Source organism: Phragmites australis, chromosome 3 (genome assembly GCF_958298935.1).
Source record: "Phragmites australis chromosome 3, lpPhrAust1.1, whole genome shotgun sequence".
Lineage (NCBI taxonomy): Eukaryota > Viridiplantae > Streptophyta > Magnoliopsida > Poales > Poaceae > Phragmites > Phragmites australis.
Window position 1 is genome coordinate 38,864,223 of NC_084923.1, and position 72,089 is coordinate 38,936,311.

The following is a 72,089-nucleotide window of genomic DNA, read 5'->3' on the forward strand; positions in this document are numbered from 1 at the left end:
TAACCCTTGGCCACAAGCCTAGCCTTGTACTTTTCAACAGTACCATCGGGCCTTAATTTCTTTTTAAAGATCCACTTACACCCAACTGGTTTACACCCGCTTGGAATATCAGTAATCTCCCAAGTCCCATTAGACATGATAGAGTCCATCTCGCTATGGACCGCCTCTTTCCAATACTCTGCATCAGGAGATGCAAAAGCCTCTGAAAGAGTTTTTGGCACATCATCGATAAGATATACAATAAAATCATCACCAAAGGATTTTGCAATCCTTGGTCTTTTGCTCATCCTAGGGGCCTCATCAACTATATTGTCATCCTTGTCAGATATCTCATTATTTGATTCAGGTGGTATAACGGTTTCAGGAGTATCTACATGAGTTTCATTATACTCATTATAGTTAGAACTGCATGCTGTTCTCATGGGATAAATATTCTCAAAGAATGAAGCATCTCTAGACTCCATGATTGTATTAACACAAATTTCTGGAGTATCAGATCTCACTACTAAAAATCTATAGGCCATGCTATTTTGAGCATAACCCAAAAACACGCAATCAACTGTTTTGGGTCCCAGCTTTCTCTTTTTCGGCGTAGGTATATTGACTTTTGCCAAACACCCCCAAGAACGCAGAAAATTGACATTGGGTTTTCTTCCTTTCCATCCCTCATACGGAGTGACATCTCTATTCTTTGTCACAACTCTGTTTAGGACGAAAGTGGCTGTTAAAATAGCTTCCCCCCACCATTCGTAAGGCATACCGGCACTCTCTAACATGGCGTTCACCAAGTCTGTAAGTGTCCAGTTTTTCCTCTCAGCTATCCCATTCGACTGGGGTGAATATGGTGGTGTAACTTCATGAATAATTCCATGATCAGCACAAAATTGAGAGAATTCATTTGAGATATACTCTCCTCCGCGATCATCACGTAATCGCTTAATTTTCCTCTCAAGTTGGTTCTCAACCTCGGCCTTATAAATTTTAAAGTAGTTTAGAGATTCGTCTTTTGTTTTTAGTAAATAAACATAGCAATAGCGTGTTGCATCATCTATTAAGGTCATGAAATATCTCTTGCCTCCTTTAGTCAACAATCCATTCATCTCACACAAATCAGAATGGATAAGATCTAGAGGTGCCAAATTCCTCTTTTCCTCTAATCATTTAAAAGGTTTTCGAGGTTGTTTAGCTTGAACACACGATTGGCACTTTGATCCTTTGACAAAATCAAATTTCGGAATTAACTCTAATCTGGACATTCGAGCAATGGTGTCAAAACCAATATGACAAAAACGAGAGTGCCAAGAGCTGGTCTCGCAAATATTATTCATGGATGCAACATTCAAATTATAATTAGACTCAATAGTACTTAGGCGGAACAAGCCTCCGCTCTCATAGCCTTTACCAACAAAGTTCCCGAATTTAGACATGACAACTTTATTGGACTCGAACACTAACTTATAACCATTCCGACAAAGCAAAGAACCACTAATAAGGTTCCTGTTTATTGTTGGAGCATGCTGCACGTTCTTCAAATGGACAATCTTCCCTGAAGTGAGCTTTAGTTCGACCGTACCAACACCAAGAACAGAAGCAGCAGATCCGTTTCCCATCAGGACGGAGGAAGACCGTGCTCCCTGGTAAGAGGAAAATAAGGAAATATCAGAACACACATGTATATTGGCACCAGTATCAACCCACCAATCTGTTGATTGTAATACTGAAAATACAACTGGTAGATTACCATACCCAGAAGATCCGGCCTCATTGCCGTTGTTGCCAATAGTAACATTCACAGCCTTCTTGTTTGGCTGTCCATCTTCTCTAGTTTTGCGGTAGCGGCAATTCTTTGCAAAGTGCCCATCTTTGCCACACACAAAACATGCTTTGTCCTTCAATTTCTTCTCAATGTTCTTCTTTTTGAAGTTAGTGGTTTTCTTTGGCTTTCCACCATCCTGCATCTTGCCCTTGTTCTTGTTGTATAATTTTTTCTCTATGATGTTTGCATTAGCACCATTTTCCGCTGCCGCGAATGTAATCGGCATGTCCTTTGCTCTTGCCTTTTCCTCCACATCAAGGGCTATAATAAGATCCTCGGTGGAGATCTCTTCCCTCTTGTGTTTCAGGCTAGTGGCAAAATCCCTCCATGATGCAGGAAGTTTGGCAATAATACCCGCTGCCACAAACCTATCAGGCAGGACACAACCCAAACTTGCGATCTCCCCAACTAGAAGCTGTAACTCATGCGCCTGTGCAACTATCGACTTCGCAGCATCCATGCTGTAGTCATAGAATTGCTCACAGGTATAAAGCAAGCGACCAGATTCGGAGACCGCAAATTTGCGCTCAAGTGCTTCCCACAACTCTTTGGGGTTTGTGTAATTCATATACACATCGTACAACTGATCTGATAACAAGGTCAAGATGCAACCGAGTGCAGTGTCTCTTGCACTCCCAAAGTTGGTATTCTGATCAACCGTGAGTGGCATCTGTGGATGGATTACCCACCACAGTCCCAACGACATGAGCCAAAACTTGACTCTAGTCTGCCATCTACGGAAGTTCATGCCACCAGTAAACCTCTCAGGTTTCATTGCATCCGAAGCACCAGCCATTGCTGAATAAGAATTAGCGCGATAAGGTTTCTGGAATGTTGGTAATATGCGCAAAAATCTAATTCCAGATTTTATACAAAGGCATATTTCACGATCTATAACATTTGAACATACTTCTAACCCTAGCAGCAAGCAAAAGTACAAAAAATCCATCAGTTTCATCAAGAACTCACAGTCGGGTTGATGAAGGGATGAAGTTGACGATGTGTCGATTTGCTGCCATGCAGATCGAAGGTGAAGCAGCGGACAGAGCGGTCGCGCAAGTGCGCTGCCCAGAAACCTTATTGCCGTCCCTCGTGCGGGCTTCACGACGGCAGAGACTCGGAGATACCGCTCACCCTCCAACCTTGTGCACGGCAAGGAGAAGGGCCGGCGAGATCCGGCAGCACAGCACACAGGACAGTGATCTGGATGGGTGGAGAAGAAAATGTGGAGCAGAGAGATCTGTCCCCAAAAGCCTGGACGTCTCCAGGATTTAAAGGGAAATGGCTGCCCTCTTGGAGCCGTTTTCTCTCATAAAATTTCCACAATTGCAGCCTCCATAACTGACCAATAACCCTCAGAGTTAAGGCATTGATCGCGATTAAAATAGCTGATTATGGCATTGCAAGTCACGCGGATATTCATGCGAAAAATACGCGAATACACGCGCGCGCGTGCGTGTGAATATAGCAAAGTATACTCTCTCTTTCTCATCTTCTCTATTTCAAAGAGGCCAGAGAACTCAAGTATTTAAGTTGGTCTACATCCCCTTGCCTGGCAATACGGGACTAAACCTTTTTGCTTTGCATTCTCATGAATGGGCTTTAAATGGGCCACATTCCAACACTACCCACTGGAAACTTATTAGTTTTTTTTCCGAAATAACGGCAAGAGCTCTACCTATTTCATATTAGAAGAAGAGAGTTGATTCAGTTTATAAGGGAATCCGGATAAAAAAAAAACAAACCAATTTATGAGGAAATCCGCACCAACGACCACTTAGACACTACAACTGACGGAATTCGCCATAGGTTATCGTTGCCAAGAACAACTGCAGCTTCGACTTCCTAAGGCGATCCACAACTACTGCCTCTATTCACCAAGGCAAACAATTCAACAAAAGGAAATATCCAAAGAACAAAGAACAGAAGGTTCGGAGTCGTCAAAGCCGCAGCCGAAAGATCCACGCCCCAGGAAGGGACATCCATTGCGATGCCTCCAAAGAGGGAACGACGTCCGTAGACACCGCCATTGCTTGTTTGAACACCCGAAGCACAGTTTGCACCCGGAGAGTCCCCAACCTGGAGATGGGGGGTAATAAGAATACACGCACATACATACACGTGCATTTCTCCTTCTGCCTTCAAGAAGGGGAGTGGCGTCTCAGGCGTCACCGTTGTTGGCGTTGGCAAGAAGAAGAGCAGGGCTTTCACCTGTGTCCCCCGCACCCCAACCGACAAGCCGTAGGCAAACACTAAAGTAGCCACCCCCTCCAAACGCACCACCCCGGGCCACCACCATGCCGTCAAGCTCCCCGCAGGCCAAATCTGGGGAGAGAGTAGATAGATCCAGCAAGGGGAGGAGCATAGACAAAGATGGGGGGGGGCTAGGAGGTGACAACATGTGTGAAGAGGGCCAGTAACCACAACAGATCTGTCGTTAGGCCAGCCACCACGCCGTCGGTTGCACACCGAGCCACCGACTGTGCCGCCGAGCCACCCATCGAGCCACCAACTATGCCACCAGGCTACCCACCGTGTCGTTGGGCTACCCACCATGCCGTTGGGACACCCAGTGTGTTGACGGGGGTGCGGATTCGACTGTGGGTCACCCACCGTGCCATCGTGCCAACCACCTCAATGGCCGACAGCACGGAGCAAGCAACAAATGCAACAGAGGGGTGGCCGAAGGAGAACATGACAACAATAGCCCGACGGCGAGAGTACGTCATTAGCCGGCTTCACACGGCGGCAACAACAACAACACATCACGATAGGAAACATGGCGGCGACAGACTTCAACAATAGGGCCATCCGTAACAGGCTGAACAATAGCAAAAACCCACACCGGGCACAATCACAGGTCTGCAACGAAGCCACACAAGCCAGAAGTGTAGACCGTCGCCGAGCATTCAATAGGCAAAATCGTGATGCTGCACCAGCACCAACGAGAACCGGCACAAAGAAGAGGCCACCTTCTGCGCACCACAACACCAGCACCCAATTCTGCGCAGCGAGGCGTTCGTCATGGATCCAACCTCGGAGGCCATCAAGACCGCTGGGTGGGGCCAAATTCAGGCCAAGAGCGGCCGGATTCGGCCAGCAGAGGCACGGCAATTCCCGGTGACCTCAGGATTCTGGGTTGCAAAAGGAAAGGAGGGAGAGGGGAGGAGGAAGAGGAAGGAGGGACCCGTGACGGTTGCCGCTTGGCTCTGCTGCTGGCTGCCACCGCCACCGGTCGCACCGAGCAGGCCGACGAGGTGGGGTGCGGCGGTTGAAGGAGTCACCCCCGAAACTTGTTTGTGACAAACTTACAATAATTCTTTTGAGGGATTCATTACATTAAGTTGCTGTTTGGACCGGCTATGAAACCAGGTGAAGGTGTGATGCTCGCTTAAAGATCAATGATCTTGGTTAGTGTATGTTAGTATGTTTTGATAATTAATGCCAACATAATTAATGAGACTAACTTGGTTTGTGAGTGTGCAAGAGTTAGTATCATGAATGCTATGCGATGTACTTGGGGTATTAAACACCTAAAAAAGTTACAATTCAAAATTAAAGAAGAGCTTCATGAAGATATAAAAACATATTGTTTAGACTAGTGATCATGGTATCGAGAGTATCACTTGTGTAGATAGGTTTAGTAGCTTGATCTAGTATTTTAGTTTAGTTATCTAGTAGTGATACACATTATGCCTGATTAGTCCTAATAGACCAGAGGAAGACCCAAGACATGCCAGATCTCTGCGTGAACCCATGTGCTACAAGCCTCACTATTTCACCACCTTGTGGAATAAAAATCTATTTTGCTTCCGTAGGAAAGACATTGTGTTTTTGAGCAAAAGTAATTCTCCTTAATTATCACCTTTGGTTTGACCAATTTGAATGCTGAAACACTTTGCCTAAGACTTTTGGTCTGGATCCAATTGAATGTGTACGGCAATTTTGAGAAGTATATGTCGATAATTTATAGTCTTTATATTGATTGATTCTATAGAATCAATATAGTTTATGAAAATATTATCTTATTTAACTCCATATATTTCCTAAAATAATGGAGTTAGGGTATTTCAATGATCCAACGCCTGAATTTATGTACACATTTGTTCTAGGCATTTGGATGCTAAACGTCCATAGGTGTTTGAATACTGAATAGCCATAAGGTGTCTATCAACTTGATGTCGATTTGCATTTACTGTCTTGGACGATGTTTTCCTCTGTTTATGAGAATACTTGCAAGAAGTTGTACCCCTTGTGACCATACTTCTTCCCCTCCTATTTTAGTTTGGGAGTTGAGTGGTTTTGTTAGACACCTCCACTCTTTTTAGTATATTAATAGTGGGAATCGGATTTGATGATACCTTTATGACGAGTAAACGCATCTGGTGGATTATTTGTAATATGTTGCAAATACAAGATATTCTGAATAAGAGTTCAGATCTCTGTTACGTGAATATGAGGGCTGAATATGAATGCGTGTGACATTTTCTTCTAATTCTTGGTATTCTTTGTGGTATTAATCTCTCCCTAATACTGGCAATTGTCCTAAAAATATTATGAACATACAGACAATAAATATGTCCTCTATGAGGGACTCAAGGTATTATATGACTGACGGATAATTATACCTTATATGGATCCCCAATGCCCTTTGATGTATGTTGTAGGTTGGTGATATCGGTACGTGCAAAACATAACCGATTCACATATGGAAAATACTTGGCTGATGCTAAATTTCTATATACTTACTACAACGGAGGGAGCCGTATGATTGTAGTTAGATGAATTTAATTTAATGATACGGTGTGTAAAGTCGTATGTCGCTAACAAGATGTTGACAAATTGCAATTCTATGGTTGGTTATGCAAATGATTTGATTCTCTTGATAAGAGATTCACCTATATCATTATGAGTATGGACATAAGATACTTAATGTTGTAGTGCTAAAACCAAATTATTCCATGTAAATGGATTTGATCTTGTGTCCAGAATTATTTGCTCTAATTTTGATAATTGGCGCAATAAGTTTGACATAAGTGTGATGCCTTATGTATAAGGGACACATATGAGATAATTTTGAAAATGCATCAATCACCATTATATAGTACCTAGATGGTCCATAAAATTACCGAATAGAGCCACATGTATGTTATTGAATGTGTTCAAAAAATTGGGTTGCACGTTATGAATTTTAAGGTAAGAGAGACTTAAAATTAAATTCCCTGTGGCACATACGGTGCACACAAATATAAGAATTTTGGGAATTGATGTTTTGACCAATATAATTATTAATATTTTTATCACCATCTCTAAGGTAGAATGATCAAGACAATCATGTCAAGTTTTGATTTCATAAAGATAGAAAAAATATTTTATACCCAATATGTAGTACGGGTTTGATGTATGTATAGTACAATCTATATGGTATATTAGGAAACTTGCCATATCCATTATTTTGAATAAGAGGAGAAATTCATCTTTGTTGTCATCATGGGTTTCAATATAGAAACCACTCTGACGGATATCTCTATAACTTAGTACGGTACGGGTTTAATCGGGATACAATAAAGCATATTGATTATGACTTGAGTACCCATATGAAGAGTAATTATGGCACGATCAGAGCCAACAATCATTGCATTACGTCCAACGATTATCAAAACATTTCCTTGTCTCTTAGTAAAAGTTTGAAAATATTTTGTTTCCCTAAGTATATAATTTGTGGTGAAACTTTCTACTAGGCACATTTCCTCCTCAATCAGATTGACTCTCGTAAAAATCTATATATAAAAATGAAAATTTTAATATGAAATTCTTTATCATATATATAAAATACATGTAAATTTTATGTGGTATCATAGTGTTGATACTATATTGTGACATACAATATATATAATAATGACAACATATTTATTACAACAACTAATAGACATAGATAAGCTAATATATAAGGAGTTGGGAGACTAGTTAAAGTCTCCAAACATGTCATTCAAAACATATTCGATGAACATCTTCTCTGTGCTCATGGGGTCTCCTAACTGCTGGAGAGTCTGGATGTTATTTGGTTCTTGTGGAACTTGTTGAGAAAAACTAAACTCCTTGTATTGTCCAATTGAAGATTGAAGTGTGCTTCATATTTTCACCCTTGAGAAGGTCGATTATGTTCCACAGATTATAAATATAGATCAACTAAATGTCTCAGGGTGTGGTATTTCTTAGTTGAGTGCTTGTAGCATCCACACTTACGACAAACATTAGATTTGTCAGGTTTAGGTTTAAAAATGTCTTTCCCCTACTTTGGTGCACGTGACTTCTTCTTCGTGTTGCGTCTGTATTTACCTTTAAAGTTCGTTGGTTGGCGTCTAAAAGAGCCATCGAACTTGTTGTGATTTTGGATATTAGCATGTATTTCAGGTAAATGAGTTGCGTCTATTGGACGCTGATGATGATTTCTTAGAAGGAGTTTATCATGCATTTTGGCCTGAAGTAATACATGTATTAAGTCAGAATAAACTTAGCATTCTCTTGCACGGTATTATTGTTGTAAGATCTTATCGGTGAGAAGTATAATAGATAAAGTTTTCTCTATCTTCTCTGCATCGATACGTTCTTTTTCGCATAAACGTAACTTGGAACATATTTTATGAATAACATGATTGTAATCTCCGATGGATTTGAAATCCTAGATTTGGAAATGTGTCCATTCATGACTTGCATCAGGCAGAATGACTGTATTCTGCTGTTCATATCTTGTTTTGAGAGCTAGCCACAAAGTGCTTGGATTTTCTTCCATCAAATACTCAAATTTGAGATCTGAATGGATATGATACCTTATTAAGTACAAAGCTCCATATTTAACTTGACCTGTTAGCGGTGGATCTCCCTCTTGGGAAGGTTGGAGTGTTACTACAATTCCACATGACACATGGCTGACCTTGACGTCCATAGCCCATGTTGGGTAGATGTGACCATCGAGAGCGAGTTCATCGTACTCTTTCCTGGTCATCTTGACCTACATGGAATTAAACCATAGATTTGATTAATTGACTATAGGTAAATTAAAAATTATCATAGTAATGTTGTAATAATGATACAAAATTTGTAAAGTCAAGTTGAAACTTGAATTACATAGTGTAGACCTCAAATTATATAGCTAACATATTGGAGATAATCATCAAATATGGTGTAGATCTTGCAGTAGTAGGAGTCATAATCTGATATTTGTCAGTAGATGTCTATGTTCCTATTATATTGTGCTAAGTAGAATATTAGGAAGAACACATTGAAGGTAGTCATTAAGTCATGGTGACAAAATGTAGACCCCATAGTAATAATGGATAGTCTACAAATATGTAGTAGATTCCATAAGTCTATTACCTTGTATTTCCCAAATATTAAATTAGGGTAATCACTTAATTTAATTTTGCATATTAATTCTGCTTGAATTAAGCACTTGTGGCCATAAGAGCTCTTTGGGCTTAATTAAGGTGAACTAATATATAATTCCGTAAGAAAATATTTTCAATTGTAATATTAACAAGGTAATTAACACAACTGCATGTTATAGGGAATTCATAATAGCAAACACATTAAAAATTACAGAATTCCAGAAAATAGAGTCTAGAATACAATTTTACATCAGTAAATAACACAATGTGCAATTACTAAAAACACTGATGACGTAAACATGAAAAGTACTAGACACATAGTACAATTTTGTTGGACTATTTTGCAATGTATTAAGGAGTTAGGGGGCTTTTGCAAAATAGCCAAGGCTTCAGTGGCTCAGACAGCAAACAACCTGGGCTTGGGCCATGGTGGCTTTTTGATCGACCCACTCGAGGATTGCAACTATGCCATATAAAGAGAGGTAGGGCGACAGTTAGGGTTAGGGTTTCCCCTACCTTAACCGCCGCACCCAAGCCTCCAACTTTGCCTCGGCTTCAGGGCCAACGGTCACGACCCCCTCTTAGACGATCTCAAGGTTGAAGTCAGGGTCGTGGCAGCGATAGCACGGAGAGCATACCCTGTCGTAGTCTTAGTCGCCTCTGTCACATCCTTCGTTGTCCTCGCTGCCAGGATGCCCGGAATTGGGTGAACTTCTCCGCCAGGACATTGATGGAGTACGCCTAGCCCTGCGTGGACTCTTCCTTTGGTTCATTGGCTTCTAGCCCGATGCTTCTCAGCGGTCCCCGCATCGCCATAAAGGCAATCCGAAGAAAGCCATGAGTCATCCGCTCATCCTCCATTAGCTTGGAATGTTAAGCGATGAGTGCAACCCTCTCCTCTTGAAATGCATTCTTCTCCCAGTGAAGCGCGCGCCTCGCCTCCTTTTCCTTAGCCACCAGTCTCTCTAACTCGGCGCATCTATGGACTGTCGCCTCCTTCTCAGCGATCAGCTGGTGGATGGAAGCAGGGAGGTTGGCGACTAGGGAGAGCAGGTCGAAGGCCGTAGCAGGCCCCCTGATAGGCTCTGAAGACACGGGAGTCACGACAAGCACTTCAGGCGGTGTCGGGACTGCAGTTGGATCGAGGGTTGGAATGTCCAGCTAAGGCACCAGAGGAGGAGTTTCTACCGGAGTCATTGACGGCGTGGAGGACCTGTAGCGACAACAAGTTGTAGAGTCAAGAAAAGAACTCAAAATGTCTACGCCTAACCGAGGGACTTACCGTGGTCGGAGGGGTGAGCATAACTCTCGACCTCACGAAACCATTGAGTTGACCCAACGGGGAGGCCACATCTTCCATCGTGCCATGAGTAGACGATGTCCCCTTGTACGTTTGGACGCTTTCGCGGAAGCCAAATCCTCTACCAGCCTTTTCTCCCCTTGTACGGAGACTTGACGAGTAGACTAGTTGGACCCAGCTGGCTCGAGGAGTGACTGATCACTCCGTTGGTGGCCAACACCGCTCGTTGTACCTCCGCCTGTGATCAACTTTTGACTGCTAGCAGTCTGGTCCATAACTAGCTTAGGGTGAGGCTGGTCACTCCTCTGCTGACCAGTACTATGCATAAGATCTCCATATGTGATTGACGTTTGACCTAAGTTTGTTTGGTTGCCTCTGCGACCAAGTGTGTCGGAGGCGTGACCAAATCGATCAGAAGGAGGCGGGGCTGCACCCTGTTGGGCACCTAGGTGTAGATCACGATGAAATCCACTCCCTGGGGCGACCTGGCCAGAGGCCTCAAGTACCTCATCGATGACTAGGCGCAAAACATCGACCTCAGGAAGACCCTGCAAAACATGTCAATTATGAAAATACAGGTCATAAGAAGGCTCAGGGGTGGATATTTTGGAAATGTCAAACTTACCCTCCTGCGTTGTGTTCTCTCTAGAGGGGTGAGATCACACAGTGGAAGGGCACTGACCAGAGGACTGTCTTTCCTCGGGGAGCCCGGCATTAGGATTCGAACCCGTGAGTCAACAACGTCATCGGTAAGATCTGAATAATAGAAGAGGTGTGAGAGGTCGCATACTTTTTGGGAGAAAGGGAGGTACCGGGGAATCGATGGCAGGGTAACTTATGAAGCTCGACCGAGCCTCATCATTCGGCCTGGAGTACATAAAATGTTGGGTGTGCTCGCCTCCGTAGGGGACACAACCGGCGCTTGATGTAGTCACGGGCGACATCCAACCCCGTCAGCCCAGCTTTTCAAAGCTGGCCAATCGGTTTGCCTAGGGTCAGTAGCTCTGGGGTGGTCATAGGCGAATTACCCCAATTCTCCGTGACATGCGCTAGTGCGCTCGGCACGCGAAGGTTGTCCAAGGAATTATCGGCCGTGAGGTAGAACCAATCCTTCCTCCAGCTCGACCATGACGACTTGAGGCTCACCTCAATGTAGGAGTCCACTGCGCCATCACGGAGGCGAAACCCGTAGCTCCTGGTGGCAGACCATGACAAAGTTCACACAGATGAGCGAAAATGCTCACCATGAGAGGAGTTGGGGTTGAGATGGAGGTGACAGATGTCGTAGAAAGAGATAACAGTGGTGAAGAATTTGAAGAAGGGCGACACGAGACCTGCTAAGAAGAACGAGACAAACATCACGATCTTCCCTTGGAGGGGGGTGGGCATACTCTCCCTAACGCGGTACCCTATGGAAAGTCAGCGGGTGAGCTGATCGGCCTCGTGCAACACCTTCAGCCTTGTCATGTCACACTTGGATCTGGGAAAGACAGAATCGCTGCCGGTGCTCGCCATCGGATTGCGGTGGAAGATGTTGTGAGGGCATGACAGAGACGAAGACGGCGGAGGAGACGAAGAACTCTGAACGCAAAGATGCTTAGGGGCAATGGAAGGCGTCGAAAGGATTCGTGGGGAGCTATAGGTACTTCAATTTAAAAGGTTGCTGCAGTATCTCAACCATTGTGGGGAGCTGTGGCTACTTTGTATTTAGGGTTGATTGATACGACCAAAGTTAACGAACGGAGACCAATATGATACCACTCCTCCGAAAACATTATATGTTGAATTGTGAGTCCGTCTTGTCATGCTACCAACTTATAGAATCACCATATTCAACTCTAACCACTACATTTGGATAGCGGCGCCAAATAGAGTATACGCTACGCTGCTCCTACATACGTACAGGAGGAAAGACCCATCCGTTCATTTTTTTTAAAAAAAAAAGAGGACAGTAAGACTTTATTCTTCAGAAATGTTTATCGATCAGTACATGAGCACATTCAGGAAGATTAAGGAGCCCAACATGTCTCCCTTTGGCCAATGTACAAACAATTAATCTTAGCTAAAGAATATGCCTCACCATTAGAGGTCCTATCTTCATGACAGAAATCAAACGGGCCTGCCCATGCCGAGCAGCTTCTAACCTCAGACCCGGTACATAAAGACTCCTGCGAGACTCTGATACATACCGTGCGTCTCTGGTCCCACAACTAAGAGCAGCGCGCATGTAAAAAAAAGGATATGTATCATGCTGAGAGCGGGGGTCTTTTAAAAAACCGAATCCAATAGAATTTGTTTCCCTAATCTCATGGACGATTATGCTGAACGCGCACTTATGCTTCATCTTCATATAGTCACCACCTCCAGGCAATCAGAGGTGACGATCACCAATTCACCATACGGTCAGCTGTTTGCCGCTGCAGCGTCTGCTTGGTCCTGCCTCGCCTGTAGGTGCACGCGAAGGCCGCCCAGCTTGATCGCGTCGAGTGTGCCATGGCAACAGCAGCGCCCGAGCGGGGAACTTGATACGTACCGAGAAGCGCCTCGGACGTGCGCAGCCACATCATGACGAGGATGCCGCCCAGCCAGACTTCGACAACCCAATGACGTTGTTGCCGTCCTTATATCGGATCAACGATGCAGGTGGGTAAAAATCTGCAACGCAATGCATCCCTACCCCTGCTGCTGCCGCTAGCCCACCGGAGAACACGACACCACCGGGTAACACGACAACCTCTGCCTAGAGGCGGCCGCCCCTGGCGTGCACCAAGCCGGAGCCGGATAAGCACGCATAGACGACAGCGGCGAGACGTGGCGACCCGAGCGTCTCCTGCCACGCAGCCTGCCTCCACGTAGCCGCGCCCCTCGCCACGTACCAAGGCTCACCTCGAGTACAAATACGCGCCAACGCCGCCTTTAGCCAAGCCAAGCACAAGCGAGCCACAAGGACACTACACGTGCAGTAGCAATGGCGACCGCCAGAGTCAGGACGATTCCTTTCCTCCTCCTCCTCCTCGCCACCCTCCTCTGCGCCGCAGCCTCCGTCGCGTCGTCCAGGGAGGACGACGGGGGCCGCCGGCCCGGGCGATGCGTGAGGCAGTGCGAGGACCGCCCTTGGCACGAGCGGGCCCGGTGCCTGCAAGAGTGTAGGGAGGAGCGAGAGCAGCAAGAGCAGGGCAGGCACGAGCGCGACCGCAGCGGCAGCCGTGGCGACTGGCGCGGCAAGGGTTCGGGAGACGAGCGTGAGCAGCAGGAGGAGGACCGCCGGCGGCCGTACGTGTTCGGCCGGCGCAGCTTCCGTCGTATCGTCCGGAGCGAGCAGGGGTCCGTCAGGGCCCTCCGGCCGTTCTACGAGGCATCCAAACTCCTCCGCGGCATCCGTAACTACCGCGTCGCGGTCCTGGAGGCGAACCCGCGCTCGTTCATCGTGCCCAGCCACACCGACGCGCACTGCATCTGCTACGTTGCGCAAGGTACGTGCGTGAGTACGCCGTGCACGTTGTTGGCTACTAGTTTGCCGAGGCATTTGTGCTTAACTGATTTTGACTAGGCGAGGGAGTGGTGACGACGATCGAGAACGGCGAGAGGCGGTCGTATACCATCAGGGAAGGCCACATCTTCGTGACGCCAGCCGGAGCAATCACCTACCTGGCCAACACCGACGGCCGGAGGAAACTGGTCATCGCGAAGATCCTCCGTACCATCTCCGTGCCTGGCAAGTTCCAGGTAAGCTCTAGACAAAGAGCTGAGATAAAACTTCAGCTCGTGTTTTCGAACTCACGCATGTTAGTTACTGGTAGCATAAGCCAACTGACTGACGAGCACACAATTATTAATTGGCAGTTCTTCTTCGGCCCCGGCGGGAGGAACCCGGAATCGTTCCTGTCGAGCTTCAGCAAGAGCGTCCAGAGAGCTGCTTACAAGGTAATCTCCTGTCACTGTCACCATATCTTGTCGATCTGTACTCACGTCGCGCCGCACGTACGTGCATGTAGACCTCAAGCGACCGTCTGGAGAAGCTGTTCGGGAGGCAGGACAAGGGGATCATCGTGCGTGCCTCGGAGGAGCAGGTCCGCGAGCTGCGGCGCCACGCCTCCGAGGGCAGTCAAGGCCCGCACTGGCCCCTGCCGCCGTTCGGCGAGTCGCACGGGCCATACAACCTCCTGGACCAGCGGCCCAGGATCGCCAACCAGCACGGTCAGCTCTACGAGGCCGACGAGCACAGCTTCCACGACCTCGCCGACCACGATCTCCGCATCTCGCTCGTCAACATCACCGCCGTGCGTCCCTCCACCAAGTGCTTCGATTGATCACTTTTTCCAAAAATGTGCTGGTAATTGATTCACTTTTGGTACGTGGCAGGGGTCCATGAGCGCGCCGCTCTACAACACCCGTTCGATCAAGATCGCATATGTGCTGGAAGGCGAGGGCCACTCCGAGATCGTGTGCCCGCACCTGGCGCACGGCGGCGAGAGCGAGCACGGCCGCGGCGGAGGCCGCAGCGAGCGCGGCAAGAGCAGGTGGCGTGAAGAAGAGTCAGAGGAGGAAGAGGAGCAGGGGCAGCACGAGGAAGCCGGGCAGGGCTACCATACCATCCGTGCGCGTCTGTCGCGCGGCACGGCGTTCGTGGTGCCCGTCGGCCACCCGGTCGTGGCGGTGGCGTCCCGGGGCAGCAACCTCCAGATCGTGTGCTTCGAGGTCCGCGCCGAGAAGAACGAGAAGGTGTACCTCGCGGGGGCGAACAACGTGCTGAAGCAGCTGGACGGAGCAGCCAAGGAGCTGGCGTTCGCTGCGAGCGAGAGGGAGGTGGACGAGGTTCTCGACGCGCAGCGCGAGCAGGGGTTCCTCCCCGGCCCAGAGGAGAGCGGCGGCCAAGAGGAGGAACACGAAGGACGCCATGGCCGCCCCGAGGAGGTGTCCGAGACGCTTCTGAGGATGGCGACGGGAGTCTAATGCAGCACTGATCGAGCTAGCGGCGACGTACGTACGTACGTAGTATGAGCCTGAGTGGAGACGTGTTCGACGTGCATGTATATGCATGTACCAATGTATGCGGCAATAAGTGTGGCTCTGTATGTAGTGTATAATATATGTATGCTACAAAGGCAATGTCCATAAATAAACAAGTGTTCTATAGCCTCATCAGCTGCCTTCGTTCGTCCTCTCGAGGTTGTTACCGGGGTTCACCGTTCTAGCTCCCAATTTAGGCACGCACGGCAAGTACCAAATTCGAGAACCAAAATCTATTAGAGAAATTAGAGAAAATCGGGTATGTACCACCCAAGGTTCTCAGCTTTTGGGATATGCCATAGAAGATTTTGGTACAATTATGTAGCACCAAAATTCAGCACTTCGCTTTCGAAATGCTTCTCTTAAATACAATTGTGTGTAATCAAATACTAAGTATCGTTGCTGCCGAACTAAAGAATCATATCTGAGTCCAGAGAATGTTTGTGTGTACAATATCTGTTATTTTTGTTAGTAATCATATTTATCATTTGACTGAAGCATCCATGTTCATGTTTGTAAACCGATATTCATATTCGACTCTTGCCAATCCAAAATTCATACATACATCGGCACCTCAGGGCTAAGGGTGAGATGCTTACGACAAACTGAGGATGAACAGTGTCGGACCCCTCCTTTGGGGTCACCTCGTGTAGCTCATACCAGTCCCTGGATCAGTAGCTGGTACGCACGAACTCCAACAGAAGTAGACATCATAGTCATACATCGGATAAATACGATAATAAAGCACATTACAGAGTTCATTACAATAGAAGCCCGAAGGCATAATCTTACAAACCCTCAAAACACAGCGGAAACACACAAAAGCGATCCAAGCCCTACAGGCAGCTTGAGTGCAGACGAAACCAGCTTCTCTAATCTTTATCTCCTTCTTTGGCGAAGTCGGCCTCTGGATCATCTGGATCCACAATTAGCAAGTATGAGTACATAAGGTACTCAGCAAGTCCTACCTCAAGGGGAGAAATTAGATACTTAAGGGTAGTTCAAGGATAAGGCTGTAGAGTCTTTTAGGTTTTGCGGAAAGCTAGTTTTATTGATGCAGGGTTCATTTTGCAAAGACTAACTTTTAATAAAAACACTTTCAAGAGAAATACATAAGTTGAGCTTATGGGGGTTGACGGCCCTGGGGGAGGTACACCCGTCCCGCCAGTTCCCACAAGACTTTGCCAGCGGACACACAGTCCAGGAGGCTTAGGGCACAAAGCCAAAACCATTCTTTTAGAAAACACGGGCACACAGCCCACTCACACGCCAAGGAGTTACTCACGCCAAAAAGCTAATCATTGTGACCAAACCATAGCATGTCCTTGACCGAGGACACGGCTATCCGGATAGGTTTAACACTCTGCAGAGGTTGTACACTTTACCCACAAGATATGCACAGGCTCCCACCTTAGCAACTGGTGTAGCCGTCATAACGAGACGTAACGACCTCATAACGAAGCCACAATATCCACCCATGGGGCACTAAGATAACAAGGGCTTTAGAAGAATTACGGGAAAGATCACTTAGCAATCCCAAGGCTTGACTTAGCCTCAATAATATCACCAGCCGGACCTTGGGCTACACACTACCCAAGTCTTCTCCTGGTCCCCATTGCCACTACCGGCCTCCGGGTGGGTACCGCACTAAGTCAGAGGGGTTAGGTCAAGTCCTGCCCATACCGGCCATGTGGTTGTACGAGAGGATACTAGGTGAGATGTCACAGCGAACCGGTCCTTATATGACCGAGGTAAGAGTCTCCCAGCAAGAACACCACAAAGGCGAACCTTGCTCCAAGGTGGCTCCCACCTTTGTGGGGCACCTTACTCACCCTCGTCAACACTACTCTAAAGTTTTCCCAAGAACACAAGTTTTACACGCACCAAGCACCAAGCACACACCATTCATTTTGTAAAGCATGATTATCACATGTAAATAATCTAGTTCTTTTTTTTTTAGCAAAGCAATCCTAAGCATACTAGTAAACAAGCAATCTTCCAAACAATCATTATAGTTGATGTTGGGAATCTTCTAGGGTTTCAACGGAATAATGGTAACAATGACAAGGCATGGGATAAACAAGCTGGGTTATAACTATTCTAGCATTTCTTTAAGAATCATAACTATTAATCTAAACATGCATACTCCTATTATTTAAAACAATGGCTCTACGGGTTGTGTTTAAAAACATAGGATCAACATGGTCAATGGTTGTAGGACTTGCCTTCGTTGAAGTCATCGCCTGCTCCTTCAAACTCCGGGTCCTCGGGGTCGTCCTCGAATGCTCCTTCCTCTAAAAGTCGCAACAACGACAAAGGCACAATCAAACAAACAATTAAAATAATGGCCAAACAATTTAAAAAAATTATGAAATTGACATGATTGGATAGATCTCGAATTTAGATGAATATCGGTGGAAGAATCGATGAAAACGGAGTTAGAACGGAGGAGAAACGGGCTTCGGAAGTTTTGCCGGGAGAAAAATTCAGAAAAAGAAAAGAGGGAGAATATTCCAGGAATATTCCACTGAGTCGGCTCGGAGCGACGCGCGGAGCGAGGCAGCGTGGGGCTCGGAGCGGCACGGGGCGCGAGGCTCGGGCGCGGGGCGCGAGGTCTGCCGGTGGCGACGGGACGGCGAGCGGCGCTGCGCGCGGCGATGGGACGGCGAGTCACGGGGAGAGAGAGAAGAGGGAAAGAGAGAGAGAGGAGGGAGAAAAGGGGGGGAAATTTTTTTAGGGATTTGACAAACAGGCTAACCAACTAAGATCGGTGATGCTCTAGATTACTTAAAACTAAGGCTCAATTTAATAAGATAAATTAATCTTAAATTTTATCTAAATATGTTCTAAATTTATCTAGTATTTCTATTCTATCAAAAAATTGCACCATAATAATCAATCCTACCAACTACACGAACAATAATACAGAATAGTAAGTGAAATAAATAAGTATGGAATGTAAAGAATAGAGAGAACGTAAACTTGACACGAAGACTTTTCCTATGGTATCGGTGAGTTGCTACTCACCCATAGTCCGTTGGAGCCCCTCGCAAGGGCTAAGTTCTTGGGTCGGCTAACTCCATGGATAGCCGTTAGAGCTCCCCACACATCAGTGGGTATCCTATTAGGTCTCTCTCAGACGTTCATCATTATCTCCACTATAGTATGCTTTGCCACTCCGACAAATTGCACTATAATCACTCACAAAAGCTTGTGGCTGGTCCACAACTTCCTCTAAGGGTCTCAAAAGATACAAACACTGCCAAACCGTCTATGTGGGAGCAATCATCAAAAGTAGCAAGTGTGGATCACTCACTTGATCCAAATCTAGTTGCCTAGATTTTATGAACATGGGATAATCAAGTGTTACTATTCATCTTTCGGTGAGTGCATTGGATCTAATGAGTTACTCCAATGATCCTAAAACTAGCAGTTACTTGTATTGCCTTCTCATCGGATGTTCCATTGATTTTTTTCACCCTTAGCACCAGAACATCCGGTGTGTATAGTGTCGGACCCCCTCTTTTGGGGTCACCTTGTGTAGCTCATACCAGTTCTTGGATCAGTAGCTGGTACACACGAATTCCAACAGAAGTAGACATCATAGACATATATTGATTAAATATGATAATAGGGTACAACACAGAGTTCATTACAATAAAGGCCCATAGGCATAAATTAACAAACCCTCATAGCACAACGAAAACGACGCAAAGGCAACCCACGCCCTACTGGCAGCTTGAGCGCAGACGAAACCAGCTTCTCTAATCTTCATCTTCTCTTTCGACGAAGTTGGCCTCTGGATCATCTGGGTCCACAATTAACAAGTGTGAGTACATAAGGTACTCAGAAAGTCCTACCTCAAGGGAAAATATTAGATGCTTATGGGTAGATCAAGGATAAATTTGTAGAGTCTTTTAGGTTTTGCGAAAAGCTAGTTTTGTCGATGCAAGATTCATTTTGCAAAGACTATCTTTAATAAAAAATATTTCCGAAGAGAACACGTAAGTTGAGCTTATGGGAGTTAACGACCCTAGGGGAGATACTTCCATCTTGCCAGTTCCCACAAGTCTTTTACCAGCGGACACACAGTCCAGGAAGCTTAGCGCACAAAGTCAAAACCCTTCTTTTCGAAAACGCGGGCACGTTGCCCACTCACATACCAAGGAGGTACTCACGCCGAAAAGCTAATCACTGTGACCAAATCATAGCATGTCCTTGACCGAGGACACGGCTATCCGGATAGGTTTAACACTCTGCAGAGGTTGTACACTTTACCCACAAGATATGCACAGGCTCCCACCTTAGCAACTGGTGGAGCTGTCATAACGAGACACAACGACCTCACAACGTAGTCACAATAACCACCCATGGGGCACTAAGATACCAGGGGCCTTAGAAAATCCACAGGAATAATTACTTAGCAATCCCAAGGCTTTGACTTAGCCTTAATAATATCACCAGCTGAACCTTGGGCTACGTACCACCCAAGTCTTCTCCTGATCTCCATTGCCACTACCAGCCTTCGGGTGGGTACCGAACTAAGTCAGAGGGGTTATGTCAAGTCCTGCCCATTCAGGCCATATGGTTGTACGAGAGGATACTTGGTGAGATGTCACAGTGAACCGATCTTTATACGACCGAGGCAAGAGTCTCTCAGCAAGAACACTACAAAGGCGAACCTTGCTCCAAGGTAGTTCCCACCTTTATGGGGTACCTTACTCACCCTCGTCAACACTACTCTAGAGCTTTCCCAAGAACACAAGTTTCACACGCACACGCACCAAGCACACATCACTTCACATTTTTGAAAATCATGATTAACGTATGTAGATAATCTAGTTCCTTCTTTTGAGTAAAGCAATCCTAAGCATACTAGTAAACAAGCATTCATCCAAACAATCATTATAGTTGATGTTGGAAACCTTCTAGGGTTTCAACGGAATAAAGATAACAATGACAACGCATGGCATAAACAAGCTAGGTCATAACTATTCTAGCATTTCTTTAAAATCATAACTATTAACTTAATCATGCATACTCCTATTGTTTGAAACAACGGCTCTACGGGTTGTATTTAAAATCATAGGATCAATATGATCAACGGTTGTAGGACTTGCCTTCGTTGAAGTCCTCGTCTACTCCTTCTTCAAACTCCAGGTCCTCAGGGTCTTCCTCGAATGCTCCTTCCTCTAATAATCGCAACAACGACAAATGCGCACATGATCAATCAAACAATTAAAATAATGACTAAACAATTTACAAAAATTATGAAATTGACATGATTGGGTAGATCTCGAATTTAGATGAATATCGGTGGAAGAATTGTTGAAAACGGAGTTATGACGGAGGAGAAACGGGCTTCGGAAGTTTTACCGGGAGAGAAATTTAGAAAAAGAAAAAGGGGAGAATGTTCCCAGAATATTCTGTTTGGGTCGGCTCAGGGCTTGGCTCGGCTCTCGGCTCACGGCTCGGCTCGGGCTCAGCTCAGCTCTCGGCTCAGGCTCAGGCTCGGGTTTCACGGCTCAGCGGCTCGTCACATTTTTGGGCTTGGCTCGGGCTAAGCTCTCGGGTCCCACCTGTCAGCTACGGAGAGAGAGGGATATAAAAGAGAGAGAGAGAGGGGAGAAGGGCCGGCTCAGCCCGGGTCTTCCCGACGGGGAGGACGAGGGGGAGGGGTGAGAGGGAGAGGGAGAGGGTGGAGCGACGGGCGGCGGCGGACCTTGCCGGCCAGATCCGGCTGGCGGGCGGCCATGGCGGCGACCGACGATAGGGAGGCGGCGGCCGGCAGCGGGGAGGGCGGCGGCCCAGCGACGGAAGGGCTGCGGCCGGCTACGGGAGGACGACGGCCGGCGGCCGGAGGTCCAGTTACGCCCACAGGGGAGGGAAAGGAGAGAGGGAGAGAGAGAAGAGGGTCGGGGGAGGGCTCATTGGCGGTGGTGGCGCTTGGAGGAGGTGGCGGAGTCACAGGGGGAGAGAGTGGATGTGAGGAAGGGGATGGGGAGAGGAGTCTGCACTGTTCACCCTTTTATATACAGGTGAAGATGGGGCTGCGCGGCGCGGGGCACCAAGCGGCTGCACGAGGCACAAGGCGATGGCACGGGGCGCGAGGACTGTCGGTGCGGCGATGCGACGGCAGGTGCGGCGCGGCGCTGGCAGGCGGCAAGGTCATGGGGAGAGGACGGGAGAAACGGAAGAGAGAGGAAGAAGAGAGAGAAAGAGGGAGAAAGGGGAAAAAAATAGGAATTTGACATATAGCATCCTAACTCATGGTCAGACAATGCCTCTGCACAAATACTCCGGTAAAAACCTCCTTTAATCACTAGAACATTCGGTGCACTTCTTTTTTGAACATCGGAATATCTAATGTACGCATCAGAACATCCGATGTGTATAATTTTTAAAAACTTGTAATTCATATTTTAACCATAACTTTTTGCTTCGAAATTTGATTTTTGTGATCCTGGTCTCTATGGAAAGCTTATGAAGTGTTCTGCGCCTTTTGTATTGACTACTTGAGCTGAAAACATTTTTTTAACACCAGAACATCATGTGAAGTCTATGTGCATATCGGATTATCCGATGAGTGTAAATCTAGAAAATTGTCATCCGTATTTAAGCCATAACTTTCCACTCCATGCTTTGATTTTGATGATCTTAGAATCTATGGAAAGCTTGTAAAGAGATCCGGATGTGTGTATTAAAAACTTGATCTCAACCATTTTAGTAAAATCAAATTCACGGGACGGGTCCAATTTAATCATCTCTTTGCCCCACCTTCACTTCTTTTTGTTACGACTTCAGTTCTTGGTGTATTAGGTTTTTCTCTCTATTAGAACTTGATAATCCTAATGTGTATCACCATTAGGCTATTAGCCTAAATATACTAAGGTCAAACTACTAAACCCAAATCGCTCTTTTAGTATGGACTAGGTAACTTTAATGTTCATCACCACAAGACTATTAGCCTAAAAACACTATATCAAGTTACTAAACTCAAACCCATCTTTGTAGTAAGATAAAAGGGAATAAACATATCTACATAAGTGATGCCTTCAACTCCACGATAGCTTGTCTAATTAATAGGTCCTTATATCTTTGTCAAACTCTATTTTGACCTTGATATTGAATCATTTGAGATGTTTGATACCCTCAAGTACATCATATAGAATCCATAAGACTAAACATTTTTTCACACTAACAAACCATATTAGTTTCATTAACTATATTGACAGTAATTATCAAACATACAATCCTTATGCTATGGTTCACCAAAACATACGATCACTGATCTTTCAAGCACAACACAAAAGGATTCAACGATGCAATTTACATCACAATATTCACAACATACATGATCTGTTACAAACACTGTTGAGAACAAGCTCTGTTCTGAAGATTAGTCTAATTTTACATGCAAGCAACGATCAAAGGACTCTAAGTCTCAACTCAAGCACACAGCAGCCTCCGTCTTTTGGGCAACACCGATGCCGTTTCCTCTTTCTTTGGCAGCGCCGGCCCGTCGATCTTGGAGAACCAAGGGTGCTTGAGCGCGGAGGTTGCCGTGAGCCGCTTGTCAGGGTTCAACGTGAGGAGGCCGTTCAGGACCTCGAATCCTTCCTTGGACAGCATCGCCGCAGGGAATATCTCGCGCAGCAGGTTGTGCTGAGGCACGATCAGTTCCGGCAGCACCTCCGTGGCGAACGGCGTGGACGAGAACCACGGCCACGTCCTGTCGTCAGGCACACCGAGCACGTCGACGATCGCGCAGAGTTGTCCTTCGTCGTTCAAGCCCTGGAACAGAACCCTCCCGTTGATGAGCTCTGCCATGACGCATCCCAGCGACCAGGTATCGACGAGCCCGTCGTAGTCGGGCTTCTCAAGCAGCATCTCGGGCGCCATGTACCACAGCGAGCCGGCTGGCTCGTACGGCGGCCGCTCGGACATGGACATGGCAAGCCCGAAATCGCAAATCTTGACGACCCTGTGATCATCGCCGACAAGGATATTATCGGGCTTGATGTCGCGGTGCATGATGTGTCGCTCGTGCATCTTCTTGGCCCCCGTCAGCAGCTGCCACATCGCGGCGCGCACCGTGGCTTCCGGGAGCAGCGGGTCACTGCGGCGCCGCTGGCGAAGTAGATCCTTTAGGGTCGGACCGACGCACTCCATTACGAGGCAGAGGTCCGTAGTGGTCGGGTCGCGGACGAGGCCGTGGAAGCCGACGACGAAAGGGTTGCCGCCGCACGCTTCGAGGAAGCGCGCCTCCTGCAGCAGAAGCTGCTCCACGCGGCCGCCGTCGGGCTTGGTGAGGTACTTGATGGCTACCGTCTGCCCGGTAGCACGGTGGCGCGCCTTGACGACGGCGCCGAAGGCGCCCTCGCCGAGGCGGCACGTCACCTCGTACTCCTCGGTGCTGCCCACGGCGATGCGCCTCCTCTTGCGGGTCGCTCCCGCGGCGGAGAGGTCGCCGACGGCGGCCCCTAGGCAGGCGGCCATCGCTAGGTGGAAGACGGGTGTCGGAGTGCTTCCCGGAGACTCGCACGATGCGGGAAGGGAAGACGGAAGAGAAGCGGCGGCAAGCGGTCGAGGGGGGAATAAGCAATGGGCGAGTGACAGATCGATGGTATATTTATGGAAGGGGATCCCAGTCGCTGAGTCGCATGCGGAAACCCCAAGCCGAGCGCGTTTCGGAAATCCGACTGGACGTCGGCGTACTCCTCGCAAGCATCTGTACAACGGATGCAGCCACCGACTTTGACAGGCCTAGAACAACGGCCAGCATGTTTATTTTTATATTTTCTAATATAAATAATTAAATAAATATAGCTGGACTAAAAGATTTACAGAATTAGATGTCTATTACTCTCTTATAGGACCATAAGTGGTAAGTTGGTACTGTGACAGGTCCAACCTTTACCGTTCTCTGATGAGCCAGTTAGACTCGGATAAAAAGTAACTTTTTTTCAATTTTTCTTATTTTCTCTTTATTTATTTGGTGCTCCAAAATTCACAAATTTTTTTTCTATAGTGCCTATAATTTATAATGAATTTATTTTAAAAAGATTCACCTCAATACCTTATGTAAGTTTCAAACTAAAAAACACCAAAGAACACGCCCGAGACTTCCACTGTCAAAGTTGGGTTGCGTTCCAATAGGGTAAGCTTTTCATCGGACAAGAAGGCACTGGTTGTAGTGACCTCTTCCTACGCTGGGTGGGAGAGGCCTATTGGGGGCTACTTTTAGAACTTCTAGAAATTTTTAAGGCTTAAAACAATTCCTAAAAATTTGGTAAAATTCACTAATATTCCTCTCATGTGTATTAATAATATCTAAATTTATTTTCAACCCTAGGTTACTTGGTGAAAAAGTGAGTTCCTTTTAATACTCTATTTATATGCATTTTTATCATTTCATGTGATATTCTGGTTTTAATTTAATTTAAATTCAAAGAAATTTAAACATGCACAATTTCATCTGAATTTTTATGGAATAATACACAAAGTACATGAGTACATGATTCCACTCATGTAACACTACAGTTATTTATCGTAAGCTCTATCAGGAAGCGCTTTGGTCGTACAAAGTTATCAAGAAAATCTTCTTGGCCGAAGTATATTTTAGTGTCCGACCACCTCACGACCTGATGAATGTGCACAAAATTACATAAGAGTTTGGATGATTTTGTGCAGATACTTGTCCGGTTGCTGACATTTCTTTTTTCATTTGATGTCACACCCCAAATTTTGCACATTGATACTTATGTATTCCATAAGAGTTTAGTGAATTTGTGCATATTTGAATTTGTTTGAATTAAAAAGAGAATATCACGTGAAATGGTAAAAAAGCACATAAATTGAGCATTGCAAAGGAAATCACTTTTTCACCAAGTAAACTAGGGTTGGAAATAATTTTAAATATTATTAAGACATATGACATGAATATTAGTAAATTTTTCTAGATTTTTAGGATTTTTTATGCTTAAAAATTTCTATAAGTTATAAAAGTAGCTCTTTTGGGGGTTTTTTATTTTGAAACCTACACTGGTATTGAAGTGAATCTTTTTAAATATATTAATTATAAATTATAGTCCATATAAAAAAGTTTTGTGAATTTTAAAGCACGACAACCCTAGTGTCCAAATAGAGAAAGAGGAAATGAGAAAAAATAGAAAAAAAATGATGGGTACCGTCAGTAAGAAGGTGGCACGGGATGGTAGCCACTTACCGCCCTACCAAAAGATAAATCTTTTTATCTAAGATATATTTATTTTAATATTTATGTTAGAAAATATAAAAAAAAACTCGAACCATGGCCAGGGCGAATCTTTTTGTTCGGCAATCAGTTACGGCCCGCGAATAACGAACCGACAATGGGTTGGGCCGCATGATCCTGGTCGGAATCATGGGAAGAGTACGACCTAGATTTGACGCTGCCCACGTACAGGACGCAACAGATCGCGCGAGCACTGCCGGCGGGTGGCGATGATTCGCAAGCGGCGGTGCTCCAGATCGGCAGTACGATCGTGCAAGATTTTACACCTTGCGTTTTAGGAGCATATTACTTGTAGTAGATTGTTACTCTCGACTTGATGCTACGCAATGTTCCAAATCCAACAAGTGGAGAATATAACTTCCGGTTACTTGTAGTTAGGAGTAATATCCCAAGTCCATAACAGTAAATATGAGGTTAGCATACGCTAAACTCTGAATTTCTGGCAATGTTTCTCTTTGCCTTGTTACGATGCTTATCTCGAGACGTTCTACACCTCTTCTGGGGTCTATTCCTTGCCTCATGATGCTGACTTCGAGGTGTCCTAGAAGACTAGCTGATCCCAAAAATGCAGGCGTTTTGGGCACTGTATCAGTGCATGAGCGCCGCTCTCTCTCACCACCACCAGCAGAGCAGCAGTGACGAGTACTGTATGCAAAATCAGCCTAGGGCTCGTACACCATCGAAAAAGCGAATGAAACAAAGGAACGCAGAGTGGTCCCCTCCCTGCTACTGAGATGTGAGATACTACTCACTTTGGCCTTCGAAGCTTGGACCGGGCGTCTCAGTTTTTTGCTTCTATTCTTTCGAGAAAGAAAGCAGGGGTGGGGTGGTGTGGTGCTACTGCTACAACAAGTAGACCAGTAGGAGTACATGCTTGTCTGCTTGGCATGGCATGGCATGCACCCCCAGCCCTGCCCTGACGAGTGCTATACCATAGCATCTACCACTACCAGTACTCCATCCGAGTGAGCCTTCCCCTTTGTTTGGGGCCCCGCTGCTTTCATGTCCCCTGGCCTGCCCACACTGCTGCTGCTTTTCCATGACTCGTATATTTCATCTCGTGAGGGAAAGGAGATGGAGCAAAGCAAAACCTATTGCAGCTTGGATCCCCCAGCAGCACACAATGAGGCGCAGAGTCAGGCAGGCAGCAGGCCAGCAGCTTCTGCAATTCACTCTTTTTCGGCACATTGCTTTGCGCACAAGCCTGAATGCCATGCTGTGCTGGTGATCATTTCTTTGACAGCATGAACAAGTTGCAACTTGCAAATACAATGGCGAAAAAAGTTACAAGAACAGTTTGCTGTACAAATCATCATTACTTTCGACTAAAAATATCTGAGCCAAGGGGCTCTTGTTACATCAGGGGAGCAAGCAAAACGAAACAAAAAGAGAAACCGGACCTTCCATGCCCAAATGGCCCAGGAAAAGAAACTGTATCATGAAGGGGGTATCCAAAAGCACAACACAAATTATCTCTAGATGTTAGTGACTAGCTTCTGTTCGACACAAAAACTCTCCTTTTTCTTTCTTGTGAACCGGTACTTGCGGATGGTTAGCCTCAAAACTGTGCATAACTTCGCAAATATTCCTGTTCACGATTACGGCGAGGTATTAATCATACAGTTTGGCTAAACCTCGTAGGAATCATATTGACATGTAAGTAGGATCATACCTAATCTTACAATTAGAAAGCATCTCCTTGAGTACCTGCACGTTAACAATGGTAGGAGTTGGGGTGTCAATCGCGGTAAAATTTATAAGGATGATTAAAAAAGCATATCATCTGCGTATGTAGAAGGAGACACCAGACACGATGAGCACAGAAACATGATGAGGAAGAGGAATGGACAGTTCAGGAATCACCTGTTAGCTAGAAATATTCCATCTGATGGAATCTTGGGAGGAATGAAGTTCAGACTTCAGAAGGCGCATTCTATCGCTCAGGTAATGAAGAATGTCTGCAGCGAAGCACATGGGAGTTATGATGAGTAGAATGCTTTCACATGGAATTCAGAGTATCAGTCAGAGCAACAAGTTTAAACAATGTGATACTGCCAGGACTATAGAATACAAACCCCATCGAGATACACAATCAGTAAAAATTTATATCCATGTAACTGCGTGGATAAGTCGGGTATGGGAGTTCATCCACCCCCATGAGAGAGCTTGAACGAGTAATGCCACTGAACTGCGTTTGGCTCGGAATTTGAACCTCTGCTGTGAAAATACTGTACACAGGTCTGTGATCCGAGAATCTAGACTCGCCACGCACATAACATAGTTGATTTAGACCTCTTCCATACCATAGAATCCGATCACACCTTCACAAAAGAATAAAATGCTGCTATAAGCACCACATATCAGGAGGTGAATACATGCAGAAGAGATGCTTCGATGTGATCACAGTAAACAAATCCTTTTTCAGGTGAGTGGTCAAAGTAAACATTATGTTAGTAAGTTCAGTTGTGGATTTACCATGCTGGTGTTCTTCGCTTCTCATTTGGATGCATATCATCACCTGCATATCTATCAGAGTTGTATGAGTATTTGTACGTGGGAGGAAAGTAAATCCTCCCTTCTTTCCAGCCTGCAAATACCCGACCGTATCTTTGCTCTATACGAAGCTGTAACAGAAATGTTAAACATAAGAAGCCAACAAAGAAAGAAATCTTCATAACTACACTAGTTGCTTCAAGAGGCATAACACTGCTAAAGTTCTTATGAAAATAGCTAACCTGGTCCTTTTCCAATAATTGTTTCCACTTGTGCATCTCAACTAAAGCATTCACTGAGCGATAGGAAAGAGCTATCCGGTAATTCAGATCCCCAAGCCATATAATACGACTGAAACAAATAAAATTGATGGAATAAGATTGATGTCTTCAAACTTCTTCCCTGAATTTTATTCTGTGAATTATTTAACTGATCTCAAAGTAGTAGAATATGAGAAACACGACTCACTCATGGTCAAGAATTGTCTCTGGTGACTTCTTGTCACCTGATCCATGAACATGTGGAAATCTTGTCTTCCTCAAAATTTCTAATACATCTGCATTTCTTCTAAGTTGATCACCATCTTTTTGACCTGATGTTAAGTGAGTGCACACAAAGCAGAAGCTTGTCTGATGCAGAGACATGCTGATTGATATTGATCCCTGAGTTAAAAAAAAAAGATCTGAAAAATAAGGAATGGCGCTCACAAGAAAAGTTTTCAATAAAATAGTTGCACATACTAAAAGGTAGGGTCTGAAGTAATAGTTAAAAGAATTGAGGAATTAAAAGATGATATACATGCAAAATAGAATGGTCTAGATATTACCTAACGAACACCTAATAGAAAAGAAAAAAATAGCAAACATACCTTGTTTCCAAGATAGCCCATCAAGCCTCTACCAACACATGAAACCTTCAAGTTCTTCACATGCTCCCTTATATCACTTCGTACCCAAACCATGAGGAAAATTCCAACCATTTGCTTGCTGGCAACTAAGCAATACCTGATGTGTTATGACAAATCTTAATATCAGTTCAGAGAATTGTAATCGTTCCAGCAATGAATGAGGACCGCATGGAATTTCCGTGAAATATTAGTACATAAGTAGAAACTATGGCATATAATTAGTTTCTCGACAAAAAATCAACTTCGAGGAAGATTATGTTTAGTGTCTTAAGAGTTGAGAAGCTTACCTAGAATCGGTGCATAGTGGTGAGAAGAATATGCCACTAGGTGATTCCTCGTCAATATTCTCATCATCAGATGACCCACCACATCTCATACTGGTGTCAACATCACTTGGCCTGCTCCCAAAACTAATCCGGTCACAAACACTGAAACGACGGTCCACTAACGAGTGAGGATCCATCATGTCAATCCTTGAACTACGACTTAAGGACTGGAACGAACGTCGGTGGAAGAATGACGAGTTCCGTTGTCTTCTTAATGATCGCTCAAAGTCAACATTGAGCTCCACAATAGGATCTGGAGCCGGTGAAGGGGTGTGGTAATTGTAGACACCAGCAGAGCCTTGTTGATCCAGGTTATTTAGAGTTTTTCTAACAAGAGAAACCCATTTCTTCGCTGGACCATTGTCTTCAGCCAATAGGACGTTACCAGCATTCAAAGGAACAATTTCCTGAAACCTGATATGACAACTTTTGTTAGGTTCCTTTTTTATGTGTGCTTTTGGTTTTTTCCAGATGCTTCTTAGTTCTGAGAGAAAATAATTTGATTAACTAAATGCATTAGTTCTGAATATACCCAATCACATATATATCAGCAGCAGGAGAAGTATGAAGCCAGTCCTCCAGATTCAAATGACTAGATGGTGACCTTCCGCCCACATTCCACGTACCAACAAAGACCCTATGCTCACAAGTATATAGATTGTCATATCGTAGGAATTCTCTTTAACCAATGATTAATGGATTCATCAAGTCTTGGAAAAGCACAATCCATTTACCTGTAGTCCTGTGTGTTTGTAATATAAGCACCGTCAAATCCATTTCCTACTCGACCATCTCGATCCACATTCTTCCTAGGCAACCTCTCTATGTAAACATAGAGTTAACTCAGTCATACTTGTCACGAAACATACAGATAATTCAGTCATGACATTTGCAGTTTTGAATGAAACAAAATGAAGGGGTGAAAAATCAAAATCTGAAAATACCAGTTACTGTCAGGAGGAAATCAAAATGTACCTGTCCTGCTTTTCTTGGATTTGTATGCATCTCTATCTGAGAAGCTGGTCCTGCACTGCACTCCCACTGAAATAATCAGAAGGATTTTTAGCACAAAACAGTAAAAGAAAATGCTTGTTTATTGAGGTCTCTAGCATATTTTTGTTGCTTCTGCAACCACAGGAAAAAAAAAGTTCGCTGCACAAGAGAACAGGAGGCAAGAGGCCAACTTGCATCTGGAAACAACATTTTTATCCTACCAAAACAACAGAAATCTATGGTGGTTAAAAGAAATATAAGAATTTCTGGAGAGAAATTATGCGGCGAACTCAAGCTCACAAATTATGGCAAGCGGTGGTCTTGTATCGAAAGCTAAAAGAGGTGGTGGAGTGTTGCTAGATTAATGTACCTTCTTCAACTGCATAATCAGAACGGACGTCCTTCGCCTTTGTTTTGATGTTGAACCACTTCCTAACAAGGGTCTTGGACCAGGACAGCTTCCACAGAAACCACAACGAAAACAAGATCAGGGCCTGATACAGAAACATCATTATGAGCAGGATAGTTGTCAATCTTAACACCCTTACCTTGTTCTTGATTGAAAAATTCTCATCTCTCATTGTCTCAGTGCTTCCTCATGCAGTCCAAGGAATGAATCTTCCCTCCTCAAAACCTCCAAACTTTGCCCCTTTCTATCCCTCTCAGAACAGTATTTCCAAAAACGAATAAGGAAAGAACAGGATTCTGCTACCTAATTCTCCACTTTTTTGTGAATCGAATTAATGATGTTCTACACCCCGAGTCCTGTTTTTTCCAAACTATGGGCAAAAGAACCAGACAACTCCAAGAGTTCCTCCGCTATTTGGGTAATAATCCAAAGCAGCAGCTCCAAATGCAGTCTCCGGACAAGAATCCAACAAGAAGCAAAGGGATCGAGGAAAAAAATTAGGAGAGCTCACTTTGGGGAGAAAGATCAAGAACGGAAGCGGACGAAGCAGAAGCCGCAGGATTCAGGAACAAAACCAAGAGCACAGACGCAGGAAACAACCATTTGCTACCACCCCAACACAAGAAATCGCTACAGATGAAGCAAGAAACCGAGGCTACAAACAAAGACTGCGGAAACCACGATCAAATGCGGCCTTTCAGAGTCCAAAAAGGCTCCAGCTCCGCGCACCAAACCCACAGCTGAGCTCGCCAGATCAATGCCCGAAGCAGTTAACGCTGCTTCCGGCCATAAAGAAACGCTTCAGAACAGCAGCTGAAGAAGTAAATGAGCCCAGCACGCTCCAACCCAAGAACACAGAGACGACCAGAGACGAGCCGCCTCGAGGAATGCAAGGACCGGGGCAGCTCAGCGAGGATGGCGCGGCCGAGGATTTGAAGGACTGAAGAGGGAGAGAGAGGCTGCAGTACAGACAGCGCAAGGACGAACGGACACGCTGCTCTGCGCGCTCGCTCTGTTCGAGAATGACGAGCTGCTGGGCAGGAGAGTATAGTAGGGGAGTGGGAGAGCAGCGGCAGTCCTTCTGGATTGGCAGGGGTAGTGAGAGGCAAAGGAAGATGAGCAATATGAAGTGAATAAAGCTAAAGCTTGGGGCCTGCTCTCCGGCTACTGCCGTCCTTTTCTTTCCCCTACTACGTAGCCTTTGCTCTTTAGCTCCAAACCCAAGGCAGAGCCTGCGATTTTTGGCTGGGGTTAATGGAGTTTCCTGAGGTTTCTTCCGGGCCTATTTGACCGAAATGTATGTAAAAGTTGCTAAATTTGGTTGTCCGTTTCTTTAAGATTCAAAGGAAATAAAATGAGTAGGTGTTCTAGGTTGAAGAAGAGCTCGTACCAACCAATAGAGGTGGGACGTCTAAATTGCATGTTGCTCCGGATGGAACCTCACTGGGATATTCAGTACTATGACGTAGTAGTACTTCTACATGCAGAGACCTCAAATTTCATCTTCAATTATTTGAATAAAAAGGTTGAGCACTGGCACCTGGATTTCCCCGCTAGTCTGTATTCTGAGCAACATTTCCAGGCTCCCGGCCATGCTGCGATGCCGCTGCCTAATCAGTACGATGATTCCCACAACCGTCCAAAGATATACTGAAATTTCAGGCTCCCTTGGTTGTCCGCGTCCACTATTTTAGCTTGATCAGAAGTATATGTAAATATTCCGATTCGATAGGTATATATAAGTTTATTTATTAGTGTTATGAAATTATTTTTATGTAAATTACTAATCATAGCTTCAATTTTTTACATACACTCATATGACTTCAGATTAAGTCAATCAAATAGAGACTTAACTCAATTTATCTAGACAGATAAAACTAATAAAATATTCTTATTTTTAATAAATATGATCATAATTAGTCTAATTTTCATCAACATACTTATACGATGCAACACTATAAAATCTTATCTAGAGAATAAAAATACCTTCATAAACGAAACATCAGCACACCAATACGTAGGTCCTAGGACTAGGAGTTCAATCAGATCGGATATATATGGATATCATTGATTTTATATCATATCATATATTTTTTTCAAGGAATCAGATTGGACACAAATAGTGTCGAACAGTGTTGGACACAAATATCAATCATCCCATATTTGTTTTAGACCCCTTCGGGCAGTCGGATGGTCAGATAGATAGAAATTTTTTACTCCATTTATATTCCTACACATCACATTAAACGTATAAAGGTGTAATCAAAATGAGCTTAGTAAGAGAGTGATCAGTGAGATATGAAAATAAAAATATCCAGTATTATCTATCTACGAATGTATGACAATCTATCTATATATTATTATATTTTAAAATAAAATTATAATAATTTTTTTTAACTGTTAATAGTCAGATACTTTAGATATCGAATCAGATATAAACGAATAATATCCTACAGTATCAAACACGAATATCATCATCCTATATTTACTTTAAACCACTTAAACAGTCCGAAAATATTCATCCCGATTACACCCTAGCTTAGGACACTTTAGTTCATAAAAAATAAAAATCCCAGGAGGTCGCAGGCATGCACACTGATGCACAGCCATGACCTCGGGTCCGCCTCGACGTCCGCAGGAGCGGGACCACATGTCAGGGATGCTGTACTACACTGCGTACGGACGCCCTTCTCGAGAGCAGAGAGCATTGCAGCCGAGTGCTACGGTACACTCGTGCTGGCCTTTCCACTGCTCACCTTGTGCAGGTGCAGCGTTGGCAACAACTCCCGCCGCCCCCGTCGTCCCAGCGGTATTCCGACTAGCCGGCCTTGCTGCTTGCCTTCGAGTACCTTGCTCGCTTCGGCCTCTCGCCTGCTGCCGCGGCTGCCCTGGAAGAACCAAGAAAGCACATCTAAAGCAGGCGAGGCAAGCCAGAGGAGATCTCGGGTGGTGTCGTTTGTGTGCGCGCGCGTGTATCGTGTAGGGCAGGTGTTTATAGGAGACCCGTACCACTGTCGCTGCTGTACACTCCATGCAGCGTAACATGCTAAACCAGCTTAGCTCTGTTCCCTATGGGTGTGTTTGGTTGTCCGCATGAGGTTTTGTAGAGCTGCATCGTATATCCTGGATGAGTGGAAGCAGGCTGAGGGGATCCGTATTCTGGAAAAGAAGTGTGTTTGGTTGGTTGGATGAGCGGATGCAGGTAGAATTTGAGTTTGTGTTTGGTAGGCTGAATCTGAGGCTGCGTGAGGAAGTTCGCTGTCACTGACGAGTGGGCCCAGCGTCAAACCGTTGCATCTGGCGAGCCAGGACGCGAGCTACGGCTGATTTGGTCGCATGGGTGCATGCAGCATCCGGCCGTATACTCGCACGAGCGGATGCAACCGGAGCACGGGCATCACGGCAACCAAACACCGCGCTCTGTCAATTTATACGCACGATGCTGCATCCGCCGGTGCATGCATGCGCTCGGCAGGCCATCCAAACACGCTCTATACTTCGTCTTCCCGTAACTGAGGTTGCCGATAGCTCACTCTGGGAGTGGCAGTTGGCACACAGGAATTCTTTTTCTCATGAGAGTTCCTTTTTTTTCTGCGGAATTTTTTATCTGCTAATTGATATGATTCCCAATCACATAAATCATTTTCTTTGATACGTCATCATAATTTTGAGAAAGCCTTTATTAGATGGTCCATAAATGCCTTTTTCAAACATATACAAATGGCACCGTGCTGACCGGTGATCACCCTCACTGTGCAGTCCCATCTGGTGCTACTCGACAGCATGTCTTGATAATGTTCATGTCCCCATCGAATTTGCACGAGTGGAGTACCAAATGCCACTAAGCATGTGCAGTTTTCTGTCCAATCAATCCTTTTTTATTACGCGTGGAATATTGTTGCGCCATTCATATAGCATGCTCCTGCTATGCACTCAAATTCCTGAAAATATCAGTAGTTTTCTGCCTTTATTACTTGTATGTGTACAAACGCCACCATGTTTCTTTCACCTTTGTAGCTTCAAACTCACGAACAACGATTACAAGCTTGTACCCTGTCATTTTTTAGCTATATTGGAGGCCCTCTCGCTGCATGAATAACTTTGCTATTGTTTGATAGTATCAGAATCCATGCATCAAAATTAAATAGACGATTAGAGTGGGGTGCATAGATGTCTCAATAAATTTATTATGAAATTAATGATCTTTTCCTATTCAATCATCTAATGTATATCTACAAGAGAATCACAATAAAACGCAATACACCTACTCAGAAAGTTCGAAGACCCCGAAAAATATCAAAAATCAAACTTGAAGATTGAACAAAAAATGGGTTTTATGATTGCAATCGAACATTAGGTTCTACATCAAACTAATCCAGGACTCATCCCCACCCAAAGGTTGAATCTTTAGAAAAGATCACTCAAGGTTCAAAAGATGAACATCGGGTGACGAAGATCTCCAAGATGATGGTCTAAAGGTAAGGAAATTCAAGACCCTATCACATATGCATGTGTATATGAATTTTATGTATTTAGCATCAAGAAGAACAATCTCCTAATATGTTAAAATTTCAGCCAAAAAGAAAAACGAAAATCAACACCTAAGAGAAAAGCTTGCACACAAGGTAAGGAAACCAAGAGATTGAAACTAAAAGGAGGGGAAATTAAGCATATGTAACAAAATAAATTTTATTACTCAAATATGTCAGCTATATTTTAGGCGGATTACAAAAATTTTCTTCTCAAAACTCTCACCTATTACATAGCTTAAGAACTCATTCTCCTGTTCTCTAAAATCCTAACACAATCCTCTCATATGGGTGGCATAAGGGCTCAAATGGCTGGTTCATCCTCTTCCATAGCACTACTCCTCTATTTATAGCTATAGGAAACTTGACCCCAAGTTTTCTAGCTTTTCCTAAAATACCCCTCTCTTGTAGTACACTTCTACCTACCACCGGGTGTATTTTGGTTCATTTTTTTCTTTATTCATCGGACGGCCTCAGTGCCTTCATGACTTGACTTTGTCTCGATGCAAGCTTTACAATGATGTCACGTACTCATCTAGTCCTCCCACTGTTTTGAAGCCAAACCGCGAAACCCTAACATGTTTTTCAAAGCTTGATTAGTCGCCACTTTCTTCCACCTGAAGCAAGCGCTCTGATGATGACTCGTGTCCTCTGTCTTGCGACCTTGACCACCGGTAAGTCTATCCTGCTCCCGATCCCTTGACTCGCCTTGTTACTTGCATCGACATCCCCTTCATTTGACTTTGTCAACACGTCATCTTCATCCTCTGTTTCATGTTTTGCTTTATCTTCATTTGTATAGCTAGGATTACCCTTGAATCCGCCCGACCCTCCTTGATCGTCCGACACCAAACACCCGCTCAGCCCTGATAATCCGTTGTCGACCGCCAAGTTCCATCCGTCACCTACACACTTTGAAACAAGTAAACACATTTCTGCACACTCCAAAACATCTCCAGGTTAACACATAATAAAAAACTTCAACTTAGAGCACATCCTGCAAAAAACGTGAACAACGGATGTTCCGGTGTGTTCTACTCCTGAACATCAGACCATCCGGTGAGTGTAACACTATCTGTTTCAGGAAAATTTTGCTCTCTGCAAGAAAAAGTTCGGTGAAAGCTTCCAGTGATCTCATGTCCATCACCGGATAATTCAGCATGTGCCAATCGATCGAACCACCCTTTTATAACTTCTCTGTAACAAAAGGTCTGACGCATTCTTCAGTGTTTACAAACTAAGCACCGGACTATCTGGCGTACATAATAAAACATGACGCTAAAAATCTTCTCTCTGTAGAAAATACTCTGGTGCTCTCAAAGTCCATCACCGGACCATCCGGTGTTTGCTTCAATTTCTACTTCAGCGTTGAAAATGCTCCCGTACTCACTTCACCGTAACACCGGACTATCCGGTGTGGTCAAAAATCCACACACCGGATGTTCCGATGAGGCATAATTTCCTAGACTATAAAATTGTCTGCTTCAATTCAAACTTTGGTTAGCCATAAACAAGATCACACCCAAACAAGCTCATTCCAACTAAAATTATTTCAAATCCAACATTATCAAAGACTCATTACATGCAAAAACCAAGGCATATTTCAACTTATTTTCTCAATCTCCCCCTTAATGAGTGCAATGACAACCCTCAAAACACAAAGATTTGGGTTTGAAGAATTGAAGCACGTCCAAATGACATTCGAGAAAGAGTAAGAACCATATCACTTGACATAATAAGATTGCAAAAGGCCGAAGAGAGGCAAAGACAAACCACAAACCTCAAAAGCGCAAAAAAAAAAAAAAACTCAAGCACTCAAAAATAAATGCACCCCTTGATGAATGCATATTTTTTATTTTTCTTTGATGTTTTTTGCAAATATTCTTACCTCTCTTCCTTTGAAGCATATGTATGCATATTCTCATTTTTTGCATATGCTCTCCCCTTTAGCAATGTAAACATCAAGAATAAAATATTATGAACATGCAATCCTAAATGAGCTTTTACAAGTATATCACAAAGCATTTGTGAGAGCTAGAAATGTCAAAGGGCTCCGGAAGGTAGAGCGTAAAGCTCACAATCCCATAGAGGCTCAAAAAGAGACAGTGACACAAGAGCATGAAGCTTGACAAGCTAAATCCAAAGAAATAGTTGGCGCATTTAATTTCGCATAGCCAAATCATTCCCAAAGTGACCATCACATAAGCATTCACTCGTGCCGAAATAATACAAGCATTAAGAACTAGCTAATTTCAACCTCAAGCTAGGCAAACAAGTGTTCATGACAATAGGCTTTGCAAACGCTCACATATCAAACTAAGATTTAGGTTGATCAAGTGATTAAAAAGAATTTAACAGGTAGGCATATTTGTTTGAATTTCATTTAGTCCTCAAGTTCTCTCTTATCCAATCAAAGTGTCGCGTGACGGGTACGACAGACACCTTGAGGTTTCAAGACAATCGTATTGGATCATATTTTAGCACAAGAAACTTGATTTTTTATGATTATTCAATTCGCACAAAGTTATTAAGATGGTCAGAAGATCAAATTAAGTAGTGCATTTGTAACACAAGAAACACATATTCCCCTAAGATTCTATCATAAGCTAAATATTTAATAAAGACAAAAAATATAGAGTAATGTTTCTCAATCCATTGTCTTGAACCAAGAAGGCCTAAAGCAAAATATTCATCTAACTAGCCTTAGCACAAGCATTGACTAAGCCTAAGCAATTACGAACATGGTGATCAAGAATATAGCATTTTATAGCCTACATGATTCATAAAATTGCCAAATTTCAACTTAAGAAAAGCAAGTTTACTTGAAATATATCATGTCAAAGCATCAAGAAGAGTCTAAGATTAAAATATTACTCCACACAACTACTCAACTTAGTCAAAATTCAAGTCTAGCAATCGAAAATGCTAAAGACAAACAAGTCAATGCTTAACTACTATGATTATCTTACATTAAAAATGTAATACAAATACAACAAGAGTAAGATAGAGTATGTATAAAGAACAACTCTTCCTCACACAATGCTATAAGAATAGCACATATCAAGTTCTACTCTCAAAAAGGTAAATCTTGTAGCATCTAGAGGTTTGATGAATATATCGGTTAGCTTGTGTTGGGTATCTATGTAGCTCAACTCAATATCTCCATTCTCATTGTGGTATCTTAGAAAGTGAAATCTCACATCTATATGTTTGGTTCTAAAGTGTTGAACTAGGTTATTGACTAAGCTTATGACACTGGTGTTGTTACACAAAAGTGACACACTCCTGAAATTCAACCCAAAATCCATTAAAATAGCAACTACCCTCAAAATTTGTAACCAACAGCTACCAGCAGCTACGTATTCAGCTTCAGCAGTAGACTACATAACGGTAGACTATTTGCGAGAAGACCAATACACAAGAGAAGTACATAAGAAGTGATAAGTACTAGAGGTACTTTTCCTATCAATTCTACAACTAACAAAATCCGCATCCAAACAACCTCGAAGAGAAAGCGAAGAGGAAGTAGAAAACCAAAGCCTATACTCGAGAGTGTGCTTGAGATACCTCAAAATGCGTTTCACTGCTTGGTGGTGGGATGTCCTCGGTGAAGCCTGGAAGCGAGCACACAAGCAAATGACTAAGTGGATGTTGGGTCTTGTCGCTGTCAAGTACAAGAGAGACGATCATGCTCATGTACTCCCACTGGTCCATCTCCTCGCCATCTTCATATGGATCAAGCACGGTTGAGGTAGCCATCGATGTCGCAAAGGGCTTCGCATCACTCATGTCGAACTTCTTCAGCAAGTCCTTGGTATACTTCGTCTGGTGGATGAATGTACCTTACTTGCATTGCTTGATTTGCAGCCTAAGTAAGAAGTTAAGCTCACCCATCATCGACATCTTGAACTCTATGCTCATAGTTCCTACAAACTTGGTCACAAATGCATGAGAGGATCTACAAAAAATGATATCATCCACATATATCTGAACAAGTAAGACATTATTACCATGTCTGAGAGTGAACAAAGTTTTATCAGTTGATCCTATCACATACCCATACTCTAGCAAGAAAGACCTAAGCCTATCATACCAAGCTCTAGATACTTGCTTAAGCTCATACAAAGCCTTTCTAAACTTATAAACTCTACGTGGATATTTGAAGTGCTCAAAACCTAGGGGTTGTCTAACATAGACCTCTTTCAAAATAAAACTATTTAGAAAAGCACTCTTAGCATCCATTTGATACAACTTGAAACCCTTGGATGCTGCTAATGCAAGAAGGATCATAATAGCTTCTAGTGTAGCTACAGGTGCAAAGGTCTCTCCAAAATCTATCCCCTCAACATAAGTGAAACTCTGAGCCACTAGTCTAGCCTTATTTCTTATTATAGTTCCATCCTCCCCTTTTTTGTTTTTGAAAACCCATTTGGTTCCTATGGTGTGAACATTATGCGGTGACTTACAAGGACCCAAACTTGGTTTCTCTCAAAGTTTTCAAGCTCTTCATGCATAGCATTGACCCAACTTGAATCAGATAAAATATATCCAACATCATGGGGTTTAAAAGAAGCAACGAATACAGAATCAGTAAAATGAGCATGAGAAGCAGATTTGGACTTCGTTACCCTCTTATTGATGTCACCGATCATCGCCTGTGGAAGGGTGTCACCGCTGAATATGTTGAGGGGCCTCACATTGTGAGTGTACCTCCCTCTCAAACAATGTTGGTGCAGACTCGAAAGCAGCTAAAGTGGAAGTAGAGGCTGCAAGACTCGTTGTTGGAGTAGAAGAAGCAGAAGGCAGCTTTGGAGCAGGTGTGGTCGAGAGAAGTAGTGGATCATCCTCATCATCACCAAGAGTTAAAATGTCACCATCTACAAAGATTCTTTCGCTCATCTCCTGATCACCTGCACACTCAAGGAAAAAACTAGCACAAGGGGTTAACTCATCAAAAGTCACATCACATGATTTCATGATGGTGTTAGTGTCCAGATTGTAAACCCTGTAAGCATGACTATGAAAAAAAATACCCCAAGAGAATACCATCAAAATAAGATTGTCACGCTTTAGGATGAAGCACCAACACCAAAAACTCTCAAATGCAAAACATTCGGCTTACTTTCAAAGTGCAATTCATAAGAAGTCAAATTCAAGATCGAGCATAAGAAAATTCGATTTGAGATGTAGCACGCTGTGCTAATGGCCTCAGCCTAAAACTTTCTAGGAGTCCTATGCTCATCGAGCATCATCCTAGCTATCTCAATCAAAGTCATGCTATTTCTCTCAACCACGTCATTCTGTTGAGAAGTATGTGGGGCAGAAAACTAATGCTCAATTCCATACTCAAGACAAAAAGCATCAAAGAGATAGTTCTTAAACTCAATGCCATTATCATTGTGAATTGTTTCAATGCATCAGAGAATTCCTTGGACAATATCAAAACTAAGCTCTGAAAGTGTGAGAACACTTCAGTCTTGCTCACAAGAAAAAAGACCCAAGAGTAGTGAGAGAAATTATCAACAATGACAAGAACATACCACTTTTCATCTACTGAACAAACCCAAGAAGGATCAATATTGTCTATATGGAGAAGTTCTCCTGGTCATTCAATCATCACTAGACTGACTGGTGGGTGGGAGACAGCAACCATCTTACTATGCTGACAAGCAGCACAAATAAGATTCTTCTCAAACTTGAGCTTAAGCAATCATCGGATCAAGCCTAGGGCACTTAAACAAGTAAGCAAGCAAAAACTTATGTGCCCTAGTCTCCTATGCCAAATCCAAAACTCAGAATAAGGTTGAGCAATCAGACAACAAAAAGAACCAAGATACTTAGAAAAATCAGCTCAAAAAACTTTCCCAACTCGAGAAATCTTGCAAATCAAAACGCTAGAAAAATCGAGAACTCGAGAAGTATCGCATTTGAAATGCACTTCCAGGTTCTCATCCAACAACTGAGATACAAAGAGAATGTTGTATCCTAGATGCTTCACCAAAGCTACATCCTTAAGAGTAAAACTCTCATTCAATCTTACCATACATTTGGCTTTTAGCGTTCCTTTTCGATCATCCCTGAATGTGATGTACTCGTGTTGCTTCATAGGGGAGAGGCTGGAGAACCATGATAAATCTCCGGTTATGTGGCACGAATAATTGGAGTCAATGAGCCACTTATTCTCCTGACCTCCGCCTGCCACCTACATATAAGAAGAATAATAGGTGGATGACTCAGTACTGGGTTTAGTTAAAAACCTCTTGGGAATCCAGTACTGGGTCATCCGCCTTGAAGTGGTAAAGCAGGTGGAGGTAAAACATGTCTAGTACGCTGAGGGCGAGTACCACGATGAGGATAATGTGGTCCGCCAAAGCGTTGGGACTCACAACCTCTTACATGTGGACTAAAACCATATGAGTCATGGCAAAATCCACGCTGGGCAACACCTCTAGGAAGAGACTGAAAAGCGCTAGGGACTCATGAGTGGAAGCGAGGAAAAAACTCATGTACACCAACAGAGAGGTGGTACATGTCCCGGGTGCTCCACTCCCACTCATGCCACTCATCTCTCCTACAGTGAAAGCAAAACCCAACCAAGTGACCCTCTCTCTTGCAGTAGGTGTAGTGGTAGCGTCTCTCGAGAACTCGACTGTCGGCCACTCAGGGCTCTCTCACAAGCTCTCTCATCTTAGGCTATGGAGCTCTTTTGGGTTGTAGTGTGGATTTTTTCTTTGTGGGTCGAGGAATGAGTTTCTTGATGAGTTGTGTTGTGGTATTGATTTTGGACTTCTCATCTTCCAGGGTAGTAAATATGGTGAACATAGTCTTACTCTCCCCACTATAAGCCACCCTATCAAAACCCAATTCAAGAGTTAAACCCATCTTGTCAGCACACATCTTGCTTTTAGTCAAGATTAAATTCATTTTTTCTTTGCCCTCTGAGCATTTCTCCAGTAGAGAAATAAGGTACTTATTCTCAGTCAAAAGCTTTTGAACTTGCCCTCTAACCCAGCTAAGTTTGTCCTGAAAGATGATGCATGTGAAATAACTTGACCACACATCCTTAGAACTCCCAACACTTTCCAATCTAGACTCTAGCTTCTTCAGGTGCTTATCTTTCAGTTCAACATCCTTTGCAAGAAAACGATAATTCTTGCAAGCACCTAAGAGAGTAGACCTAGACTCCTCCTCAAGAAGCTTTTTCTCAGCACTCTCAAGCCAACTAACAACTTGAGCATGCACATTACGAAGCTTGAAAAGTTCAGCCATGACAATTAGGCAACTCTAACACTCCTCAACATTGTAACTAGATCTAAGCAATACAAATTCAGTAGAGATAGACTCATACTTAGGCCTAGGATCCTTCAACTCACGCACAACTTTCTTAAGTATCCTATCCTGGCTAACAAGAGCATCATTCAAGGTATCGACTTGGATAGAAAGTTGGTCGTAGGAAGGCAATACCTCGAAAAGATCCAGCTCAGGGTCGCTGTCGTCGTTGTTGTCATTCACCATGAAGTAGAGGCCGGTAAAGTTCTTGGCCTTCTTTTTGTTCTTTGCTTGTAGTTCATCCTCCTCCGAGCTATCCTCATCACTCGAAGAAGTGTCGATGTCGCTGAGAGCTGTCACGAACGCCCTAGAAGCCTCCTTGGCCACCTTCTTTGCCATCTTATCATGGTTCTTCTTGAAAAATGGCTTCTTGTTCTTCTTCTTGTGTTTGTTGTAGTCGTGGTCGCTCTCCTTCCTCTTCTTGAGCTTGTGGCAATCCATCTTGAAGTGGGTAGTGTCACCACACTAAAAGCAGTCATGAGAACCACCCCTTCTTCATTCTCGGTGATTGTTATATAAACGGGTGAACTTCTTCACGATCAGCGCAAGGTCCTCATCATCCAGCGCGTTCACCTGCTCCTCTACGATAAAAACCAAGAAAGACAAAGCAAATCCATTCAATAAAGTGTTAGCACAAGAAAAGCCAGTTACAGGCTAATTGTCACCACCAGGTCTGGAAAACAACGTCATGTTGAGATAGTGGATTTCCGAGACCGATCCGAGCCACCTTGGCTATCTCAGTAGACTTGAGCTTGCTGAAGAGCTCATCGCAAGTCAACGTGTCGTAACTTAGAGAGTGGAGTACCAAATGCCACTAAACATGTGCAGTTTTCTGTCCAATCAATCCTTTTTATTACGCGTGGAATATTATTGCGCCATTCATATAGCATGCTCTTGCTATGCACTCAAATTCCTGATAATATCAGTAGTTTTCTGCCTTTCTTACTTGTATGTGTACAAACGGCACCCTGTTTCTTTCACCTTCGTAGCTTCAAACTCACGCACAATGATTACAAGCTTGTACCCTGTCATTTTTTAGCTATATTGGAGGCCCTATCGCTGCATAAATAACTTTCCTATTGTTTGACAGTATCGTAATCCATACAACAAAATTGAATAGACGACTAGAGGGGGTGAAAGACGTCTCAATAGTTTTTTTGCAAAATTCATGGCCTTATCCTATTCGATCACCCAATGCACCTCTACAAGATAATTACAATAGAACGCAACACAAATACGCAGCGAAAAAACTACACCTACTCAGAAAGTTCGAAGACTCCGAAAAAAGATCAAAAACCGAACTTAAAGATTGAATAAAAAATAGGTCTCATGCTTGGAATCGAACATTAGGTTCTACACTAAACCAATCTATGACTCATCCCCACCCAAAGGTCGAATCTTGAGAAAAGATTACTCAACGATCAAAAGATGAACATCGGGTGAAGAAGATCTTCAAGATGATGATCTAAAGGCAAATGAATTCAAGATTCTATCACATATGCATGTGTATGTGAATTTTATGCATTTAGCATTAAGAAGAACAATCTCCCAAGGTGTTAAAATTTCAACGCAAAAAAGAAAAACGAAAATCGACACCTAAGAGAAAAAAAACTTGCATAGAAGGCAAGGGAGCCGAGAGAGAGAAATTAGAAGGAGGAAAATTCAAGCATATGTAACAAAATAAACTTCATTACACAAAGAGATCAACCCTATTTTAGACAGATTACAAAGATTTTTCTCTTAAAACTCACATATTACATAGGCTAAGCATTCATCCTCCTCTTATTTAAAACCCTAGCATAATGCTCTTATATGAATGGTACAAGGGCTCAAATGGCTAGTTCATCCTCTCCTATAGTTCTACCCATTTATTTATAAGCATAGGAAACTTAACCCCAAGTTTTGTACATTTTTCCCAAAATACTCCTCTCTTATAGTATACTCTTACCTAACAACACAATGGGTATTTTGATCCATTTTCTTCTTCATTCATCAGACGGCCTCAACGCCTTCACGACTTGGCTTCGTCTCGATACAAGCTTTATGATGATATCACATACTCTTCCAGTCCTTCCACAGTTTTAAGGCCAAACCGCGAAACCCTAGCATGTTTCTCAAAGCATGACTAGTCGTCACTTGTTTCCACCTGAAGCAAGCGTTTTGATGATGACATGTATCCTCCGTCTTGCGATCTTGACCATTAGCAATTCTCTCTCACTCCCGATCCCTCGGGCCACCATGTCACTTGCATTGGTATCCTGTTCGTTTGACTTTATCAACACATCGTCTTCATCCTCCATTTCATGCTTTACTTGACCTTCATATGTACAGTTAGGATCACCCTTGACTCCGTATATCCCTCCTTGATTGTCCGGCACCAAGCACCCGCTTAGCCCCGATAACCCGCCATCGATCGTCAAGTTTCATCCATCACATGCACACCTTAAAACAAGCAAATCCATTTCTCAACACTCCATAACATCTCCAGGTTAGCACAAAATCAGAAACTTCAACTCAGAGCACATCCTGTAGAAAATATGAACACTAAATGTTCTAGTGTGTTCTGCTCCTGAACACCGGACCATCCAATGCTCACTTCACTGTAACACTGGACTATCTGCTGTGGTCAAAAACCGACACATCGGATGTTTCGGTGAGACATAATTTTCTGAGTTCTAAAACAGTCTTTTTCAATTCAAACTTTGGTTAGGCATAAACAAGATCACACCCAAATAAGCTCATGGCAAATAAAATCATTCAAATCCAACACTATTAGTGACTCATCATATACAAGGCACATTTCAACTTAGTTTTTTAAGTATATTTTATTTTATTGCCTTGAATATTGTAAAATATATATTTTCCCTTGGTTGGGCCTCTTGCTCCTAAAAAAAATAGTTAGTGGAGTTATGCTTTCTGCAAAATCAAAGGTGGAGTGAACCACATAGGCGCACAAGTACCATGGCGCCACTTCCATTTGTTGCTTTCTTGTCATAGACCTCACTACATCTATCTTACCATATTTTACTGTATTTTTGATGAAAAGAATCGAAAGATCCTCTTTTGCGCACTTTACCACCGCCGGATCTCCCAAATACCCTCGCATAGGTGCTCAGCTCGATGCGAGTAAATCTTTGCCTTCTTTGAGATTTGAGCACGGCTCACCTTTTTTGGAGATTCACGCGAGCAAAAGAGATAGCTGTGCAGTGTGTTTTGGGGATCGGAACAAGCCAGCCTCCTCTGTGATAAGAAAAGTGATAACTGCTCACTGACTACTGAATTGCCCTATAAGGCATTGAGGCTACAGAATCTATGACTATAGAGAGGATATATAAAGTGGCTTGTGCTGTATTGCTGAATCTATCTGTTCAGGGAATATGTTCAGATGTATCCTACAAATACCCTGGGCTACGCCTTAGCCCGTGTTCCCTCCAAGTATACGCCAGTCGCCTGCCGAGCGTTCCTGGGACAGGCGCAGGCAAAAGGGTTGCGAGCTGTAACATCACTGCCCCCAACCTTTCGGATCAAACGGCCCTGCCAAACCTACAACCGCAACATACAAGCTATGGAGTATGGACAGTCATTTCAGCAGCCGGTATGGCCACGACGCGATTCGCACAGTGCGAAAGAAATGAAGAAATGGGACTCAAAGGTAACGTACGTGCCGCCACTGTACGTCATTGTACAAGCTGAGAGCTCGATAAATGTGCACGAGGACGGGCGGCCCCGGCCACCGTCCTCATGGTCCCCTGCGCCGGTCAAGGACGCCGACCGCCCGGCCCTCGCGATCGAGCCCCGCGCGCTCCCGGAGTAGTCGGCGTCGGCACGCGAGAATACTTGCGGCTTGCAGTCTGGAGCACGGCATCATTGCGCGCGGCTTTGCTGGAGAGGAGAGAGATCTGCCACCGTGAACAATGATCGCCTCTTTCGAGAGCTGCGTGGGCGCAACGCAAAGGGCCGGCGCATCAGGATGAGCTAGCTGCCGCTAAAGCAGCAGCTCAACGCCCCGGACAAGGGGACCCATGGGGACTGATATGCATCTGCACTGCGCGGACACGCGCGCGCGCGTAGTGGAGGATAGGCTAGCTAGATTGAGCTGGGGCGGGGGCTACAACAACATTGCAATAACAGAGCCGCATATCAGGATTCAGGATGTGTATATATGCATAGATGTTTATATATGTACTTAGTGAACCTTCCACTCGGTTGAAGAGGACCCCCCCAAGCAAGCTATCGGAGTGACTTTTGGAGTGTAAGTATAGAGAGAGGTTGGATCACCGACACTCCCATTAAACATGGGTGGACCGTTTTTAAGTACAAATTGGACACATATAAGCACTTAAGTATATATATCACATTTATGTGTGCACACATCTAAATAAGATTAGAGAGATATAACCCTACGTACATCATATCTTAGGATTTAATTTAAAAAAATACGAGCATCCGTACTGAGTATATAATCCTGATCAACTGAGCTATCACAAGATGGGCTGATCGTTGAGTGCGCCTTTGCATCGTGCTTTCTTTGATTTGCTCATCAACGGCCGGTTCAAAATAATTCCGTGTGTTGCGGGTCCATGGAAGGATCCACCAAGAATGTGGAATATACTGTTGAAATAGATATTGTGTGCCACTACTCATACTACTGCTCAGATTATGGAGTAGATATATATGGAAATGGAAATGGAACTGTTCAGGTGTCCTTGGTCAAACTATGGACTCCTCTGGTTAACACTTACTCTGCTTGCAGTTTCCGGTGCATAATAAAGCATTTTTACTTATTTCTTTTGATGACTGGTTTCAGAATAATACATTCCTTCTTATTCATCTGGTTAACCGGCAAGTGTTCCATGATCAATGATGAATGTTGCTCCCTGCATTAGAGCAAGTTCTGGAGTACCCAAACTCATCCATGTCCTTGCATCGCATGCACACATAGAGAACCTTATCGTAAAACAAGAGGTGAAAGCAAGGTATGTGGGGGTAGTTGATCACAACTTGTTATGCCTTGCCAAGACAAGATAGGAGGATGCAGGTCCAGCAACCAAATGAAAGCCCTGTTCTGCCTCAGTGCCATCAGACATGATGCGAGGAGGAACCATTCCTGATCTGAAGCTTCAGTTTCTTGCAACGGCCATCTCTACAGTGAGTGTCTGATGCTTCAACTTGGAACTGAAAGTTTTCAACTAATCACTGATCTTAGGTTATCCTAATCGTACTAGTTAACGAGTACATATCTTGCTTGCCAAAGGCGCCATGTAGTCGTGTAGCTGCTGTGTAAAGCGGAGGAAGTTGTGGGGCAGCGAGCGGCGCAAAATCGCTTCACGCTTTATATTAAGTTCCCGTAATCTAATCATTAAAAGCGTAAAAGGAAGCAGGTCGCCATCCTCTCTTCCGTATCCTGTTAGCCCTAGGATGTTTTTCGTGGCCTTCCACTTGACGCTCTCTGAAAACTGGTACTCATTGGCGAGCTTGGCAAAGTGAAACATTGATAAGAATTGATGTGTCATACGTGGCTTGCATACTTGTTGTAATCAAGTACTATTGTTATAAGCACGGGAATTGTCTGATTAGAGTGGCCTCAATGATAGTAGCTTCGTTAAAAAGAGCACAAGTCGTAAAGCAACTATGATGTAGTAATATTTCGTTTCGACTAATCTGACATTATGCTAGCTAAAGCTAGTTATATATATTCTTTAATTTTATTCGTAAAGGTGTATATATATTCTGTAGTAATAAAAGCATCAATGCTAGTACTGTACTTCGTAAAAGAAAGTTATTTATATTACTCCATTTTATTCGTAAAGGTGTGTATATATGCTGTAGATGCCAAGTGTACAACTGGAGCTACACTCTCCTTGGAGAATATTTAATTTGTGCCAATATCATGGGCTCCCACGTACTTAATCTTGACAGTTCCTGAGAAATCAAGTGAAAATATATCTTAGTTTATATATGATGAGAAATTAATAAGTTTGTTATTTTGATTTGTTGATTTGTGAGATTACATAACTTATCTATATATTGTAAATATGATCATGACTAATCAAAGTTGCAGAAAAAATAGAGTTGACATGTTTGTTTCTGAGTTTAGAAAAATCATATACGTTGAATGGTCTGACGCTCTAGAAATTGAATACAAATGTGATTCATGCTGGAGTACTTCAAACTCAGAAGCAAAAATTGGTGTACCCGCTGGACAGTCCAGCATTTAGGCAGTATACACGCCGGAGTTTTTCTTGCAGAGAGGTTGAAAATCGGCTCTTGGTGACTTATACTTGTCGGATAGTCCGGCGCTCGAATAGTACATGCCGGATGCTTCGCTGGAATATTTCTTGCAGAAAGGTTGCAGAACAAGTCTGAAGAGGTTGAACACATCAAATTTTTCGACGCTCAGGAGGTGTGTACGCCAGATCATCCGCGTTCAAGATTTGTTTGTGATGTGCTGATCAAATGAGGATTTGGTTTTTACTAACTCGTAATGGAGTTGGAAAATATGTGTTTTGATTGTCTTATGTTATACAGGTGATGGATACAACTTAACGACCGACTGCGGGATGATCGGGGCCAAGCAGAGTGTTTTGTGCCAAATGATCAAAGAGGTTAGACGGAATCAAGGGTGATCCTAGCTGTACACATAGAGGTTAAGCAAAATATGAAAGATGGATGGAGACGGTGTGTTGACAAAGTCAAGCAAAAGGGATAGCGGTACAAATGATAAGGTCAAGTTCACAAGACGAAGTATATGTGTCGATATCAGGATGCGTGCTTTAGGTTAAGTAAGTGACAGTGAGTCACACTTTGAGAAGCGTGCAAGGGGTTTCGCAGTTTGGCCTCAAAACCGTAGGAAGGATAAAAGTGCACGTGGCATCATCGCGAAGCTTGCATCGAGATGAAGCTAAGTCATAAATGCACCACGATCGTTCGATGGATGGAGGAGAAAATAGATAAAAATACTCTCGGTGGTAGGTATGACTGTACTACAAGAGAGATGTATTTTAGGAACAAGCTAGGAAACTTAGGGGGTCAAAGAATCTAGCTTATAAGTAGAGGATGGATAGTTAAGCCCTTTGAACTAGCCACTTGACCCCCTAAGTCATTCATATGAGAGATTTGTGTTAGAGTTTTAGAGGAAAGAAAGATGAGTGCTTAGTTTTTTAATAAGTGGGAGTTTTTTTGTGAGAAAAATACTTTATGATCTATCTAAAAAGGGCTAGCCTCTGAAAAAATGAAATACATATTTTCTTCAATGTTCGTGTTCATCTTCTTCTAGTTTTCTTCTATTAGATATGTTGTTTTGTTACAAGTTTTTTTTATTGGATGAAATTTTCATTTTGGTTTTTGGACTATTTTTTCAGCACCTTGAGAAGTGAATTTCTTTGTTGCTAAAAACATAAAATTCACATACAAATACATACAAGTGGGTGTTGAATTTTCTTGCCTTCAAATCCTCAACTTGAAAAGTTTCTTCATACAATACTCTTCCTTTTTGGTTCAAAGGTATTCTTCCTTAAAATTGCAATCTTCTGTAACAATGACTCGTGAGATGAGTTTTAATAGGACATAGAGTTCATATATATCCATAAGAGCTATATATTTTTCTACAGATTTCCTTAACAACTTAATTCTCTCCAATTTTACTTTTGCTATTTATTTTTATATGTTAGATGATAAAAAAAGAAAATCATCTATTTTGAAAAAAAATAATCTTATATAATTATCATTCTCGGTCGTACAGTTCCCCTCCACTGTTATAACGTGCAAATTAAACCGTCGATAACATTTCATCAACTTTGACGAATGCAATTAATGAAAAGTACATGGGAGACTATCATATTGCTTAGGTGGTGACTCCTCACATCAACTCCAGCACGCACGTCAAATCGAGCGACGCATGCTCCTCCATGTCGAGACCTCGTGAAATTCGATCATCTGCGGAGCTGCTTCGAGTGACTGTTCGTTCGACGGAGAATCCATCGGTCCATCTGTCAATCTGCGCACAACGTTGTATTCCATTAGCTGCTGCCCATCTTTAATTTTTGGACATGAATAAAAAAGAAGAATAAGAAAAGAAAAAGGAAAAGGAAGAGAAAGAATCATCCGCCACTGCTGTCAACAGCAACTTTATAGGTCCTAAGTGCACCGGATAGAGATGTAAGTTTTGCATTTTCTAAGTTATTGAGTTGATCTAAAACTAAAAAAACTAAACATTCATCTATACCCAATTAATTAAAATAAATAAATTAAATATTAATTTAAAATTATCTATTAAATACTCACTTGTATCTCTGACCGGAGGTGAGGGTATGAGCCCCTTTGCCCCTACAGTGGATCCCCGTGGTTGACAGGTTATTTTCTGCCCCCACGAACACTTGTGGCACAACCACCTTGAAAGGTGTTCAATAAGCGCATGATGATTTCATCTTAAGTACTCGACAACCACAGGGGGCAATGATTTGAGGAGCCCACGGCAATGGCATGTGGGACACACCCTGGCTACCACAATCTTGACCGTGCCATCGACATGAGTTAGGGAGATCAGGGCCGTTCATTGATCGACAACATCTGACTTTTTAACGTATGACTGCACATGTGAATAATGATGTAATAGGTGCTATGATATCCAATCAGGATGTTTTGTGTCAAGAATGTTTAAATTGCTATAAAAAATAGCGATTCAGTTATGTTTGCTAGGGCTATAAAAACACCTGGGCAAGTATGGATACAAGTATTTTTGGAGTTATGGAGGAATAAATTGTTTTTCAAAGTACTATTTTATCAAACTTTTTTAGCGTCTCAATGGAAGTAAAACAGTACGCCGTGTTATGACAATTGTATCCTGAACAGCTTTTTTTTTTGCACAGGGAAAAGAATACCATTTTATTTTTCGAAGTTTTAAAACTCTTACCTCTGACTACTCCTATTCCTTTTCCAGATTAGTCTAGTGCCTACAGTTTTTCTTTATTTGCAATGTGGCCAGGGATCTGTGTGTGTTGCTACTTGTGATTGAATTGATTCAATTGGACGTAAGGTTGCGTAGACACCAGACACTACTCATCAGGGCCGGGCCAGGGAACAAGTCATACAACGGATGCATAATATCTGTGTTACTGTCAAAGTATAAGCAAATATCAATGTATGCAATTTACTTTTGGAGAGGTAGAAATCCATCGCTATCGCCATAGGCTATAGAGGCATCTCGAACAGTGGAACAGATAGGTGCATTTCAAATCGAACTTTATGCCTGACTCCAGCTCAATCTAAAAGAAAACAATGTAAGAGTCAACTAGGACCGTACATGAATGCACTAGAGCAGTTCGTTGCTTTGCTTGATCCAAAATCTCAAACGCTATTGTGTCTCGCTGTGCCAATCAGGAGGGGGACGAGACCAGCACTTCCACACCGAAGACCTTGACGTTGTGTCTCGCTGCTAACGTCGAATCTCTTCATGGAGGATCCAACAACTTGCTTGCCCTTAGCGATATCCTGATGCGGCTCTTGCTTGACCATTAAAGTGCACCACCTCGTTTCGTACATACCAAACCCGCCACAATAGCATAAGCAAAAACATCCGATCAGTAATTAAAATTTTATTCAAGAGATGTAACAGCTAATGAGTACCTTCAATTTGAAGTTCTTCGGCAGTGGCAAGGACCATATTTCTCGCATGGCATTCCACGAAGCTTTGGCATTTGGGCATCAACATAGGGCATGATATATATCCTCTTTTTCAGTTCCACAGACACAACATACATCATCGATGGTGCCGTTTGTTATCTCAAGTCACCAAAGTATTTGTTGCAACTCTCCAGGCAAAGATGCATACCTTTTACGGAACGGGGCACTTCAAGATACAATCCCAAACTGGATTACGCTCATCTAGTCGTATGCTAGATGCCACACAACCTTCTTCTCGAAGTTGAATATCCACGACCAACCTGTACACGCTCTTAATAGTGAATAAGCCTTTCTTCTCGATGCGCCAGGCCAAAAAATCATCAACATTCTGTGTTGCATTCTTGATTTTTACAATGTCATTTACATCAACCTGCAAGAAAACCTGATTGAGTTTTTTATATCCCATGCACCATTTTCATCTAAGAGGTTTGAAACACGTTTCATCCTGCAATTTCCTTGAGTGCTTATGACCTTGCATGAACTATCCCTTGGAATCCAGGGATCCCTCCATATTTTGATTTGCTTATCGTTTCCCCTGCCATATAAGGCCCTGCTTCAAAAGCTATAATCCATACTCAATAGCTCACTAGGCAAGTCAAGCATTCCCCGCAAAAAACAGTGTCTCCTAGGTAGCCATTCAGATAGTAACACGCTGTGAGAAACCGTCCAAACAATATTCTAATTAATCATCAGGAGAATCATTATTCATAATAACAACCTCAATTATTAACCAGAATACCATCCTAATAGTCCCGACACGTATTTTATGTCTAAGATCAGAACACATGCCTTTCCAACATGTACATCACAACATAGCTTAAGAAAGAGCGAGTAATTAAAGTTATAATATGAGTTTATAAGCATACAACTATTTACAATAGTTTGCAATAAAAGAGAAACTACGCAGTGAAAGATTAAAACCTTAACAACAACAAAAGTAGAGTGGAGCCATATGCCCTTAGGCTTCACCCCAAAAGCAACGCCTCACCAGAGTAGGATGCACTACTCTTGCCCAGTACTTGCATCGGCGGGCACGAAGTAGCCAAACACCACCTCACCCTCACCAACAGAGCTTGAAAGAGCAGCGTAAGTACGAAGGTACTCACAAGACTTGATCCATATAGGGTACATACAAATAGCCCGACTCCAAAGATCATGCATTAAGCTATTAGCATGGGTAAGGCCACAAGGATAAGTAAAATATATGCGGTAGGCAACCTGGACACCTACGTGTGAGCATCTATACTTAATCGACATACTAATGTATCATACAAACCACATCTTGAGCATGTATGTATAGGAACCATAATATCTCATTAACAAAAACCACCGACCATTTTTATCATACCATAACCTTATCCCACATTCGTAAAATCTACGATCGATGCAAATGAATGGAAGTATGCTCATGACCGAGAGCACGGTATTTCGAAATGTTTTTACACCTTGAAGGGGGTACAACTTTACCCACATGACTTGAGGACCATACAGCTTGAGTGACCACACAGACTGACCCAAGTGGGTACCCGTGTCAACCTTTCTCATACCCGGAACCACCCACTTACAATACCCATATGGCACCGGGGTTACCGCGAGCGTGTCCTGGACACCTTCGGCTCCCCGTCACCTTGCTTCTCCTTTTCTTTTTCTCTTACGCGTCATAGAGCCGCAAGGTAAGTGTCAGCACAGAATATGATAATCGACTTACCATACCATTAGATAAGCATGTGGTGAGTACGGAAAGTGCTAGAGCCAACTGCACCGACGGACGGCCTTAAATAATATAAGCGGTCTATGGCATCCGGGCTCCTCTCCCGAACTTCTTAGATGACTCCTTGTAACATCCCAAACTTTTGCCAAATCGAATCTCAAAATTTATTAAACAAATTCTCTCAAATCAATTCAAAACCACCTTAAATCTTTTTCCCAAAAATCCCAAAAACCTCAAACCCTCTCCCTTCCCTTGGGCCCAATCTCCTTTCTTCATCCATCCGGCCCATTTTTCTTTTTCTCTTCTTTTCCTTTCCTCACTCGGCCAGCCCACCCATCCATCCGGCCTGACCGCTTCCCCTCCCTTCCTGGGCCGCCCTCACCCCCCTCCTTCTCCGGCCCACTTTCCCTCTCCCTTCTTCCTTTCCCCGCGCAGCGCAGCCCGGCCCGCCCCCCCCCCCCTCTCCTTCCTCGCGCTGCGCCATGACCGAGCCAATACGCGCGTGCGCATGGAGCTCCACGGCTGTTGTACCTCGCTGTACTCCCCACTGCCACGCGGTGTGCAAGCCTCGCCACCGTGCTGTCCTCCTGTCCCTTCCCCTGCCTAGCTTGTCACCTCCCCGCTGTACCAACGACGACCGAGCACGGAAAGCCGACCACCGGACACCGCGTTGTCGACCGTGAGCCCCGGCCCCCCTTTTTCTCCTTCGCGCACCCGGCTTGCACGTGCAGAGGCTCTCGCACAGCCGCCGTGCTCTCGCCTGCGGCTGCAATTAAGCCGCTTGTACCGAGCCCGACGAGCACATCCTCGCCGCCGTCCTCGCTGCCGTCCTTGCTGCTCGAGCCCTCGGTCCTCCCTCACCTATAATTAGCCCCATCCAAGCCTCACCACCCCTCACCGCCTCCCTCCAAACTAAGCCAGGCAAGTCTCGCTTCTTCCCCTCCCTCTCACCACCCCTCTTCCTCTCCGCTACTGAGCCGAGCTCATCCCCACCGTCGATCTCCCTCAACCAAGCTCCAACCTCCGCCATTCTTAGTCGCCGAGCACCGCACTGAGCACCTCCACCCTCCCATACACCCCTCTATGCCTCACCAGTCCTCACCGAGCTCCACGTCGAGCTCCCCGAGCCGCCGCTATAGCCACCAGATGCCAGCCCATCCTATTCCTTCCCTCGCCTGGATTTTCGCAAAAGTGGAATCCCCACCATCTCCTCTCTCTTCCAGTGTGCTCGCCGTCGTGAGATACGGCCGGGAAGGCCGACCCAGCCGTCTTCCGACGAGCCACCGCCGCGAGCCTTCCGAGCCGCCGTCTCCAAGTCTGTCGGTCGAACCAGCCATGACATCATCTCCCCGACGTTCCTTCTCTCTCTCTCTCTCTCTCTCTCTCTCTCTTAATCCGACAGGCGGGCCCGATCGGCTAACGACCGTTAGCCTGGCCGTTAGTTCCCCACCAGGCCGATGTGGACTGATCTGGCCCAAATGCCGGCCCATTAACCGAGCCCAAGCACAGTATGAGCCCACCAAAGCACAATAGACCTTCCTAATTTCCGGAAACCAGAATTTCCAAGGAATATTCTATGAATATTCCCCCTTTTTCCTTTTTCTGAATTAAATTTCTGGCAAACTTTCAAAGCCCATAAATCCTCTGTTTCAACTCCAATTTCGACGATTCCTCCACCAATATTCTTCTAAATTCAAGCTCTACCTTTTCATACTATTTTCATAATTATTCTAAATTTAATTATATTATATTTGTATTTATTTGTGTATTGCTCCATTGATTGACGTGTCTAGAAGCCGGAGAGTTCGTTGAAGAGAAGGAGGAGCAGGTGCTAGGAACTCAGGAGTTTGAGCAGGACCCCCTCGAGGACTTCAATGAAGGCAAGTCTCAATCTGTTTCACTTTGATCATATTGAACCCATTTTTATCAACACAACCCGTAGCGGTCGTTTTACCCCGATATAATGCATGCAGTATTACTAGTTGGCGTACTTCAAACTATTGATCTAGTTATAACCTATTGTAGCTTAGTCAACCATTCGTGTTTATCCTGTGTGCTTAATCTTAGTAAACCTAGGATCTCGCCATGGCTACTTTACTTATGCTTACGCGATTACCTTATACTAGTATGCTTAGGAACGATAAACTTTACCATTACTTCATACTAAATCATATCTAGTTTTTCAAAGGTGTAAAACTTGGTGTTGGTGCTGTGTGGGTTATGGTTGGGTAAGACCACGTTGGATGAGAATGATGAATCCTGAGTTGGGGTTAGAGCCGGGGTAAATCAGGGTTCCTTCGGGAATGCCTAGGGAGTCGGAGTGCTGTTAGTGTGACAGGCTTTGGGAGGAGTGTTGTCCGTGTGACAGACTCCATGTGGAGATGTTTGCCTTAGCTCGTTTAAGGACCGAGTTGATGTGACATCCTACCTAGTCTATACAGTACAACCACTCGACCCTGTATGGACAGGGTTTAGTCTAAATCCCCCAGCTAGTCTACTACCGTCTGAAGGCAGTCGTGCAGTGGGGAACCATGGAGCAGGTGCAGGCAGTGCAGGCTTGGCGACCCGGTTGGAGGCCTAGCTAAAGGTCATGAACCCCTGGTTAGCTCCCGTAGGCGGTTAGTGAGATGATGCTATTGGTGGGTATTGGCTTTGTTGAGATGCGCTTCCACAGCAGTGGAATGTTGTCGAGCTCAGCTTGTGGGTAAAGTGTACAACTCTGCAGAGGTAAAACTATTCGAATAGCCATGTCCACGGTCATAGACAAACTATAGTTTGGTCGCAGCAACTAGCATGGGTTGCGTGTGTACTCCTTGTGAGTGAGTGGGCAAGGTATGCCCTGTTTTGGAACATAGGTCCGGTCGCGTGCCGGGGGTTGCTGTGGACGGGGTGTCCAGCAACAATAAAACTTGGACAACCTATTCTTAATACTGATGTTGTTTTCATAAACCGCTTCATATAAAAAGAACCATGCATGTGTAAAACTTAGCTTTCTGCAAAAAAAAAAAAAATCAACCTTACAGCTTATCCTTGTCATCCATTTATGCATGTATTCATACGCCTGTTGTAGGACAATGGTTGAGACTTGTTGAGTACTCTTGTACTCACCCTTGCTTGTGCTTTCAGAGGACGACCCGGACTTCACCGAAGCAGACGGTGAGGCAGACGAGTAGGCTCGGTAGCATCCGCACCCGAGTTACCTGTGGAGTGGCGTGTTCATTATGTTGTCTCTGTTGTGCACTCTATTGTCGTGGAAGCTTTTAATAATGCACTTGGGATTAGTGTTGTATGTGTTATTAGGATGGTGGATTATGCTCACCGTCCCTCGTGTTGTATGGCATTGATAATACCTGTTGTAAGACTCTTATTTACCAGCGACTGATCTAGGGACTGGTATAATAATGGTTTTAAACATCGAGGATAACCTGGGGTGCTTCACTCTTCCAGGGCAGAAGATACCCCTAACACCGCCCATATCTCGCCTCAATCTCACATCTCAACCATCCATTTTAACCTCATCTTTATATCTATGAACAGTGATTAAGCCCTAGGCTCGCGAACAATGGCAGCACCGTCGCTCGACTTCTACTGAGGGCCTAAGCATTGCTAAACATTTCGAATAAACCTTGAAGCTAAACACTAACTATATCATTAAGGCTACAAGGATAAGGATTCATCAATAAGTCAAGGTAGAGATAATGCATCAACATAGGTTCTACCCATATCAGCCCGGCACTGGACTCAACACATGCAAACATACATAAAGCATAATTTATCAATTTAGACTCCATTCAATTTGAATAAATGGTGCAATATGCTAAGATGCTTACCTTATTGCTCCGGAGTTTGCCCGATATTTCTCGCACAGAACTCACAAAAATGGTATGCCTCAGTGTCACCCCCGATCACACCAGCGTCACGCTCTGGTTCTTCGTTCACTAAAGAACACATGCAATGATGAGCATGAATGTTGTGAAAAGAAAATATGCTTCACAGCGCATGGCAATAGTGGAGATGAAATGCATCATGCCATGAGTTTAAAGCCTCAAGATTTTCTTATTTTGGATTATTGAGAAACATTTAATATTTTCTTGGATTAATTTAGCTTAAATCCAAGCTTAGCCATAAATAGATAGTGTAAATAGGTTTAGCATGATGGTGAGTATTTTTCATAACTAGTGCATAAGATAATAGGATTTACAGTACCAATAATTAATTATGGATTAATGATGCTCAAACCTATTTTATTAACCCATGAAATTTAAATACATATTTCATAACTCCCAGTATTTTTAATGTGTAGAGAATGATCATAAAAAACTAACAAAATTGGTTTCATCATTTTTTGAGCTATACTTAATTTTCTACGCATTTTATAAGTTTCAACCGATTTAATAGTTGTACAATAATTACTTTGCCAATTTTCTCTATTTAACCAAATAAAAAGCCCGGTGGCACTTTTTCCCACTGGCGTGCAGCTAGCCCTGGAGACCACGGGTGGGTCGACCTGTTGACTCGGTCCGATGGACCTTGAGCCATGGTGGCGTTGTGCTGCCTTGGCTGGCCGGCTTGGCTGGCAATCGTCGGCGGCGAGCGGCGGCCTCACCGGCTCGGACGAGGGCACCATCGGCTCGAGCGTGACATGGGGAAACCATTCGAGGCACCCATGGTGGCCGGTGACGACTGGAAGCAGGCGGCGGCAACACACAGCGGCGCTAATCCAGTGGTGGCCCGGTCCAACACGCCGGCGGCGAAACGACGGTGCAACGGCTCGAGTGAGGATACCTAGAGGATCTACGTGGCTGTGCGGACTCAGCGGCGTGCTCATCGGCCGATGGGCCCAGCCAGAAGGTGGCCGGTGGCAGCTCACAGAGATGGTGACGGTCGGCTCATGCGGACGGTCGCGCGAGAGACAAGCCAAAGCCAAGGCAAAGCGTGCAAAACAAAGAGGTGAGCGCGGAGAAGCTCACTGCGTGGTTAGTCGAGGCAGAGAAGCTTCGGATTGGTGGTTTCAATGGTGAGGGGCGGAGCTACTTGGCCGGCGCTGAGGAAGACAAGGCCAACGCGCTCCAATCCAGCCGTAAGAGGGGGAAATCGTGCAGGAAACAAATGGAGAGAGCTTCGGCAACCTTCCCACGCACGGTTGAAGCTCCAAATGGTGGGCTAGGACTTGGGGTGGCGTGGATTTGGGCGGCGACGCTGCTGTGCTTTGCGCTTGTGCTCGCTCTGTTCTGGTGCTTGTGGCGACCGAGAGAGAAGAATGAGGAATAGAGAGAGAGAGAGCTCTGCACGGGAGGGGATAAGGGCGGCAGACTCTTCCTCTCAAAGCAACTCGGCACCGTGACTCACTGGCTGGTCTCCAAAGTCCATAAAACCGGCGGCGTGCAGCAGAGAGCAGAGAGAGAAGGGATGGGCGTGATGAACAGTAGCCAGCCAAAGAAAAATATCCTCTCCATTTACTTCATCGAAAAGAAAGCCTTCCCATGCTCTAAAATTTGTGGGACAATTTTTGTGTAAAACTATAATTTATATGCAATCCATTTTAACTTGTTTGACCTAAAAAGCCTGAGCAAACTTTAAATTAAATTTTTCCAAAGTTGCAAGCTTTTCTAACTTGTGGTAATTTTTATGCCTTCAAAGTAACTCCCAAAAAATTGGGAAGTTCATTTATATTCTTCACATGACATGGTCTAATTTCTAAAATTCTTTCCAGCCCTATGTTTCATAGTAACTCTGTGAGATGCTTCACAATGCACCAATAAAAATTGATTTTAACAATTTATGTTTAATTGAAATTGCATGTTAAAAATTGCTCAAAATAATTAAGCACAATGCTAATGATGCTTAGGATGCTTAATTAAGAGATTAACACTTGAGGATGTGGCACGTGCTTTTAGAACCTTTTTACAGAGGCTATTCGGCTTATGAATAAGCCTCCATGATTGACGAGCTAGTAATGCTTGATTGAACAGCTTCATATCCCGAAAGCCTATGCCGCCTCTAGACTTTGATTTAGTTAGCGTGTCCCAAGCGATCCAATGGGTCTTCCATTTGCCGTTCTCCATGCCCCACTATAAATTTTGGGTCATCTTTGTAAGGTCTTCTAGCACCGATTCAGGGAGTTTGAACACCCCCATAATGTATACCGGAATTACTTGTGCCACACCTTTGACCATAATTTCCTTACCCCCAGTGGATAATTGATTAGCATCCCACTACAAGATCCTTTTGCTAACCTATGCTTGGTGGCTATGAAATTTTCCTTTCTTCATGTGACCCTCGGACGTCAGTAGGCCCAAGTATTTTGCCTCAGATGTTCCTTGCTCGATTTCTAAAATTGACTTGATTGCATTCTGATTTGCTTCTGAGCAAGACTCCCCAAATAATATAGAGCATTTAGCCGGATTGATCAATTGCCCAATCCTATTTGGATAGGTCTCAAAAATTTTCTTAACATTTGCCGCCTGAAAGTGAGTTGCCTTGAAGAACAACAATGTGTCATCAGCGAATAAGAGATGGGACACTCCTGGTGCTCGATGGCAGACACGGATATGAGATAAATTACCCCTCTTCACTGCATCCTTAATCGAAGAAAACAAACCATCAACCACAAAGAGGAAAAGAAATGGGGATAGCGGATCACCTTATCGGAGGCCTCGCGTCGGAACAAATGCATCCAGTAGAGCTCCATTGAATTTTACAGAGTATCTCACCGAGGTCACACATGACATAATACACTTGAATGGCGAGCGAAGCCTATTTTCAGCATTGCTTGCTCCAAAAAGGACAAGTCCACCCGATTGTATGCCTTCGACAAGTCCAACTTGTACACGCAATAAGATCTCTCTGATTTCTTTGTGAGCTGGATATGATGTATGCACTCAAAGGCAACCAAGGCATTATCTGTAATCATGCGTCCCTGCACAAACACACTTTGATTTGGTGAGATGATCTCATTTAGTATAGGCTTCAATCTGTTAACCAAACACTTGGAAACAATTTTGTAAAGAACTTTACAGAGACTTATAGGGAAAAAAATCTTCCAAATCAACTAGATTATCAACTTTTGGAATTAAAACAATGGACATGTTATTAACACCCTCTGGCATTACCCCTGTCTCAAAGAAGCATCACACAACACCAATTATATTGTGTTTCATAGTCTCCCAATTCCTTTGATAAAATCGCGTCAGAAAACCATTTGTCCCCGGGGCCTTGGTTGATCCAATTTGGAACACCACATTTGATATCTCCTCTTTAGACATCTCCTTGCATAGTGACGCATTCATGTCATCCAATACCCGCGCATCAATTAATTGGACAATAGTATTAGGATTAAGCGTGAAATCTTTAGACTAGAGCTCCTTAAAATAAGAAGTGGTCATCTCTTCCAAAGCTGATGTAGCTTTTTGGAAGTTCTCATTGCTATCTTTTAATTTAGTAATGGCGTTCTTCTTGGCTCTCTAGACAACCCTGTTGTGGAAGAACCTTGTATTCCTATCCCCCTCCTTAAGCCAATTAATTCTGGACCTTTGTAGCCAAAGCATCTCCTCTCTATATAGCAGCTCATTCATCCGGTCTTGCACCTTCCTAATTTCTCTCCTATCCGCATGCTCATCCCTAAGCTCACCCAGTTTGTTCCTTAGCTACTCTATTTGCCTCACAACATTCCCAAATTTTCTTTTTCCCCATGTCTGCAATGTTGTCATGATGCCTATCATTGCGCTATTAACTTTCCCTAGATCTTGTTTATCCCCTAATTTTCTCCAAGCATTTGCAATAATTTCTGGTAACTCAACTTCTCTCTCCCACATTATTTCATACTTCCTTTGATCCCAAGCTTGTCTTTCCTCTCTCAAACACACTAATATAGGACAATGATCAGAACAAGGTGAAACAAGATGTACCACACATGCTGCACTGAACAAATCCCTCTAGGACTCATCGGCAATGGCTCTGTCCAGACGCACCCTCACATTATTTCTACCTTCTATGTTATTATTATACATATATGGCAGGCCCTCAAACCCATAATCCTTCAATGCACATACATCCATCACGTCCCTAAACGCCTGCATTTGCCGCTCCAGCCTTGGCATATGCGAAAATGTTCAAACTGCCATAGTGCTTTATTAAAATCACCCAACACCAACCATGGTAAATTTGAGCTTTGTCTAAGGTCACTTAACAGTGACCACATAAGGTAGCGATTCTCAGTTCTTGGTTCACCATAAACACACGTGAGATGCCAAAGGGGCTCATCCTGGGACACACGAACATACACATCAATGTATCTTTCATTCATTCCTTTTATTTTCACATACATTTGACATGCCAAAATAGAGCTAAACATCCACTGTGCCCATCACTACTAACTCCAGCAAAACCGTCTAGACCAAGCCTACTACAAAGATGACAAACCCGCTCACTTTTTTGCCTTGTTTCACACAAAAAAACTAGCTAGGAATTATTGGCTTTAACCAAAGCTACAAGATCATGAACTATCAAAGCGTTGCCTATACCTCGACAGTTCCAACTTAGGCAATTCATGACCCCTGACGGAGCACCACACATGGCTCCGTCAGTTTACCAGTAGCCCCAGGACTAGTTGCTTCCCTACCAACCACACTTTTTGTTGCTACATTCCCCATCACCTGATCATTATCATAGGCCCTGTACGAGGGTTCAACTTTTTCTTCTTCATGGCACCACCCTTATTCTCATCATTCTGCACCAAGACCAAAGCTAGGGGTTGCTCAGCCATTGGAGCTCCCTTATAATCCGCCCAATGTTTAACGCATGACAACACATCCTCCTTCATGTCGGACACCCCTTGAGACTCTAGAATTGAGGGCAGCCCACGTAAGGTAAGAATCATCTCGCTAGAAGTGAGCGGTAGTCCCGTTTCTTGACCAATTGGCATAGCATCTTTACCCAGCTGCGAGTTATCTCTTCGCTGCACTCCATTCTGTACGGCCACCTTTAGGTTGGCTACTTGCTTCGCACCCGATCTGAAACCCAAATCAAAAAATCCGACCCGGACCCAATTCGCCTAATGGGTGGAAATATGTCCCTTGCCTTGAACCTGGCAGGGACCCGCGGCGTGACAGTGGCTGAGCGATCGAGGTGGGCGGACGCGGGACGACCGAGAGGTGGACAGGCGTGGTCTGGCGACGACGGGTGGGAGGCGGGCGAGTGATGGAAGTCGGAGTCGAGCGCCATCCAATGGTCCACAACCGAAAATCAGCCCCTACCACTGACCTAACCTGTAACCTGACGGTGAAAGCCTAACCCCACCCTTACCAAATATAAAACCCACGAAGACCCTATCTAACCCAACCTGATGGCGGCCCACCACACAAAGAGGTCCTCAAGTGTCCCAATTCGGCAAAGCCCATGTCCGGAATAAGGGAATCGGCATGCACGCTGGTGCAGCTAGCCCACACGACACAGCTATCTATCTTGTCCATAGCAGCAGTAGTAGTAGTGCACTCCTTTTACTGCTTTATTTTGTGCCACTCCAGCGACCATTTTAGTACCTTTTCCAGGTCTGAGACAACGTCCAGTCGCCGATTACTGGCTAGCTTGTGGTTGCGTAACTTTGGCTGGCCTGTGGTTTCTTTTCTTTCGTTCTTCCCATCCCTCTCGCACCAAAGTCAGAGCTACATGTTTTGTACCGTTGCACGGTGTAACGTTGTTGGAGAAGCTTAATTCCCAACAGGTACCGTTCAAAACAAGAGCAGAGCAGTGAGCGGAAGCAGAGTAATCAGGACGGGCGGTCCCTCCCTGCTCAGCTCAGCTCCTGCTACCGAGGTCACCAAGTGGTAGCAAAGCGACTGTGTGGATACCCTCGTCCCCATATGTTGACAGGTCACCGGGTCAAAACACTTTACTGTGAGAGAGCATATATCTGCAACCATATATGTAACTAGTCAGCTAACAAACATTATTGTGATATACTCCTATCTAGCTCTGTTCATTTCGTAAGGTCAAACGAGGAATGCATGTCAGGACTCAGAACGCCACCGCTCTCAAGTCGTTTTCTTGCTAGTTTCCACGGTGCATGGGCCGTATGGGTGAGCTGCGGCCATGGCGGTCAGGCAGAGGCTAGCAGTGAGGCACGCACGCCGCGTCCAGGGCTCGGCGTGCGACGCAGGCCAGCCTGCAGGTCGCGTGGCAGGAAAGGATCTGGTGATGACGACCCGAGAGGGCTCAAAAAGCTTAAAAGTTACCGCTCTGGGTTCGACCGCAACCTTTTCTTCGCTTCCCCCCTTGCGTCGTAGGGGTCGGCTCGGCCGAACACGGTTGATTACTTGACGTCTGATCTCTGGGGAGGGAGGCATGATTGACGAGCCCGCGGCAGCGCAAAAGATGCACTCGATGACGCGCTCTCTGGTTTACCCCGCCGCGTGCCCGCTGCCTGCGCGTGCGACGCGCGCCGAGACCGAGGCCGAGGCCGGCTCGCGACGCTTTCGGTTCGGGCGGGACGAGCGCGGTGACACCGGGGGCATGATGGGAATGGGTGGGACACGCCATGCGTGTACCAGCGTAAGGGGCGCATGATGACATGGCTCCTCCACGCAGCGGGGCGTGCTAATTCACGCGTGACTTCCCAGAGAGTGCACGAATTCTAACAGCTAGACGACAAGCCTCCATCGTCTTCGACTACCTAAACCTCCGCATCCGCCTTCGCCTCCTTTGACGTGACCATCTCTACCTTCGTCTCCGGCTCACTCGACGTGCTCCCCACCACTCGTCCCTCCTTTTTCCTCATCTTCGGTGACTCTTGACGTGCTCGTCCCCGTCCCGCCCTCCTTCGTCATCTCCAATAGCTCCCCACCGCCGGGTCTGTCACCGTCACCTGCCGCAACATTAACTCGATGTTGCTGGACTACCTGGCCCGCCGACTTAGACCGAACCCTTAACTCTAACCCTGAGTGGACCACACTTGACTGGACCGCGTAGTTCGTGGGAGACATTTATGCACGCCCATGCTGATCCGTTAACGTCGCTTGATCCATAATCGACTTGGTCAGTCTAGCGGATCGGTTGACTGGCATGATTCCAGACCTGTATATGGAATTATGGATCACTTCATCTTCCGATACTTTTCGTCGGTCCCCATATGCTAACGGTCAAGAATGGTTCGCAGTCTACACGAGTGGGCTTGGACATGTCACGTTCTTTTTTCTTTCATCAAAATGTCCCTTGTGTTCAAAGTATCTCGAACTTGATTACCAGTCAAACTGCGTAGTCTTTGAACATTAATAAGTTTCTAACTACAGCGACCGAGTAAAAAACATTACCATACTCCCCCGGGTCAAAAACGAGTGTCATTTGTTGCGTGCAATCAACATTTTTAAACTTTAAACTTGACTCCCGTGGACAGAACAACTGGTAAAGCACACGTGAATCAAGCATAAAATGGCTGCTCTCATTTTTCGATTTCCACTTACATATTGACAAGTTGTTGGAAGAAATAGGCTTCCATTTCCCTGCAAAGCTTTGCAGGGAACTGAGTTTTCACGTCAATAATGGACGGATGAAACCAGTGCAAAGCACAAACTCATCGTAATATGACGATGTCACGACAAGTTAGATAGAAGGGTTAGAGATGAGAATATCATAAATGGATCGAGGAATGAAAACACACGTACGACAAAGTTTGGAAATCTAGACATTTCATTGCTTAACATTGGTTTTCTGACAGCGACGAAAACTTAGAATTTTTATTTTATTTTTATATTTCTTAAATTGGAAAAATTAAAAATAGACATCTATTTTTTAAAAATCGCACATCTAGACTGGTATGCTCCAGCCTAAAACAGTAATGTTGAGGACGCCCCTTAGGCCCAAATAACACAGATGCACAGAGTCCAGCCCAGTTATTCGATCTGTATGAATCGAGAACGTCCCTTAGGTCCTTTTTTTTTTTTTTGATCATTTCTTGTGATGGCTTGAATTTTCCAATTTGCTAGCTACTGCGCTAGTATCAGGCTTACTGTTCGCATGCCGCGTGAGGTACGTACTAGTAGTACCGAGACGTCATATGATACAAATATTTGGAGTAGCTTGTGGTTTTGCGTGTGTTTCCGGTTGAAGAGATAATGAATTCAAAAGAAGACAGACTTTATACACAAGCAAGGAGAGCATCACATTTGTTAATTATTATTATGGATGGGTGTACGGGCAACTAATTGCTGCTGACGTTTATATATCTATCTAGTTTATTCAATTTAGCTTTGACTAGTTCTCTCTCTGTTTGTGGAGCCAACCGGCTTGACCAGACCAGTCGGCCTGCTAACAAAATCTCCATAGATGATTTATCTTCAACCACGGAATACCAGGCCATAGATACAGCAGGTGCCAATACAGCTTGGCATGAGGCCAACCATGCATGCATACCAAGTGCAAATCAACATAACCTTCCAAAGTCATCAGTGGGCAGACTATATATTCACACACGTAGCTGCTGCCCTGACCGACCGCGCACGTACGAGATCTAGCTCCTCGCTTGGGCCTCGTCAAATGGTCAGTCCGGCCGGGGGATCGACCGCGCGCTTGCATCTTCGACGGTGATCAGGGTGGCGAGTAATCTCATCTTCGATCGGTGCCGATAATTCTTCTTACAGGCTTTGTCAAGGTGCTCATGTTTTGGCCCAACTCTAGGTGAAAACCCAGATCTGACAAGCTTTTTCTTGTTTGTGATGTTCTTTTTTCCTTTGGGTTCTTATACCTAGCTTTTTTCCCCTTCTAATGAATGAAAACGCGGCTCTTCTGTTTATTTGTCAAAAAGAAAAGTAATCGCATAAAAACGACGTGCACGCTGCTGCATGGAACGGCGATCAATCATCCAGAACGAACACGGTAGGACAATATGCATCTTTCCTTTTCCTTTTTTATTAATCTTTTTGCGAAGTAGTAATGCCCACAAAATGACTCGCCCACTGTGCGGCCTGTTTCATTTGACCGAGGGCTAAGCATGCTCAGCAGCAAGTTAACAGGAAATTCCTATAGGTAGCGCGCCTTTTTTTAGCTTAGGGGTAGCGTGCTTCAAGATTTGTGCGCCAACCGAGCCAACGGACGAGATGAGAGAGAGAGAGAGAGAGAGAGAGAGAGAGAGAGAGAGGTGGGCAGCAATGATGTTTGTTTGGACACGTGGCGATGGGAGCTTGACCTGGGAGATGAGCTCCGGCTTGATAGAAAATGGATTTGAGATGCAAGCTTTAAACGTGATTTTCTCTCAAAAAGTAACTCCTTTTTGAATCCGCTTAAACCAAATTGTTATTTAGAATTAATGCAACACAATGAGATCTAATAGGAATATTATTTATGTCTTGAAATCTAACATTTGAGTGTACTAGTGGATTTCGCAAAATGTTGAACCAATCTTTTAAAATGTTGAAAGGAGGTGGGCTGATATCCCCCTCCTTATGACGAATTGAGCCTATTTTGGTGGGTTGCTAGGTTATGTTACTCCTAAAATCTTCTCAATCACCCTACATATAGGGAGTCTATTAACCTAACGAAAATTTCAATGGTTGCAAAAGACGAGGAAGATAATATAAGAATTTATCGTCTTACGAATTTAGTGAAAAAAGCAAAAATAAAGTCGGCAAAATCACAGTCAATCGATGACTTCCACAAGTGAAGTTCCGCGAGTAATCGAGGAGCATCCAGTCGACGGTAGGACAAATGTAGAATATGTAAGCGAAGAGACTAAATACACTTTCTAGTAAAAGAAAGAAGACAAGAAGCTGTTTATGTGAGTGATTGACCAGCATGGCTCTGTTTCTTTTTCTTGATAGGTTTTATGGGACTGTAATATTTTATGGAGGCGTACAATAACTTGTAACTTTTCTTTTTGAAATTTTTTTTTCTCCGTAACTTTCTTTTTTTTTAAGTTTTCCAAAAAATTTATCAAGACAAGTTTTCTAAATAAGTTTTTTTTAAAAAAATTAACGAGAAAAAATTTGAGAAAAAATTTGCTTGGAAAAATTATTCGAAAAAGTTTTTTTAAAAAAATCCTCAAAATAAAAAAGTGGGTCTGTAAGAAGGACGGTGTAAATAAAGCTACACGCGCGTGAAAAAGAATTTCTGGGTTTTATGCCGGGTTGGTACGGTGATCCCTACCAATGAACAAAAGATATTATCCCCCTTTGAGTCTTTGACCTTCTTTCTTGGGTTTGAGATTATCCTAAATATCTAGTTTCTGGTTTTCAAATGATCCAAGTAACGAACTAAACATGGAAATATATAATAGTCTCATTTGACGAGTCTTTGACCTACTCTCTTGCGTTTGAGAAATAGTTTATTTTCTTGTTTTTTTCATTATCCAAGTAAAGAACTGGCAGACTGAACATATTGCGACTACCGACTAGTACCATCTCATAATGCTTGATCCAGTTAAGTAGAGTAAATCTATTTTGATTTTGAACAACAATATCCACACGACTAATTATATCTCAGCTTATACAAACAAATACCAGTAGATTTGTCGAAAAAGCTAATCACGTGAGAATGCAGTTGTACTACTTTTAGTGCATGCATAATAATAAAAATTACGAAAAAAAATTAGGTTGCAAAAACCAAAAACATTATAAAGAAAGACACTTGCTAGCTTGCGATGGACAGGTTGTCATTTGTAGATGCAACTCAGTTTTGTAGACCTTGCCTAACATGGTCACCATTATGGATCCAGATGCCTTACCCAACTCATGGAAGTTTTCAAGAAAATTGGCGCATGCAAATGCTGACATCCACCCTATCCAACTCCTATAAGTATGCATCCAAGCCCGTCCATTCCTCTGCACTACCACAAGCTCTACCACACGGCAGAGCAGTGCAAGACAGGAGAGACAAAGAAGATGGCATCCGTCCTGCGCCTCCTCGCTGTTCTCCTCGTCGCCGCCGCGTGTGCGGACGCCGTGAGCATCGTCGTCACCAACAAGTGCGGGTACACCGTGTGGCCCGCAGCCCTGCCAGGCGGTGGCACGGAGCTCAACACCGGTGACTCATGGTTCATCGACGTGCCGGCCGGCACGCGGAACGGGCGCGTGTGGGGGCGCACGGGCTGCGGCTTCATCATCAACGCCACGCTGGGGCAGTGCCAGACGGGCGACTGCGGCGGCACGCTGGTGTGCAAGCATGTGGGGGCGCAGCCCATCACGCTGGCCGAGTACTCGCTCGGCCGCAACGGCGGCGCCGACTACTTCGACATCTCCCTCGTCCACGGCTTCAACGCACCCATGTCTTTCCTGCCCACCGGCGGCGCCAAGTGCGCCCGGGGCGGGCCGTCGTGCCCGGTGCAGGAGATCACGTTCAACTGCCCGTCCGAGCTGCGGCAGAAGGCCGGGTGCTCCAACCCGTGCGACGGCAAGAGCAACTGCGGCCCGAACAACGGCACGGAGTACTTCAAGAAGTCGTGCCCGCAGACGATCACCTACCCCAAGGACACGAGCAACACCATCTACACCTGCCCGGCCGGGACAAACTATGAGATCACCTTCTGCCCTTGAATCAGCTAGCGAGCTGAGGCACCGACAGAGATATCGATCGGTTTGGTCCTAATTGGGCTCTGTATTTGTGTGTACGTCTAGCGTATAGATACATGTTTATATGGTGTTATAATGATAAATAAGATTTGGCAATATGTACGCAATGGTATACATACATGTAATGATGATCTATGTGTACACCTGACATGGATGCACATATCCTATTCAACCAGGGAAGATCTTGAGTGAATAAAATGATCTTGCGTCAATGAGATCTGATAAATCTGTACGTCGTCCACAAATCTTCATCATAGTGCATGTTTTGGCTACGTCACTGCTTGCGCGTACAACGGCACCCACATGAACCTTACTGATTTAGTCAGAGCAGAGAATGGCAGGATTCGGTGCTGATTGGCAGCAGGATAGGATATGTACTCACCGAAGTTGTGATTAGGCGTACAAGTAACGACTTGTGACGCGGCAATTAGCCACGCATCAACGTAAGAAAGGTCTGGCTGTACGACCATCTCATCCACAGCTACTATTCGACAGTGACAATACTCACGACCATAATGATTTACTGAACATGGAGAACGGACTAAGTACACACTGCCAAAATCCAGAGAACAATCACTACTACAAATATATATGATGTTCCACGATGAATTTGCTATGACAATTGTGAATTTCACCATGAATTATTATCATTTTGTGACGAAAATTCAGTCATGGTCATAGACTATATTGGGCCCAGAATTCATTAGCTATGTGTGATTATTCCAAACATTTCATCACAAAATATTATGGTAAATCATAATAGATTGTCCACAATAACAGATCCAAAACTATGAAATAAACCGCTATGCCTCTTAGTCCTCGTCTTTTTCTCTCCTTCCATTTTCATCATGGGTGCAAACAGCAGAACATCTGTGACGAAAATGTGTTCGTCACCAAATTTTCTAACTTCCCACTCTTATTTATCTCACCCCCCGTGCGTTCTAGATTCTTCTTCCCAATCGAGCACCCAGCCTAGGAAGATGGCTGCCGCTTGGCTCCTTCAAGCTGCCAAGAGGAGGTGCAGCACCACTGAATGGGAGGACCCTGACTCCAACGCCTGGGTCTTTTCGTGCCGCCGAAGGTGAAGCTCCGTGCCCCATCCGCCGAGGCACGCGAGCTCCAGCTCAAGAGTCGTTCCCCTCCGCCGTTGGGCGTGAGCCCACAGCTGGTTGAGCAAGCATGCAAAGCCCTCACTGTTTCGAAGTAGGTACCGAGGCATTTGTTGAACCTTAGTATTCGTTTGTATTCACGAAGCCTTAATTCTAATCCTGCCATATTACTTTCCTATGTTTTGGGTAGTGTGCATTGGGCAATATCTTGTTTGCTAATTGATGTCTCTTCCTCTAATTAGATTGCTCCTTGATAAATCAAGTTAAAATGTATCTTAGTTTATTTATGATGAGTAATTGACATTGTTATTTATTTAGTTTGATGATCTTCAGTTTTGCATGAGTTTTGATGTGATTTGAATTAATTTGAGATTTTATTTGAGCATATTGATTATAGACTAATTGGAATTGGAGTTGTAGATATGTGTTTGCTTGTCTCATGGTGTACAGGTGATGGATACAACTTAGCGCTCGACGGTGGAATGATCGGAGTCAAGCGGAGTGCTTGGTGTCAGACGATCAAGGAGGCTGGACGGAGTCAAGAGTAATCTTAACTGAACATGTGGAGGTCAAGCAAACCATTGAAGGTTGATGTAGACGGCATGTTGATAAAGTCAAACGAAGGAGATGCCGGTGCAAGTGATAAGGCGGCCCGAGGGATCGGGAGCAGGAGAGACTTGTCGACGGTCAGGATTGCATGACGGAGTACACGCGTCGACATCGAAGCGCTTGCTTAAAGTGTAAGCAAGGTGGTGAGTCACGCTTTGAGAAGCATGCAGGCGGTTTCGTGATTTGGGCTTAAAACTGTGGGATGACTGAAAAAGTACGTGGCACCATTGCGAAGCTTGCGTCGAGGCAAAGCTATGTGGTGAAGGCGCCACAGCCGTCCGATGAATCGAGAAGTAAATGAACCAAAATACCCTCGGTGGTAAGTAGGAGAGTACTACAAGAGAAGAGTATTTTAGGGAAAAGCTAGGAAACTTAGAGATCAAATTTTTTAGACCTATAAATAGAGGGATATGGATATGAAAGAGATGAGGAAGAAGAGTGCTTAGCCTATGTATTAGGTGAGAGTTTTGTGAGAAAAAATCTTTGTAATCCGTCTAAAATAAGGCTGACCTCTGCTGCAATAAAGTTTATTTTTCTTCCTGTTATTATGCTCACCTCCTTCTAGTTTCCCTCTATTAGTTCCCTTGCAAGTTTTCGGTGTTTCTTTGTGATTTTCGTTTTGGTTTTTGAGCTGAATTTGTAACACCTT

The 72,089-nt window shown here is 44.2% G+C and overlaps 4 protein-coding genes across 5 annotated transcripts; 2 read left to right on the forward strand and 2 right to left on the reverse strand.

Moving 5' to 3' along the window:
• Positions 1-13,456: 13,456 nt before the first annotated feature.
• Positions 13,457-15,457, forward strand: LOC133913018 (globulin-1 S allele-like). Its single transcript, XM_062356044.1, has 5 exons — positions 13,457-13,977; positions 14,055-14,230; positions 14,348-14,428; positions 14,500-14,784; positions 14,867-15,457. Exons 1-5 carry the CDS (start codon positions 13,473-13,475, stop codon positions 15,455-15,457), a joined length of 1,638 nt encoding a protein of 545 aa, XP_062212028.1. The 5' UTR covers positions 13,457-13,472.
• A 7,506-nt stretch (positions 15,458-22,963) lies between these two features.
• LOC133910707 (putative cyclin-dependent kinase F-2) lies at positions 22,964-24,013 on the reverse strand. The gene has a single exon (XM_062353010.1). The coding sequence runs from the start codon at positions 24,011-24,013 to the stop codon at positions 22,964-22,966; it is 1,050 nt and encodes a 349-aa protein (XP_062208994.1).
• Positions 24,014-27,009: 2,996 nt separating this feature from the next.
• On the reverse strand, positions 27,010-32,208 carry LOC133913019 (type IV inositol polyphosphate 5-phosphatase 7-like). 2 transcript variants are annotated; one of them, XM_062356047.1, is made up of 14 exons: positions 31,058-32,208; positions 30,880-30,967; positions 30,492-30,546; positions 30,251-30,338; positions 30,049-30,153; positions 29,478-29,930; positions 29,152-29,287; positions 28,752-28,945; positions 28,526-28,634; positions 28,266-28,414; positions 27,866-28,111; positions 27,654-27,748; positions 27,463-27,497; positions 27,010-27,378 (listed from the first exon to the last, which is right to left on the reverse strand). In XM_062356047.1, the coding sequence occupies exons 1-11, from the start codon at positions 31,081-31,083 to the stop codon at positions 27,883-27,885; spliced, it is 1,632 nt and encodes a 543-aa protein (XP_062212031.1). In that variant the 5' UTR covers positions 31,084-32,208; the 3' UTR covers positions 27,010-27,378; positions 27,463-27,497; positions 27,654-27,748; positions 27,866-27,882. The 2 variants fall into 2 exon arrangements, with proteins under 2 accessions (XP_062212031.1, XP_062212029.1); XM_062356045.1 differs by having other exon boundaries at positions 30,492-30,557; positions 31,058-32,207.
• A 36,728-nt stretch (positions 32,209-68,936) lies between these two features.
• On the forward strand, positions 68,937-69,948 carry LOC133913020 (protein P21-like). The gene has a single exon (XM_062356048.1). The coding sequence runs from the start codon at positions 68,952-68,954 to the stop codon at positions 69,684-69,686; it is 735 nt and encodes a 244-aa protein (XP_062212032.1). The 5' UTR covers positions 68,937-68,951; the 3' UTR covers positions 69,687-69,948.
• The last annotated feature ends 2,141 nt before the right edge of the window (positions 69,949-72,089 follow it).

What these genes read in the sequence shown, in the direction of transcription:
- LOC133913018 (XM_062356044.1), top strand. Translation starts at nt 13,473, where the DNA reads ATGGCGACCGCCAGAGTCAGGACGATTCCTTTCCTCCTCCTCCTCCTC. An exon ending in CATCTGCTACGTTGCGCAAG is followed by an intron (nt 13,978 to 14,054) that starts GTACGTGCGTGA and finishes GATTTTGACTAG; the next exon opens with GCGAGGGAGTGGTGACGACG. An exon ending in TCCAGAGAGCTGCTTACAAG is followed by an intron (nt 14,429 to 14,499) that starts GTAATCTCCTGT and finishes ACGTGCATGTAG; the next exon opens with ACCTCAAGCGACCGTCTGGA.
- LOC133910707 (XM_062353010.1), bottom strand. Translation starts at nt 24,013, where the DNA reads ATGGCCGCCTGCCTAGGGGCCGCCGTCGGCGACCTCTCCGCCGCGGGA.
- LOC133913019 (XM_062356045.1), bottom strand. Translation starts at nt 31,090, where the DNA reads ATGAGAGATGAGAATTTTTCAATCAAGAACAAG. An exon ending in TGGGCTATCTTGGAAACAAG is followed by an intron (nt 28,946 to 29,151) that starts GTATGTTTGCTA and finishes TTTTTAACTCAG; the next exon opens with GGATCAATATCAATCAGCAT. An exon ending in AATTATTGGAAAAGGACCAG is followed by an intron (nt 28,415 to 28,525) that starts GTTAGCTATTTT and finishes TTTCTGTTACAG; the next exon opens with CTTCGTATAGAGCAAAGATA.
- LOC133913020 (XM_062356048.1), top strand. Translation starts at nt 68,952, where the DNA reads ATGCATCCAAGCCCGTCCATTCCTCTGCACTACCACAAGCTCTACCAC.